At 41.9% G+C, this 69,316-nt stretch overlaps 5 protein-coding genes across 13 annotated transcripts in view; 2 read left to right on the plus strand and 3 right to left on the minus strand.

Annotated features, from left to right (window-relative positions):
• The first annotated feature begins 870 nt into the window (after positions 1–870).
• Positions 871–11,761, plus strand: phc3 (polyhomeotic homolog 3 (Drosophila)). 4 transcript variants are annotated; one of them, XM_031865012.1, is made up of 15 exons: positions 871–1,011; positions 2,277–2,488; positions 3,127–3,282; positions 3,375–3,455; positions 3,538–3,690; positions 3,853–3,942; positions 4,140–4,362; positions 4,574–5,202; positions 5,298–5,424; positions 5,855–6,150; positions 6,905–7,064; positions 7,174–7,291; positions 8,574–8,703; positions 9,018–9,285; positions 9,784–11,761. In XM_031865012.1, the coding sequence occupies exons 2-15, from the start codon at positions 2,312–2,314 to the stop codon at positions 9,936–9,938; spliced, it is 2,763 nt and encodes a 920-aa protein (XP_031720872.1). In that variant the 5' UTR covers positions 871–1,011; positions 2,277–2,311; the 3' UTR covers positions 9,939–11,761. The 4 variants fall into 4 exon arrangements, with proteins under 4 accessions (XP_031720872.1, XP_031720871.1, XP_031720869.1 ...); XM_031865011.1 differs by having other exon boundaries at positions 871–998; XM_031865009.1 differs by lacking the exon at positions 871–1,011 and having other exon boundaries at positions 1,624–2,488; positions 5,858–6,150.
• On the minus strand, positions 11,532–22,792 carry dapk3 (death-associated protein kinase 3). Of its 2 annotated transcripts, XM_031865035.1 has the most exons (10): positions 21,769–22,792; positions 20,099–20,244; positions 16,532–16,629; positions 15,050–15,410; positions 14,383–14,512; positions 14,157–14,205; positions 14,040–14,066; positions 13,778–13,930; positions 13,622–13,667; positions 11,532–13,434 (listed from the first exon to the last, which is right to left on the minus strand). In XM_031865035.1, exons 3-10 carry the CDS (start codon positions 16,591–16,593, stop codon positions 12,904–12,906), a joined length of 1,359 nt encoding a protein of 452 aa, XP_031720895.1. In that variant the 5' UTR covers positions 16,594–16,629; positions 20,099–20,244; positions 21,769–22,792; the 3' UTR covers positions 11,532–12,903. The 2 variants fall into 2 exon arrangements, with proteins under 2 accessions (XP_031720895.1, XP_031720894.1); XM_031865034.1 differs by lacking the exons at positions 20,099–20,244; positions 21,769–22,792 and adding an exon at positions 17,281–17,391.
• sppl2 (signal peptide peptidase-like 2) lies at positions 20,877–31,221 on the plus strand. Of its 3 annotated transcripts, XM_031865022.1 has the most exons (16): positions 20,878–20,989; positions 22,551–22,667; positions 23,033–23,215; positions 23,324–23,413; positions 23,610–23,749; positions 24,666–24,808; positions 25,933–26,029; positions 26,119–26,235; positions 26,653–26,734; positions 26,856–26,930; positions 27,030–27,092; positions 27,212–27,311; positions 27,593–27,670; positions 28,089–28,249; positions 28,560–28,600; positions 29,102–29,184. In XM_031865022.1, the coding sequence occupies exons 1-16, from the start codon at positions 20,942–20,944 to the stop codon at positions 29,109–29,111; spliced, it is 1,545 nt and encodes a 514-aa protein (XP_031720882.1). In that variant the 5' UTR covers positions 20,878–20,941; the 3' UTR covers positions 29,112–29,184. The 3 variants fall into 3 exon arrangements, with proteins under 3 accessions (XP_031720881.1, XP_031720882.1, XP_031720880.1); XM_031865021.1 differs by having other exon boundaries at positions 20,877–20,989; positions 28,560–29,191; XM_031865020.1 differs by lacking the exon at positions 28,560–28,600 and having other exon boundaries at positions 20,879–20,989; positions 29,102–31,221.
• On the minus strand, positions 28,520–47,479 carry arhgef18a (rho/rac guanine nucleotide exchange factor (GEF) 18a). 3 transcript variants are annotated; one of them, XM_031865007.1, is made up of 20 exons: positions 47,259–47,479; positions 42,071–42,203; positions 41,640–41,746; positions 41,115–41,255; positions 40,435–40,685; positions 39,015–39,140; positions 38,663–38,780; positions 38,241–38,492; positions 37,577–37,653; positions 37,132–37,310; positions 36,854–36,909; positions 36,383–36,562; positions 36,005–36,136; positions 35,608–35,696; positions 35,476–35,523; positions 35,327–35,374; positions 34,634–35,107; positions 34,132–34,447; positions 33,671–33,775; positions 28,520–32,960 (listed from the first exon to the last, which is right to left on the minus strand). In XM_031865007.1, exons 2-20 carry the CDS (start codon positions 42,133–42,135, stop codon positions 32,812–32,814), a joined length of 2,913 nt encoding a protein of 970 aa, XP_031720867.1. In that variant the 5' UTR covers positions 42,136–42,203; positions 47,259–47,479; the 3' UTR covers positions 28,520–32,811. The 3 variants fall into 3 exon arrangements, with proteins under 3 accessions (XP_031720867.1, XP_031720866.1, XP_031720868.1); XM_031865006.1 differs by having other exon boundaries at positions 35,975–36,136; XM_031865008.1 differs by lacking the exon at positions 33,671–33,775 and having other exon boundaries at positions 35,975–36,136.
• Positions 47,480–49,870: 2,391 nt separating this feature from the next.
• insra (insulin receptor a) overlaps positions 49,871–69,316 on the minus strand; it is a 44,887-nt gene continuing 25,441 nt past the window's right edge. Inside the window, exons 4-21 of the mRNA XM_031865002.1 lie at positions 67,376–67,515; positions 66,749–66,893; positions 66,183–66,397; positions 65,127–65,253; positions 64,566–64,819; positions 61,477–61,644; positions 60,173–60,371; positions 58,378–58,658; positions 58,094–58,233; positions 57,399–57,558; positions 55,947–56,046; positions 55,778–55,845; positions 55,393–55,622; positions 55,029–55,139; positions 53,744–53,903; positions 53,387–53,516; positions 52,697–52,831; positions 49,871–51,843 (exon numbers count right to left, since the gene is read on the minus strand). Coding sequence (XP_031720862.1) covers positions 51,486–51,843; positions 52,697–52,831; positions 53,387–53,516; positions 53,744–53,903; positions 55,029–55,139; positions 55,393–55,622; positions 55,778–55,845; positions 55,947–56,046; positions 57,399–57,558; positions 58,094–58,233; positions 58,378–58,658; positions 60,173–60,371; positions 61,477–61,644; positions 64,566–64,819; positions 65,127–65,253; positions 66,183–66,397; positions 66,749–66,893; positions 67,376–67,515 — 3,121 coding nt within the window. The 3' untranslated portion in view covers positions 49,871–51,485. The remainder of the gene's footprint in view (positions 51,844–52,696; positions 52,832–53,386; positions 53,517–53,743; positions 53,904–55,028; positions 55,140–55,392; positions 55,623–55,777; positions 55,846–55,946; positions 56,047–57,398; positions 57,559–58,093; positions 58,234–58,377; positions 58,659–60,172; positions 60,372–61,476; positions 61,645–64,565; positions 64,820–65,126; positions 65,254–66,182; positions 66,398–66,748; positions 66,894–67,375; positions 67,516–69,316) is intronic.

A 69,316-nucleotide genomic window follows, 5' to 3' on the forward strand; every position in this document is an offset into this window, starting at 1 on the left:
TGCTGACTGAGAGACAGAAAAAGACAGTCTGGAATGTGAAATATGACCAACTTTTTTTCTTTCACCACCCAATTAGCTGACTCCCTTAGCATATATGCATAATTAGCTTGCATTAATATTGCATCCATTTTTTGCAAACATATTCTGAAAAATCCATCCGGACTAATTAATTTAACATTGATGCTTTTATTTCACAACAGTGCAGCCTCAGTTTTGATCATTTGATTCACTGTCTGATGTTTCACGATGTATTTCATCACAACATTTACAAAGTGAATACCATGCCCGTGTTAAGTCTTTATCTTTATTCGACAGATGTCTAGATACATGCAGATGCTCCAACTTCCCTTTGTGTGTTGTATACTGATTTTGACCTACTTAATATGTCTCTTTAATGATGCAAAAATGAATTTATGTTTGTAAACTGCAAACATAAATGCATTTTTTGTCTGCAGAGCAAAATCTTATTTGCTGTAGAGTCTTTTTTTTCAACAGACAAAGGCATAATATATTTATCTGTTGATAAAGTGAACTGAAGTGAAAAACAAATCCACGGGGAAGGAGTATTATAGGGTTACTTTATGATATCAGCGCAATAATCACAGCCTCGGGGACCAAATCCATCATTCCAATCTTCCTATTTTTTCTGAGTCAATATCTTAAACTTTTCATCAGCCATCATCATGACAACAAGTTTATTTAATAAAAGCCATTTGGATAAAATCACATTTTAACCCGTTAACCACCTCCGCGAGTCTCCACGCTGTGCATGCAGCGGACTCCCCGGCTGGGACTTGGCTGTGGAAGGTCCTCCCGCACTGCGAGCGGTGCTGTATCAAGCCTTTTTTTTTTATTGCCTGCATCTGTGTACCGTCAGATTTTTTTTTAAATCTCCATTTTAGACAGTATACTGGCGCATCAGTGGGCTTCATGACTGGGACAATGTGCCGGGGTCTGGTCAGTTCCTGATGGCCTGATGGTCTATCAATACCAGGCAGGTAACGACAAGAGGTGAATGATTGTGCATGCATAAAGCGCCGTCTGAGCGATGAGAGGCAGTCCGACCGACAGACAGACAGACAGGGAATGACATCCTGATTTGTTGAATTTATTATGCTTAGGTTCCTACATTTTGTTCAATGTGCATTTAAGATCATATGTGGTCGTTCAGGGATTAATATGCTGCCGGGTGTTTAATTGGACAGAACCGGCTCTGCAGCAGAAAATCAATCAATATGCAAGCTGCCATACACACCATCTGTGCTTAGCTTTGTGAAATGTGGCAAACAATTTTATTATTTTAAGGATAGCTCATGAAGTGTATTATTTGTAATATCATATCTTATTATTATCACCATTTTATTTAGCTGCTGCTTTATCAGCAGTTAAAACCCTCCATTATAGCACCTTTGTCTGATGTGTGTCTCCTTACAGATGTGGTGATGGCACAAAATAACCTCAACACCCATTTTGAAAAACAAATCATTAATGTGAATGATTTATCTTTTTCATATATATATATATATATATATATATATATATATATATGCATCATAACAATGTTTTCCCAGGTTATGGGCAATGAATCCATCTTTGTTTTTCCTCATGTTATGATGTTTGTTAATGTGTGTACGTAGCTGTAGTTTAATGATTCAGTTGTACTTTTTATATTGAAATCATCAAAAGTAAAGCAAATATTTAAGATGCTTTAAAAAACACAAATTGTAGTCTGTTTAATCAGTTAAAAAAAATAACATGCACTTATATATAGGCTGGGTAACTTATATAATGTTATATAATACTTACACATAATTAGCACATATATGTATGTATTTTTAAATGAGAGAAGAAATGCTACACTTGATGGATGATTTTAATGTATTAGTGACTTTTTGTTAATTTGCTTTGCTTTATGGATGAATTACCAAGTGTAGTTAAAACCTAAAAACCGAAAAGCCTAAAGTATATTTTTCTCCACGTATTATGAAATACGAATAATTTGTATTAATGTAGCCTAGACAATCTGGAAATACAAAAAACACTTGCTTGATCCATAGTTTAACTTTTTGCAGCACTGGTTGTTTTGTTTTATATTAGACAAAAAAAGTCTTTCTTCAGCTTTTTTTTATAAACTTTTGCTGCAGAGTGACAGTTTGAGAAAAGTGCTAAACTACAAACGAGTTAATCAGCGCAGGTCCATCCCTGAATGTCTGTTATATTATATATATATATATATAAATTCTTGCGGTTAGTTAATGTCTATCTTACCTCCACAGTCTTCCCATTACTGAGTCAGTGTGTGACCCGGGAGATGGAGAGGCAGGGCCCGGGAGAGAAGCAGCCAGACGCTAATAGGACCGGAGCCACAACCCCCCCCATCACATCAGCTGCCGTCACCATGGCAACTGTCAGCTCCGGCAGCACCACGTGCACCGGGGCGCCCTCTACCTCCCTGAGCATCATCTCTCCCGACAGACAGGCAGTCCAGGTAGTAGACAGGACCCGGGACCTCTGCATGCATTGTTTGACTTGACTGACAGGCAGTCCAGGTAGTAGACAGGACCCGGGACCTCTACATATGATTGTTTCATTGTCGATGAGTCCAGTTAATAGACAGGGCCTGGGAGCTCTACATACAATTGTTTCATTTAAGAGGTGTCCAGGTAAAAGACAGTATCTGGAACCCCTGCATGATTTTTTATTTGACTTGGCAGGTCGGTAGGTGACCGATGACCAGGTCTAATGCTTAGAGCCAGTACAGAATAATTGATGATTTTGTAAAGTAAAAGATAGGTAGTTCAGAATATAGTCAGTCTTCTGTTGAACTGCGTAGCATATGCATTTTCTTAATAAAACCAGGAGTTATATGTTATCTTAAAAAAGTGACTTCCATATAAAAAAGCTGCTAGCACTAAGTATAAATCAAATTACAGAATTCAAATACCTCAAGCCTTTGGCCATGAAAAATAAAAGTACCTTTTACAAAGCAACTCGATATTATTCTAGGAATATTCCAATCCTAACATTTTATTTTTCAGAAGTAAATGTTCTAAATGTCTCAAAAAGACTAACTAACTGAAATTATTTTTGTAAAGTGCTTGATGTATCCGTCATGTGACCCAACAGGTGATCCAACACGCCATCCACAGACCTCAGAGCATGGCGGCCCAGTACCTGCACCAGATGTACGCGGCCCAGCAGCAGCACCTCATGCTGCAGACGGCCGCCCTGCAGCAGCACCAGCACAGCCCTCATCTGCAGAGTCTGGCCACCATACAGCAGGTCAGAGGGTGTCTGTTCTGTGTTAGTGCAAGCACGAGGAGTCATTTAGACATGAGCTGTAGGGTTTGTGATAACGCTCTAATGTCTTTCAGGCGTCAGTCTGTCAGCGGCAGACGCCTTCTTCATCCAGCGGCGGTTTGGTTCATCAGCCTGCTGGTGTTTCCCAAAACTCAGTCAGTATCTATGTTACAACTCTTTATCAATCTGACGTGCCCTGAGCACGGATATTAACCTCAGCGTCTTTCTCTCGTCCAGATTACCATACCAGCGTCTCCAGTGACAGCGCAGCTGATTGGCCGAACCCAGACATCCACTGGTGGTGCAACCACCATATCCCAGCAGGCCATGCTCCTGGGAAACAGACCGGCCAACTGTAACCAAGCTCAGATGTACCTTCGCACTCAGATGGTACAAAGGTTTTCAATTATGTCACGCTGTTGGTCAAGCTGTACTTACACTGGTACTTCAAAACTGCATGACCTGTTTACCCCCATTTATAAGCTCTCACAACATGAAGTTTGTTTATTTCTAGCCACCTATCTCTCCTGCTCTTTGCTTTTCTCCTGTTAGCTTATTCTAACCCCTGCCTCCACGGTGGCTACAGTTCAATCAGACCTCCCCGCTGTCACCTCCTGCTCCTCTTTACCTACCTCCTCTCAGGTACGAACTTTGAGTAACGCATGCACACCACAAGCCTGCAACATTATAGACTTCAGGTTGTTACGTATCTTGAGCTCGAGCCACATTGGATGTTGATGGATGTTAGAGGAACCATTGATAAAGTCGGGCTGTCAACCTCACCACTTCTTGCTTTTATAAACAGTGTCAAAGTGACTTCCTGTCTGTTTCTCGTTCAGGTGCAGAATCTCGCTCTGCGTGCCCACTTGCCTGGAGCTCTGGCCACAGCCCACGGTGTGATCTTAAAGCCGTCCGCCCAGTCACAAGCCCCGACTCCGACCACCTCTTTATCCAAGACGTCAATCTGCGGGTTGAAAACTAACCAGCTGACCGACACCTCAACAGAAACAGGACCGGCTGATGTCACCCGGTTGGCCTCAGGACCCCAGATTATGACGCCAGGTGAGATAACGGGTTCAAATACTGAGGCCTAAAGGAAGATTACCAGAAAGCGTGTTTCAGGTTTAAGTGATGAGTCACAGGAACAAAAATGAACGCCCACACCGTGACATTTGCCGTAACTTTTCAGGTCCACCTTGAGAAAGAGATCCTTGTTTTGTGTATTTGTTAGATTTTGTTCTTCACATCTGTCCGTGCTTCACTCTCCTTGCAGCCTACTCTACGGTGCAGACCAACACTCTGGTCAAGCAGCAGCTGGCCTGTCCGCCGGGCCAGCGGGTGGCGCACCACCAGTTCATCCTCCAGCAGGCTGCAGGAGGATGTCCACACCACAGGCATCTCCAGCCCATCGCGCTCAGAGTAGCACCTCAAGAAACCAACTCCAACCCTCTTCCTCTTTCAGTTAAAAGACTGACCACTCCCGGCACCCAATCAAAAACCAACAGCGACCCCCACGCCCCTTCTTCCTCGTCTGTCACCAGCGTGTTTGCATCCTTAGCTCAGACCTCGATCCCAGCCGCCACCGTTCAGCCTCAGCCTCCTCCTCTGGTGGCCGCTCCGCAGCGGCGGACGACATTCCCACAAGTTCAGAACCAGCCTCCGCCTCCTCCTCCACCTCTGGTTCTCCCCAGGCTGCCCCAGAACCCCCCGGCCTCTCTCCAGAGGCTGTCCCTGCACTCGGTCCAGGCTTTGGCCGTCCAGTCGGGACGGATGCTGCTGACAGAGCGGGAGCTACCTGTCGCGGAGGCTCTGGTCCAGATGCCCTACCAGAACCTCCCACCTCCTCAGACGGTGGCTGTCAATCTGAAAGTGCATCGAGTCAGACACAATGAAACTCCATTGGTGAGCCGCCAAGTGCTGGGGTTAAGCTCTGTAAGCTTTGTCTGTTCACAGTGTCTGTTGTTTTGATGAAGCGTTTGTTGTGGTTCGAATTTCAGTCGGGGCAGACGGGGTGCAAAGTGAATGGATTGAGCTCAGAGGAGAGGAAAGATGCACGTCCTCCCAGTCCACAGCAAGACAGGACCCTGACACCTCTCACCGGGCCTCCTAAGCAGAATGGTGCAGGTAAAGTAAGATGATAAATATAATGAAAAAAGAAAAGAATAAAAGTATTTATAACCCTAGAAACTCTCCTCACTAGCCAGAGGGGTGTTGGTTCAGAAAAGCAGAGCTTATTGTGAAAGCCTTGAATGAACATACAAATCTGAACCTGGATCTGTTTCCCGGAGATGCAACATTCTATCAAACACTTTAGACGTATCGAATGTTTCTTGAGACATAACAGCCACCATATGGTTAAAATGTCTGCCACTGAAAACTAACCTGTCTGAGACCAGCTGAGTCTTCAAAGTAACTGAGTTCAGACTGATATAAACCTCCTTTGCAAAACTGAATTTCCTGAATATAAACCAGAATTACTGGAACAAGCCTGGTTCAACCAGTTACCTTGCTGTAGAAAACAACCGTCAGATCTCTTGTCTTTCATGCCTTTAAGCAGTCTCGGGTTCATCCTCCATCACATCCAGTCGCTCAGTGATCCGGCCACCTGTGGTGGAAGAACCCTCCCAGCTCACCACCACCACCACCAGCAGCAACCCTCCTCCTCCTCCTCCTCCTCCTCCATCTCCTCCTCTACCTCCGCCCGTCCTGCCAGCAGCAGCAAGAGGCCCCAGCCAGCCCCGCTCCTCTCCAGCCAGCGTCCCAGGCAGCCCCGACAGGATACTAACAACCCACGTCCTCACACACCTCATAGAGGGCTTCGTCATCCGAGAGGGTCTGGAGCCGTTCCCGGTATGAACGCTGGAGGTGCAATATCACCAGCGAATGTCTGTTAGAGTTCGATGTTTTAGCTAACGGGAAAAGTTCATCCTGAAGCCCTTAAAACTGACATTGTGTCTTGTTGTTTTTCCACTGTTAGACGGTTTACATTTCTGATAATCCGTGGGTAGTTAACATTCAAATATTTCTGGTGCAAGTATAATGGAGAAAGTAGAATAATAGATTTCCAGCTAACAAAAACTAATTCTGGTGTCAGAATAAAAAAGTAAGGGCTTGTTAGTAAACTCACATTAAGTAGAAGTCCTGCACAGATGTTGTACCAGTTCTGCTGCCGTCGTTCACATCTTGTGTAGCGGGCGGTTTTTAGGTTTGCAGTTCATAACAATAATTATTAATTTAATTTGTACAGCACACTTTCAGATACTAACACCATCTCAAGGTGCTTCACATACAGGACAAAACAATTAAAGTACAACACTAAAATTAAACAGGTTACACCAAAGAACCATGCAGTTATAGGGTTGAAATAGGATAAATAAAATTATAAACAAAGTTTAAAAGTAGATAAAGTTAGAGACAGGATTTAGCAACCCAAAAACACATGCAGTATGAGCCAGGACTGTAGGGGAAAGCAGATCAGGTGAGTCCTAATTTTAGTCAAATATAGACGTGTAAAAATACACTCCATCTGTTTCTACGCAGAACTTGTGTCCTTCCACGTCAGTATGGGAGATTTACCTTTTTCTAAATGCAACTCTTAATGCAGGTGGTCTCCGCCTCGGTGCTAGCGGACCAGCAGGCTTCACTTCCCGAATCCCAGGAGATGCAAACCAACGGGGACGCAGCAGCAGAGGACAGTCCGCTGGACGCTGACCAGTCGGATTCAACAGACTCAGAGATGGAAGACGACGGCCCTGCAGCAGATGGTGAGGTGATGTGTGTGTGTGTGTGTGTGTGTGTGTGTGTGTGTGTGTGTGTATAAGACATGTGTTGTTTGGGTGTGTGTACGTGTGACTAACAGCTGGCCCTGTGAAGATGCAGAGCTGGGGGAGAGTTTGGCCGCTGTGCTGCAGTGCGAGTTCTGTGGGAGTCGAGGTTACGCTCACACGTTCCTGCGCTCCAAACGCTTCTGCTCCATGACGTGTGTCAGAAGGTAAATCAATCACTCACACACATCCAGATGCACCAACAACACTTCGCCTAATGAGCATGAGTCAGTGTTGTAGTAATCCAGATCAGTCTTAGTCTCAAGACCGACCCCAAGACCACTTTTTAGAGGTCTTGTCTTGTAAACAAACCCGATCTCAGACAAAGAGAACTCTGGATTTTATTTCAAGATTGTTCAAAACCACAACTGCAGGAAACACTAAATTGCGCATCAGTTTTGTGATTGCTCATAGAAAACAAAGGCAAACTCTGTTTCTCGTGCTGCACGTATGGACATACACACACACATATACATATATAAAAGAGGTGAATTGAGAGGATTTTTTTCTCTGTAGGTGTTTTCATGGGAATGTGGATTTCAGATTAATTTCAGGAGAGCATGTTCCACATTTTATTGTGAGGGAGTCATGCAGTGTGGGACAGGTCTTGGTCTTGACTCGGTCTCTGTTAAGTGGTCTTGATCCCACATACACCGTCCTGCTGCTAGTAATACTCACTACTAGAGAACTGAATATGTATTAATCCACAGCTGAAAATAGTCCCCAATGAGCCTTTAAAGAAATACAATTATATACTTGTCATTCATTTAAAAAAAAAAGTTCAAACACATGATCACAGCTAAAGTAGGGAAGCTGGAATGTATTGAGAGATGGACGAAGATATGTCTTTTCATGTAAGAACAATACAGAAGTACACCACCGTTGCTATTCAAAATAATGACGGATATTTAATAATTGATAATCTTGTATGTACATTAGTTTAAAGAGGGACTGATGCTGCATTGAGTATTTCAGCCTTGTTTTAATGTAAGTTGTTGCTTAGTTTAAAGTTTAAACCCACTGTATGTGGAAAGAATGAATAAAAACAAAACTTTACTGCAGCAGATCTTCTCAGACGTCAACAAGACATTCGTTTCTACTGCAAATGAGCATCCATCCTTGTATAAATAAAGATTTTAAAAGAAGCAGCCTCTACCACACAAGACAAGTAAACTGAAATGTCGTCAGTGGTGGTGAGACACATCATCTGACATCTGGAACCCATTGAGTTACATTTGGGCTCTCAAGTGTATAATCACTCCCAGGTTTCCTTTTGAGTCTCCATTCAGGCACCAAAGAGTCCAGATGCAGCTCAGAGCACAATGACAAAAGCCCGTCTAACTGTCTGCAATCAGTAACCACAGGCTCGTACAGTCCCAAAGGGCTTTTGGACTTTGAGGATCGTCATCATGGTGAACTGCATGAATCTAATTTGGTATTTTGGTTCAGGTTCAGTGTGAGCTGCAGCAAGCGTATCACTGTGCTGAGAGCAGGTCGCTGCGGTCACAGGCCGATGGGCCGGAGAGGACGACCCCCCAGCAGAGTCAACGGAGCCTCCAGAGAACATTTTCTGAGACAGGTCAGTGGTATCAGCTGACCTGCTGCATGTAGCCAAACGCACAAGTGCTGCTATTTGATGCTAAAACTTGTGAAATTGTTTTAGCGTCAGAAGCTGCTTAAGGCTCAATGATCTATCATGCAACATTAGAAAAACCCTGTAATGCCCTTTAATTTAAACCTTTATTTTGAAAGGACTATTCCATTAAATGTTTAAAAAACAGCAGGAGCCTAAATCCTCTCTGAGGACTAAAGCCAATACCTGGTTGAGCTTTACTGCACGTAGTCTCGACCAAAACACGGGATATTTGTCTCACTTGTCTTCGGCCCCAACAGGCTCGTGGGTCGTTTGGCTCTGAGGAGACCCGCCAAAGCTCACCGAGAGAGGACGACGAGCAGGACGAAGAGGAGGAAGACGAGCCTCCTGTTCCGATGACAACCAGGCTCCGGAGACATGCCGAGAGAGAGAGGGAGAGAGAGCAGGAGAGAGAGCGGGAGCCGAGGATGACGGAAACAATCAGTGTTTCTGAAGGAGAAGACGACGCCGGCTGTCCGGCTCAGTGGAACGTTCAACAAGTGTTTTCTTTTATCAACTCCCTGCCAGGTACAAATATAGCTGCATGCTGTTCATCAGTGGTGGAAAAGAGCTAAGTGCATGTACTCAAATACTGTACTCAAGTACAAATCTGAGGTACTTCTACTTTACTAGTCTTTTCTTTTCACGCTACTTTATACTTTAATTAATACGTCAATTCAGAGGAAACTATTGTACTTTTTACTTCAATACAATTATTTGACAGATTAAAATTCTTACATCCAAAACATATTTTATGTTTTGGACGTAAATCAAACTGGTATATAAACAGTATATAAAAGTGCTGCTGAAACAATTAGTCAATCAGCTGATTGACAGAAAATGAAATGGCAACAATTTTGACAATAGTTTCAAATATTTTTAAATCATTTTGAGGTTTGGACTATTATGTCTGTAGCAGGAATACAGCTTGTTTCTTCCAGCCGTGTCAGAGTTTGTCATATTAAAGTGTTAATGAACAGGGGGCCCACACTCTACTCAGTCCATCCGTCCATCTCTCTTCTCCAGGTGGTCAGGATGTAGCCGAGGAGTTTCGCTCCCAGGAAATCGACGGACAGGCTCTGCTGCTTCTAACCGAAGACCACCTGGTCAGCACCATGAACCTTAAACTGGGACCTGCACTCAAACTGTGTGCCCACATTAATTCTCTGAAAGATGCATAAACACGTCAACGTCCCTTCTCTCCAAGAATGGATGTGTGTTGATGAAGAAAAACAGGACGACGTTTTGAAGCACTACCCATTTCTCCAGTTGTCCGACTTGTCCTCGGACACAAAGACAGTTAAAACACACCGAGTGGATCGTGTTGAGCTGGAATCATGAAAACAGACTGCAGTTTTTCTTGAGACCACTGCCAAACGTTTCCCTCCTGAGTGAAGTCCTCACACTGTAACAGACGATTTTAAACACACAAGAGGAGCATTTCTTTCCATCTCCTCTTGTCTTTTGATTCCAGTGATTGTAGCCGTTTGGCTCCGGTTATCCATTTGTTTCAAAATGGTCAATTTAAAGTTCTTTTGTATCATTTGTAAACAAAGAAAACATCTATACATTATGACACAGAAAGTTAAAAGGATGCTGTACAAGCTCAAAGTTTACAAAAACAGATTTACTATCTTACACATGATTCCACTTATCATCAGCAAACTAATAACTTATGGAACCAAACTGATGACAAAGTTATTTATGATTTATTTATTACCGTCATAATTAATGTACAAATAAAACCATTAAAGTATTGTACACTGTTTTGTGGTTTTGTAACACGTTTTACAAAAAGGTACCAAAACTCCCAAGAGTCAAATATAAGGATTTACTTCTTTATATTGGACAATAATAAATGTGACTTTGTAATAAACTATATACAACATGGAGTTCAAGGTCAAATGGCTGTTTCCTATTGGTCTGGACTTGTAACTGATTCAGTAAGCCCAGCTTAATGTTTTGCAAGGTAGAATAATATATATGATCTGCTGAACAAAGTATGAGTGAATTAACTGCAGCAGATAAACATGTTTCAGATCTAAAAGTAAAACAAGTTCATGTATTCATCGCTAACTTGTTTAGTACAAAAGAAACGAGATGTTTGGGCTTTTTGTCCGGTTAATGTGAGAAAAAAATAAAACCACCTAAAAATTCTCCTGTATTTTTGGTGAACCACCACCAGAGGGCATCCTTTAAACAGTTTATCGTTTCTAACTATTTATTTCTCTGCTGCTGTAAAGAAAAGTCTGGTAGAGAACTCATCCAGCTCCAAATGCATCATGTTGTCTTTCCTGTACACAACATTAAGTAGTTTGGTAGATAATACTGACCGTGGTCAAGCCTTTTACATATTAAACATCACATCAGCTGGTCTCTTTAAAATAAATGAATACATCTTTAAATTAAAAAGATAATTTAATAAGTGGTGGAGGGACTGAGATCATTTACTACAGTGAAAGTAGCAAAGACACGATAGAAAAAAACTTCAGGCCTGCATTTAAAATATTAAAGTAAAAGTAAATGATAAATAGAATGTACTTGTACAGCGCTAATATACTAATACTACTACAAAATAACCTTCATATAATGCAAAGAAAATAGCCCATTTGAGTATTTTCACACACACACACACACACACACACACTAAAGTACCAGTAAGTCAAAATTCTACTTGCGTACAGTATTTGAGTGAATGTACTACGTCTCTGTGGCCTGAAGGACAAACAGAAGCAGAGTTCGTTTCCACTCACACAACAACACACGAACACGACTCGGGTTACAGCGATAACTGTTTATTTAAAACAAGCCCGGGCATTTCACTTTAAAGACGGATTAAAATGGATTGTGGAACAATTCTACAATCCTCTCAGTGTAATGTCTGTCCTGAAGAATACTACGGACTACATCGTACACTTCTACTCTACACATGCGGAATGTGGTGCACGGATGTGGGACGCATCGGTGGAATGTTTGGAGTCCGCAAGAGACGGTCAGAATGAAAACAGAGACGAGAGTAGCGGGATGTAGAGGAACGGTTCCATGCACACCATTTGGTTTACGAGGCTACTGTGCAAAAGTTGTTTGCGTTTAAGACATAAGAGCAATATCAATGTGATAGAAATGTCATTGACTCGATGACGGATGAGTGCTCGCGGAGGCAATACGGTCGATCAGTTAACAGGCACTGCAAAAGAGGAGTTCATACATTCCAAATGTGGTGGCGCTTTGTTTTTATAGGTCTGTAAATTAATTGAATTTCCAAATAATTCCCGAGGATGTTTCCAGGAAAGAATCAGGACATTTGGTGCCGATTATAGAGAGCTGATCAGTTGGACAATTAAGATGTGAAATGTGTTCATTAAGCGCATGTGATGAATACATATTTACTTGGGTATAAATAGAGAAACGTCATTCATGGAGAGTCCTCTGGAAGACATTAATAAACTAATTAAACTAATATAACAGTATCAGCTCAGTCAGTTCTTTCAGTCTCTATTTTCTGGGATTTAGAGACAAACTATGTGGTTCTTTCCAGGAAACTTTCACAAGGAATAATTAAGAACTCATTAGGCAATGACAGATCTGTAAAATAACGCATGAACCTAAATCTCTTTGTTTTCTATGCTGAGTGTTTACGTTTATTGCATCCTTTGGCGTTTGTCCCAATTAAATATGAGCTGCAATCGAATCGGAAACGTAAACGGATAAATAAACAAACCTGAAACTACAAGCTGAATATAAGAGCAAACATCTCCGGCTTCTACAGCACCGGGACATTCAGTCGCAATTACATTTCTAAAATAAAAGATAACCAGGCTGAGAAAATTGGCAAAACAAAAAAGCCAATATAGTTGCAAACTTTGAATTATTTGTCACGTAACCGTACATAAAATCTAAAAAAAATGATAAATTAACTTATAAAACAGAGGAATGAAACTTTTCACGGGGGAATGGGTTCAACATATTGCCTCTCGGCTTCTTGCTGGTTCTCTGAAGCGTGACATTAAAAAAAAAAAAAAAAAAAAAAGAGTTGGAACATTTCTCCCGACAGGCAGCAGAGTTTATGACGACAACTGACCCACTCACACCGCACTGACGCGTGCAGACGACACGGAGGATACTCGAGAATCAAAGCATCATTGTTCAGGACATGCTGCCGAGGCCGTCCTTCTCCACCAATATGGACTTGACCAGCTCCTCCACCCAGCGGACTTCAGAGGCCACCTGCTCCGCCAGGACCTCGTAGCGGTTCTCCAGGCGCCCGTACTTGCGCTTGAGGATGTTGGCGGCCTGCATGGTGAGCCGGGCCTCCTCCTGGCTCTTCTTGCGCTGGGCCTGAGTGCGCTGCAGCTCTTGGCGGATGTGGCTCAGGTCGCTGGAGATGCTCTGGTTCTCCTCCTTGTACCAGCCCTCCTTCTCCTCGTAGATGGACAACAGTGCCGCCACATCATCCCGGCACGAGCGCTGGTTACGCTCCAGGTCCCTCAGGCCTTCCTCTGCTGCCGCGATCTCCTCCAGCACCTGGGAGAAGCGCTCGAAGTTGACGTAAGTGTTGTTCGGAGGCATGCTGGAGTGGGACTTGATGGTGTACTCCTTCAGACGAGTGGTTTTCAGGCGTCGGCGCTCCGTCTTGTGGTCTCTCTCCTCCTGGCGGACATTTCGCCTCTTAATAACCTGCAGAGGGAAAAATGTTTTTTTTATCTCCAATACCAGTATTTGTATCGACTACAAAAAATCCAATATGATGCTATATATAAATTTGTTTTATTTAAGAATTGTGACCAAGGTACAGTATGTACTGACCAGAACATTTTGAATTTTAAACTCAGCAAACAGATATAAACGCTGAATAAAAACCCACCTTAATCCAGGGGTGCTCAAGACTGTCATCAATCGTCATTCTCTTCCTGCGAATGAAAATAATCCACCAGTGAGAAAATGACAAACTTCCATTTGTCTACGAAACAGAGATTTCTCTTCTTTGCTTTTGGTGTAAAATATGGTAAAAAGTTCCTACTTAGGATCCTTGACCAGCAGACGTCGTATGAAGTCCTTTGCCAGCTCACTGGTGTTACTGAAATACTCTTCATCAAAGTCGTAGTTGACGCCCGAGATGTTCGTCAGGGTCTCCTGCTTGGTCTCGCCCAGAAATGGTGAAGCACCACTCAGTCTACGGGATCAGAGAGAGAAAAAAAAAAAAAAAGGGATTTGCTTTACAGAAACAACATGGACGAGGAGTGAAGTGACTTATGTTTCAAGACATTGTTGTCATTACTCACAGGATGTACGTGATTACTCCGATGCTCCTGCAGAGAAGAGAAGAACCAAACATGAATGAAAACTGTCACGCGGGTCGGTAAACAGCGTCAGAGGAGGAAGTGATGCTCACATCTTACCACATGTCCGCCTCCAGTCCGAGGGGCTCATAGTTAACTATTTCTGGAGCTGTAAAGCACAGAGGAAGGAACTTTTTAATACAAACCAGATGTGGAGATCTGAAACACACCTACAATGTTTAATTTACTTGCCAGAGTGGGCACACACGAGCATACAAACTGGTTCTTAAAGTGGAACACATTTACTTTATTAACATTCGGATATTCAGGGAAAACATGAGCTCACCGACAAACTCCGGAGTTCCAAAAATGTTCTTGAACTCGTTTCCTGCTTTAATCTGATGCGCGATCCCAAAATCAATCAGCTTGATCCTGGGGTTCGGGACGTTCTTGTCCAGCAGCATGATATTCTCAGGCTGAAAGATAAAACAAAGATAAACATTAGTGAGAGAACGAGCTGAGCTACAAGTGTACATTCACATTAAAAACAACTTTTTAAGATCCTCTTCAGCTACCTCATCATACATGCAGCGCAGAATTCAGAGAGGTTTTACTGTTTTTATACGCAGCAGCGCCACACCATAATAAACAGTGATAGTAAGAACAGTAAGACCTGGTCTATGCTGATGGGCAGTCGTATCTGCCACAGTGCTGCATATAAAGTTTGATTTTAAATGTTTTTCTTGGTTTTAAAACTTTAATCGGCACATTTTTCTGAAATTATTTGACTAATTATTACACATTTTGTGTATCTTAAAGCCCCAAAAAAATCTTCATATTGATGATACGAAGATAACTTATCATTATCACAATGCAGATTGACAACTTTGTGTGTCTGCAGTCAAATCCCTCCGCACACACAAGAGCAAGATATTTAAGGTGAACAGAATCCTCACTAACGTGTCAACTACGACCGCCGACCACCTTCCCCCCCCCCCCCGCAGACCACTGACCTTAAGGTCAAAGTGAGCGATGCGTTTGGAGTGCAGATACTGAACGCCATCCAGGATCTGCTTTAGGAACTGGGTGGCCTCCTCCTCCGTCAGAGATTCCTTCTCAGCCAGGAAGTCGAACAGCTCCCCTCCAGACACCAGCTCCAGGATCAGGATCACGTCGGCCTTGTTTTCAAAGATGTCGTGCAGGGTGATGATGTTGCTGTGCTGGATCTCCCGAAGGATGTTGACTTCGCGCTCGATCTCCTCGCGGCTCACCCCCCGACGGCTGGACGACAGTCGGCGCTTCTTGATGAACTTGGCCGCGTACTCGATACTCGTGGTCTTCTCTTTACACTTACGAACGATGGCAAATTGTCCGCTGCAGGAAAGAGGGGGGGACGGGGATGTTAAAAATATATAGATTTAGGTTAATATAGACCTGCTTGCCTTTTGTTTTTGTTGTTCCAGCTTCATGTTGTTATAAGGATCGAGTTCTTGGCGGCTGGTTAGAGTACAGAAGATATATCAAGACCTCACTTTGGGCTACGAGTACTTCTGATGGTCCGAGTCGGTGCTTCCCAACTTTTTTGGCTTATGCCCCTTAAATTGAAGCAGGGTTAGGGTTATCTGTGACCCCTCGTCACAGGTTAAGGCCTCAATGTGGACATGTGGTTCAACCGAAACGCATTATTGTTTTTGTTCAGACGGTTTCATTTGAGGCCTTTTATGAACCCAGAAGAGGTGAATGGATCCAGTATTTCAGTGGAAAACAAGCAAAGATTTTAAAAAGGAGGAGAAAGCATTTTATAAAGCATAACAAGGCAGAATTTAATGTCTGCATATGTCAGCACACACACATACACACCCTCCTATAGAGACTGTACACCTCAGTGGAGGTGGAAAGGCACATTGAGAGGCAGTGACGTCATAGTTTTGCTGCATCACTGCAGAAAAGAGTTGAGTCCAAACTATTAAAATGCGATGACTCATTACACAAACTATCAAGCATAGTGTGGAAATGATATTATAGGGTATTTAATATGTTGCTGATGATATGTTGGCCTTCATCAGATCAAATGTTTTGCAGCTCATACCTGGCATCAAAATGCATCTAGAACACATCTGAAGTAACTGTGTAGTTTGATTACACTTCACATGCTATGCATGTACTACCAACTAATACTTAAAGTTGTTTTTTTTACCTCCACCAGGTAGGCATTTGTATTCACGCAACACTACATGAATCTCTGATGTCCTCCAAAACACAGCACACATACTAAAGAATACAAACGGTATTTTGGATGCATTCACACTTGCATGTGGAACTGTCCTCCAGTGACTGGGACACCACAGACACACACGTTAGAGTCAAAGTGTGAACAGTGTCTTTTGTAACATTGACTACAGCAGTGGTACCAGGCGGATGTTTTCAGGCACAATATGTTTAACGAGAGAAGGAAAAAAAAAAAAAAAAAAAGACAATAAATGTGCAGAACATACCTGCCCAGCTCCTCTTCCATTTCATAATACAACTCCACATCCTCCTGTCTGAAGCCAGCCATGGTGTGCTGACTGGAATGATGAAGCCTTGGGATTCACTGCAGTGGAAAATTTAAAAAAAAAAGTATAAACTCAATGAACACTGGCAGTGGTTGGTGTGGCCCTGACAGCACAGTGACCAAAACAACCTTCTCTACTCCTTATTTGGCCCGAGTCAGCTCAGCTTTAGTTTTCAGAGACTTTCTGGATCATGTCAGACTTCTGCATACCAGACCTACTGACGTCATCTCCTGGACCAGCCATCTCTGACTCAATTAAAGGGACCGGGATAGAGAAACACTATCGAGGTTTTAGCTTTCCCCCCCTAATTTGAATCTTGTTTAATGAGGCTGATCTAAAAACTAAAAACTATTTCTGATTGTAGCTTTTAAGGATTCAAATCTGCCGTTTTAAAGTAGCCAACGTTACAAACAGACAGCAGAGTACATGTTCCCGTGGCTTATAGACAAACACAAAAGGAAACTCGTGCCACTGATAAACATCTATTAAACAAAAGGAATACAAACAATTTGAGAAAGAAATAAAGAGAATCCCAGCGACGGAAGACAGCTAGCTTAGCTGGTTCTAACTAGCTAGCTAGCGTACTGTATAAAACACCGGCTGTCAGAAAAAAGATTCAATCAACAACACTTAAAATACTGGCAGCAAATTAAAACGTAACCAAAAACAATACTATAAAGTATACGTACAGTGTGGTTGGCTACGAGTCGCTACGATCGCTGCATTCCTCTTCAAAAGTAGTTAGTTTGTGCGACTTCCCAGACTGAACCGTGTGAAGCTAGCCACAGTGAAACACGGAACTTCCGGTCTCGCTTCAAAATAAAACAGGCACGCACAGCACGATACAATAGCATTTAGTTGGGAGAGTGTTAGGTACACTACTGTATTTCTACATATATATTTTAACTAGTGGTTTATTTGCCATTTAAACTGTAAAAAAAATATATATATATATATATCAACCAGTCTCTGATTACTTATTATAGTGAGCCCATTATTCTGGCCACGTACAGGCAGTGACGTCAGTGTTTCAACCAGAATGCAGGAAAAAAAAAGTAAAGTTGTCTTCTGGTTAAAAAACAAACAATCATACAACTGCATTAGAGAGAATTGGAGGACAACTGCAAAGTGGAGCAACAAAAAAAATGTATTATTTTATTCTGAAGGCAGGAATCGCTTATTTCCGGTGTCGATGCTTGACTTGAAGCAGGTCAATACATGGCAGACGGAAGGACATATGAGCTGTGTCTCAATTCAGGGGCTGCATCCTTCGAGGCTGCATTCGTAGACCGGTTGCGTCACAGCGCTGCGACTAGTGCTGTCCCATTATGCATTTTTGTTAAAGAGTCCTTCAATGCAGCCGACGAATGCAGCCTTCTCGTCGGAGATTTGGAGGACACATTTGATGTATACTTCGCGGCCCAGCATATCCCAAGATGCATTGCGTGCCGGTGCGCTATTACCGGCAGCTCGGCTGCCTGCATCCGACCGTAGTAAAGTTACTTTTAATAACTTCACTTTCAAATCTCAGAGGTTGAATAATATCTTACCGAGTTTGTGATGATTTATACTTTATATCATGTACATAAACGGACCAGCGTGAGCTCAGGTAGACAGGTTGTGAACCTGAAATATCACTTTAAGTCCGGTAACGTTTCAAACGTCGAGATTAACTACACGAATACACTGAATTTGAGTATTTTGCTGATTCTGTTCATGTTTTGTTACAGAGAGCCAGGAGCTGAGGAGAGAATGATGGACAAACATTCAGCAGCCGTAGCTTTGAATTAAGACATTAGTCCATTTGACCATCCTGTGCTTAAGGTTACAGTTACATGAGCTCTCATCCTGTACAAAGCCTTCACTAATAACACAACCAGTAGATCATTCTCATGCGTTCATGTTGCTGTCACAGAGATGACAGTTGTGACTGTCACCTTTTTATTTTATTTATTTAAATTTACATAAGACATCCATGTAAATGATTTCTATGTGAATATGTATATATTCTGCTGTGTAAAATGTGTCAATCTTCGAAGTTTGCATTTCTATGTGAACATTATTGATAAATGTTTCTCTTTTCATCAACTTATTTAAAAATATAAAGTATATGCACGTGTTACTGAGAGTTAATAAACACGTTCGCTGACATTTGTTTTGCTGCTGTTAATATTAACTGTCTTGATTGATTTCCTCTGCCTTAGGATTGATATATATCTATATCTATAGATATAGATATAGATAGATAGATATACATATATATATGTATGTGTGAATGAAATGAAATAAAGTTATTGATAAATTAATTTAATTACCAGAACTATAACTGATTGAAAATTTGTTATTAGTAACTGATTTAATTAACTGATTATTAATATAGAAAAACAATATTATGAAAAAGATCTATGAATGAATTATTGAATATATGATAAAAAAAACCTGATTAAAACACTAAACTAAAACCTTTCCAGTATATATACTTAATAGGTTTTAGTTTAATGTATTTATATGTATATATATATATATATATATATTTATAATCCTGCTGAGCAGGGATTTTAGGGATGGGAGCAGCAAGAGGGGGGCGGGGCGGGAACAGCTGTTGACGCAAACAGGAAGTCCTCTGTGGCGTAGGCCGTCTCATTTCGTAGACCGCACGGTTCTGGCCTATACGGTCCTCAAAGGACGTGGCCCACGTAGACCGCGAAGGCTGGGTCCTCCGAAGGATGCAGACCCTGAATTGAGACACAGCCATGGAATGACATCATGCTCAGTGAATCAAGCCGCTGCAGCACGTCAACGAATAACAAGATTGAGCATGCAACAGCAAAGATTAAAGAGGAGCTGAATCAGCGCACAAGAAAGAAGAGAACACTGGTTACCATAATTAGAAATGTGGTTATGGTTAGTATGACCTATAGGCCAAGTAGGACAAACTGAAAGAGCCCAGTGATATTTAAAACACATTTTACAGAAATAACAAGAACTACAACAGTATCCAACCTAAACTTGGATGAATAACTAGGTAACCCTAGAGGAAAACTAAAACAAAAATGTATTACCATTCAACAGTATCCTTGTCAGTTCAATTCTCAAATAAGTCAAGTGTATTGTCAAAAAGTACTCAGATATTTTACTTTTTATAAAAGTCGCTGTATCACAGTGTATAAAATAATAATAATTCCTGTATTCTAAATTTTACTTTAAAGTACAAAAGCATTAGCAACAAACTATACTATAGAAAGATAAACAAGTAAAATGTTAAAGCTTGTAAAGGTGGAGTTTATAGTTGTACTATAATGATGTGTATTGAGAATTTCACGAAGGGATCGATAGAGTATATCTTTATAATAATACATCGATATATTTGGTATTCCAGACGTCCCTCTCTCCAGCAAGTGCTCTATCCACTGCTCGACAATGTCCCCAGTAGAGGTCAGCAGTTCTCTTCACCCTGACTACGCATTTGGGTTTACCGGGCTCCCCCCGCCATCTGATCCAACTCACCACCAGCGGGTGATCCGTTGACAGCTCTGCTCCTCTCTTCACCGGAGTGTCAAACGCATACGGCCGTAGATTTGATGATACGACCACCGATCGTTCCACTACCAAGTCCACTCATGAACCGCCCCAAACTCGAACATTGTCTGAATCTGCAAAGTAACTAAGTGTCAAATAAATGTAGTGGAGTTAAAAAGTATAGAACATGAACCATACAAGAACAATTCATAGACTGCCTACAAAAACTGCCGTCTGAAAAAGCAGCAGATTAAGATGAAGAGTACAGGTTTTTAATTTAATGAGGACTTTTCCGTCTGTAATGTGCAACATAATTCTCGAGCTGCAATGTATCATGCGCCCAACTTTGAGTCTTTTCTGCTTTAAAAACAGAACATAATCCTCAGTGAATAACAAAAAATAGAATAAAGAAACATAGCATATATAAAAATACAAAAAGATTACTCATTGATAAACCTACATCACCTAATAGTCCCCTTTTACACCATCCTCCATCTTTAAACCCTAAACACGTCTGTATTACTTTTATCTAAAACTGTCAAGCCGGTTTGAATCAGTGGAAAGACAAATGTATTTAAATCTACATTTAAACACGTTAGTTTAACTAGTTTAACCCGGGCTTGAAATTAATATCAGGTTACGTTCTTTTTGAGTGACTTTAACTTTAACCAATCAGGGACGTGTCACTCGCTCTTCACGGTAACAGCCAATTAAAACGTCCGCACAGTAAAGTGGGCGTGACTAGTTAGAACAGCTGGTGGGGGCTCGTGTGAGTGGCTCGAGCCCAGCGGTAGGTTGGTCGTTGGGGGAAACAACAACAAGCTAGACATCATGAGGGTCCCAGGAATACTGATTTGGGCCGCTCTTCTCATCCAGAAGGTGAGAGGCACCGACTGTATTTATTCAACAAACGTTTCTCTGTGCGTTTACTCCGCATTGCACCACGTGGGGGACAATAACAGATTGTTTCCCAGCCGTGTCTCGGGATTAGCTCGGATGCTATGACCGTTAGCTTGCAGAGATCACCGTGGGCCCTGGACACTCACTCACATTTGATGGAACGTTAACGAAGCAGGATTATTGCATTGAAACCACCACGAGGTTTATGACAGAGTGGGTTTCAGTAGCGATTCATAGGATCGTGAAATCCTTCTCCCTCACATCACGTCTAGTTATCGTAACAATGCGTCTGAGATGTATGACTGGAGGGAGAACACTTCTCGGCTGATTGTAATGTCACGTCCAAAAATGTTTTGTTTTAAATCAATTGACCCACCGAGTTAAATAATATCTAAAGACAGTGGTGGTATTCTTCTCTGGTGTGTAAAACTAAACACAATAGATTTAATACAAATAGAAGTGAAGTAGTTTAAGTCTTTAGGATCCCAACTGTTCATGGTTTACTAGAAACACAGCAACAATCCCCTCATTAAAATGTTTGTACAAAAGTGTTGATTAAACCGTATGATACATCTGGAGACCTCCCTCACACTACAGTACATATACTACTATACAGGTCGGTATAGATGGTAAAGACCACGTGTCTCTGCACTGATGCAAACCCAGAAAATTACTATTTTTTACAACTTGCATCGCTGTTTGACACAATGCTTTATTTCACATTTCCCACACAGGTGATAACCTGACGGTGCACGTACCTGTTCTCCTCAAGGGGCTCAATTCCCCGTTAGAATGCGCAGTCAGCTCGGGTAGCTTCGTTTGTCCAGTTTAATCTCATTGTTCTGCTGTTTTCATGTGTTGTTATCCTCTCAGAAAGATGTGCGAGACCCTGAAAGTCTCTTCTTGACCTGGTGCCATCCCCTCCGAACAAAAATCCGTCTGCTCCGACACGATAGCGCCATTTTTTCCTCTGGAGAACCACTCCACGATAAATCTGATTATTTTTAGCAATGGTTAAATTTTTAACAATATCCCGCAGCTGGTGGACACCGGAGTGTCCACCAGCACACCTGAAGCTGTAGTTCACAGGCTATGGGAGGTAATCCACATCCTTCATGGTTACTACAAACAGCCAATCAAATTGCAGCAACAAACAATCAGCCTCGTGGCATCAAATGTGCGCCAGCTGCTTTCACTGTTATATCAATTATAGTTATGTTATATAATAATATAACATCCCCTCTTCTCTTAAATAAACGGTGGTATTATGGCTAATATTCACAATTAAAAGAAATGCAGACAAAAACACCCTGTTAATTGAAAAGTGTCATTAGGTGGAGCATAAGCTTTAACTTGCTGCGTTGTTTACTAAAGGTTCCTCTATTGCACATGTGTTTGCAGAGTGTTTGTAAACTTTGACCCTGTTGCAGGACACCAACAACAGTTCATGTTCAGGTGTATGATAAAAAAAAAATAAAAAAATCAAAGTTGCAAACATTTCTCGAACATGTGAAGTGATACATTGTCGTGGTGTTGACAGGTCGTGGGAGAGTACGGCATGGCCCACATCAGTGACGAGGGCAAGAGCAAAGGGAAGGACTACTGCATATTCTTCAACTCACAGTGGGCCCGTCTACCTCAGGACCTCAATAAGGCAGTAAGTCACCAGTGAGCAATGATAGTACTGACAACGTGCTTCACGGACACACAGAACAGTGGGATCAACCACAGTATGCTGATCAATAATATCTCAGGATGCTGAAATCTGATCTCTACTCTTTGTGCCTGTGAACCAACTGCAAATCTTGATCTGTATGACTGATATCACGAATTACAGTAATGCACTCTGGAGTAGATGCATGCATGAAGGAAAACATTATTTGGAAAGAGAAATGATATCCAGGCTATTAATAAATAAACATCAATTAAATGCTGTCATTGTTTCTAATGAACATTAAGTGTTGACCCACAACATGTTGTCCTCCAGCTCTGGTTAACATTGCAAACCTTTTTGTCTTGAAGTCACGTCTTCAGATCTACGACCTGACGACATCGGTCCTGTGCTCGCCCTCCGACGTCCCGGAGGGGGGCTTCCCGAATCGCATCCCCATGGTGATGAGAGGCAACTGCACCTTCTATGAGAAGGTCAGACTCGCCCAGATCAACGGCGCAAAGGGCCTGCTCATCGTCAGCAAGGACCGACTGGTAACCCTACTTATAACCACGTCTTCATCAAGATCAAGATTCAATTGATTTTGGCAATTCAGAAAAGAGAAATGTGTGTTTTTTGTTGTCGTTTTGGTTAAATCATAGACGCCACCAGCAGGAAACAAGACTCAGTATGAGGAGATTGATATTCCTGTAGCACTGCTCAGCTACTCTGATTTGCTGGACATAAGCAAGGTGAGAGGCCATCCACTGACCATTCAAACAGCTGATTAACAACAAACCTCTGGCTACCTGTGGGGTTCTACTGTATCAGCAAAGTTAATCCACACTAAACCGTCTGTACATTCAGCGAAGGCAGATTAGGGTTATGGTGTGCTGGATAAAGCAAAAACACAAAATGGATCTTCATTGTTGTTTCTAACTCCTGCAGACGTTTGGTAAAGGAAGACTGGTCGCCATGTACGCACCCAATGAGCCGGTGTTGGACTACAACATGGTGATCATCTTTTTGATGGCAGTAGGAACAGTCGCCATTGGAGGTTACTGGGCCGGCAGCAGAGACAGCAAGAAGTAAGTGGAACCTGACATTCAATGTGGCCAATCACCTCGTGATTGTGAACGCTTAGTTTGGTTTAAGGGGAACAATATACACAGAAATAACTCTACATAATGTGCAGGTCATTACAGGCACTGATGCACTGGATGATAAACTAATTTAAGCTTTTATTTTTTTCAGAATAGAGGATAAAATCAGTATCTGGGTTTAAATAGATGTTTTGTATCCAAACTGGAGATTAGTCCAAAAGTAGTGCAAGTCTTTTTAGGGACATAAATGGAAGTTGATGCTGGTTCTAATGTAATGTACCCGATTTATTTTCCACTACATAACATCATTACAGGACACAGTTTCCTTCTGCCTCTGCTTACAGGGCTTTTAGTCCTGACGACTAAATTTAAATCAAAGTTAATTTATCTGGGGAGTCATCTCCAGGGAAGATTAGTCACTGTTTTCTTGGGAAAGAACTACGAGCGTACGATTTCTCCGTCTTTTGTCTGTGAGGAGCGTGTTGTCTGCGTTGTACCGCTGCAAGGGCCGTGTTGTTGATTTGAGGCTGTTTCGAGTGACTCATCGTTTTGAGCCAATCTGAGTCAGTCCTTCCTGACAGAGTTGCCAAGGTGACTGAGGGCACAGAAAGATGGGGTTTCTGACGCACAGGACCAGGGGCAAAAAAAACCAACCCATTTTGGAAACAGTGTTGGGAAGGAAGTGAGTCCCGGGCCAGGCAGCTAAATATTGACTGTGGATGTTAGGAAGATCATCCTGGCTGCTCTGGCAAATCCCCAACCTTCAGTGAATACTTTTTAATAAAACAAGTGAAAGTTAAACCCCAAGAGGCTGGCTAACTGCATTGATCTCTCCAGTTATGAGCGTCCCAAACAAGCCTCCTCAGGTCAGCCCGTCTGAATGTGGTTCCTCCTCCTGCAGACGCTACATGAAGCACAAGCGGGACGACGGTGCGGAGAAGCAGGACGAGGAGACCGTTGACGTCACCCCCATCATGATCTGTGTGTTCGTGGTCATGTGCTGCAGCATGCTGGTGCTACTCTACTTCTTCTACGACAGCCTGGGTATGATGGCCGACAAATACTCAACCACCGACGATCTAAACGCACGACATATAAATCTCAATATGCTGATTAAAGATACTCGTTCACACTGTGAAGCTCTTTCATCGGATCCTAAACATCGATAGTGGTTTCAGTCCCGTCGGCCCAGTTTTTATTGATGTGCTCAAAGACAGTCTGTGTCTTTCTCCTCACTGATTGTGGTGTGGCCTGATTCAATAATCCATTTGCATGGGATACAGGCTGTGAAGAAATATGGTCGACCATGTTTTCCTTGTGTGACAAATAAATTCACATGTCAGCTTGCTAGGTTTTATTGAACTGCATCTCTCAGGCTTCCTCGTTAACCTCGACTCAGATGTCACTGCAGCTTCTGGCACCTGATTAAAGAAGCAAACCACTTGCTGGGCTGCTATTTGTCTTTTAATAGAAGACATTTGTATTTCTTTTAATTTTGTAACTTAATGAAGTGGTTGTTTGGAAACACTGTTCTGGGAACGCCTCGGGGCTCCCAAGGAAGAGCTGGAAAATGTTATTGGAGGGAGGGGCGCCTATATATATTTAAAGTAAGGTAGTTGCAGAGTTCTATTTGTAACTGCAATGCCTCGTTTAAATGGAGTTTTTTGTTTTTGAGAAATAGCATGTTATCACTGCCCATATATTTATATCAATGTTTTTCAGCAGCCGAGAAGCAGGATGTAGAATAAGAAGATTTCTGTAGTTAAAAGGCCATCTGAGCAAATGTTGGATCACAGAGTAAGAGTACTTCATTCAGCTTAAACTCAAGCTACAGCAGATACTTCCTCTAGCAGAGCTGCTCAGTGTCCAGCTCTTATCAGGCTGTAGATGCACTTTACAGATCTGAAGACCGAACGTGCTGTAAAGGAACTTAATGGCCCAGCTAACGCTTCACTGATTAATAGATTTAAAACACGGGCAGCTGCTGATGGACCGCTCAGTATCTTTGATCACCACAACACGTTAAATACTGGACACACAGAGTGGTGAAACTGGGAGCAGCTAATTCGATATTTAAGGACTAAACACACTAAAATATTTCCTCAGTAGAATATAAGTGGATGTCGTGATAATAATCTGCCTGCCTCCACTGTTTCCTCTCTGTGTAGCCATTTGGGTCATAGCCATCTTCTGTGTGGCCTCCTCTGTCGGCCTCCACAGCTGCCTGTGGCCTTTCGTCAGGAGACTCCCGTTCTGCAAGTGCAGGTGAGACTGTTCACATCAATATGGTATATAAACTGTTGATAGATGTCTTGGTTATATGTATTGATTCGTGGACCCTCTTATGACCACAGGGTTCCAGAGAACAACTTGCCATACTTACACAAACGGCCACAGATCCGCATGTTGTTGCTGTCGGCCTTCTGCATCGCTGTCAGCGTAACCTGGATGGTGTTTCGCAATGAAGACCAGTATGTGCAAAAAGGACAAAGTGTCAAATTCAGTCACACAAAATATATCTATGTATTTTTTTTAGGACAAGTTGTTTACATTTTAGTGTGTTGCCTGTGTAGCTTTTGAGGATTTGTCTGAGCAATAAACTGTGTAAGTCCTTCATCATTTACAAAATGATTTACCATCCTGGCAGAAATCATTGGGGCTGCATATGCAGTCAAAATAATTTGATTTATTCTTTAAAAGGATTGTATTTTCAACCGCAGCACCAAGACTTTTGGTGTGAGAGCACATGGACTCCATTGTGGGTGTTGCTTGCTTGTTGTGTGTTAGGTGACATAATGGCAGCACTGTTCTGTGCACGTGTGTGATAATATGTTGGCGGTACATCAGATGATGTTGGCTGACTCACCGTCTTCTTCTGTACCCTCCAGGTGGGCGTGGGTGTTACAGGACGCCCTGGGGATCGCCTTCTGTCTCTACATGCTCAAAACAGTCAGACTCCCCACATTTAAGGTGAGTCAGCACTCTCAGAAATATGAACTGTAACAACGTGGAAGGTGTTCTGAATATTACATGTTTGGCTTATGTTCGCTGTGACCTCACCTGATGGAACTTTCTGTCTCTGTCTCTGCAGGCCTGCACCTTGTTACTGTCCGTCCTGTTTGTCTACGATGTTTTCTTCGTATTTATTACACCCTTCTTGACAAAGGTATGTCTATGCTGTTTTCAGTGTATTCAGATGTCTATGGTCTCCGTTACTGTGTGCCATACTTACGTTCCTCATGGCTCCCCCCCCCACCCCCCACAGAGCGGTGAAAGTATAATGGTGGAGGTAGCGGCTGGTCCCTCCGACTCCTCCACGCATGAAAAGGTGGGCTTGTTTTCAAATTCCACAACTCCCTACGGGTGAGTGGGGTTGGCTATTCCCAGCTCAGAGCGAGTAAAAATAAAAAAGTAGTTGATAGTAACACTAATGCTCGTTTCCTCCAGCTTCCCATGGTGCTCAAAGTACCTCGGTTAAACTTCTCTCCCCTGGCTCTTTGTGACCGGCCCTTCTCCCTCCTGGGCTTTGGCGATATCTTAGTACCAGGTAATAAACGGTGTATAAACAATAATAATAAACTGTAATGTGAGATTTCTTTTTATGGTCACAACCAGAAAATCATTCAACCAACAATGACCACAATAATGCCTTTGTGAAAGATTTTATTTTTGCTTATCTGGTGTATTCGGACATATCCAGATATTGTAAAGTGTAGGGAAACACTGAGTACACCTGAGTGCTTAAGCTCAGTATGCTGAAACTTTGCTGACTACAGTAGTTTCTCCTGTTGATTTATCTGAACGCCTCTTTCTTGTTGTTTTTGTCAGGTCTGCTGGTGGCGTACTGTCACAGGTTTGACATCTTAACACAATCCTCCAGGATCTACTTTGTGGCCTGTACAATTGGTATGTACACGGACGGGTCTTGTGAGGGTAGAAATTGCCGAAATGTTGGCGTTGTGTTACGATAAGCCCCATTTGTACGGGATCAACGTTACATGTGGGGAACCAAGTATTCACTGTGCTCGTCTGTAATAAGCTCATTTAAAAAAAGAAAAAAGAAGAAGAATCGTAAAAGTAAGACAAGCGTCTCTTCCTACTGAAAAGAACCTCAGAGATCCACTTTAAGATAGAAAAATGTGGCTCCGGGCAAGATTTAAAGTACAAGAGGAAACAGTCGGTAATGCGGCTGTAATTATCAATTAATTTACATTTAAAATCACTGAGCAGGAGAAGGTAATGTTAATCCCCCCCACCACCCCTAGAGACTGAACTTTAAAAATGTTGACCGTGTGTGTGTGTGTGTGTGTGTCTCTCCTGTCAGCTTACGGCATCGGCCTGCTGATCACCTTCGTGGCCCTGGCCCTGATGCAGATGGGTCAGCCGGCCCTGCTCTACCTGGTGCCTTGCACTCTGCTCACCAGCCTCACTGTAGCGCTGTGGCGCAGGGAGTTGCCCCAGTTCTGGACTGGAAGTGGATTTGTGGTGAATACCAGTTTGATATGACCGCCTACTGCCGAAGACCAAAACCAAAACAAATCAACAAAAAGAAAAACGCACAAAAAAAAAAAAAAAAAAAAAAAAAAAAAAATTCTAGTGTTAACATAACATGCAGAGTAAAGTAGAATCTTAAGTTGAGTAAACCCTTCAAATAATTCCATCCGTTCCAACTGCCTCTTTCTGTTTTACTGTCCACCCCCCCTTCCTCCCTCCCTCCCCCCCCCTTCCTCCCTCCCTCCCCCCCCCTTCCTCCCTCCCTCCCATTGCTGCTCCTTTATTTTACTGTGTGCTCTAGTCTGCTGCTGAGGGCTCAGCTGTCTGTGAATGGCACTGCAGGTACTCTATTTGGGCTCCTTTACACTCTACCATTAAACATCTTGGTGTGACTGAAGGTCCCTTTTTTGTGTTTTTTTTTCCCTTATGAGTAGATGTTTGTTTTTGTTTTTTTTGCACACCCCTGTTATAGACTTGTGGTTAGCATCTACTGAAGCTAATGTTGGTGGTGCTCATAGTGATTGAGATTAGCTCACATTATTTCCTACAGAGTTAGCATGTGTTTTCTGTGCGGTGTGTAGTGGAACTCATCCCTGTGGGTTTTTCTTTGCTATGCTTCTCCTTTCTTTATGCATATCTGGGACTTTTTATCTTTGCGTACAGGAATACCTCTGACAACATGTAACAGGGGTCCATACAGCCCGTAGACAGAGGAATAACTGTATATTCTTTGGTTTTGTTTGTCCTATCTAAGGCTTTTCTATCTTCTGCTATCATTACATTTAATTTTCTACTCCACACAATTCAGCCATCTTATATAGACCCTGTTTTTGTCCCCTGCAGCCTGCCATAGTGCTCGCACCGATCAACTGTACACAAAGTGCAGCGCCGCAGACAGACGATCACTTGACTAAACCGGAGACAGAAAGCACAGAAGAGGACTCGCCCCGTTACCCGCCTCAGGACACGCTCCCAGCCAAGAAAGATGAAGTGGGAAACAAATCTAACTGAAAAGACGTCCAGTACAGCATTTTACATTTCACGTCATGCATTATTTGTTGTTGAGTTTTTTGTTTTTTTTCTGCATCGTGTCTCAGTCAACGGGCATTTTTTAAGTACCGATGTTTATTTGCACTTGGTGTGAAGGGAAGAGATGAGACCTGTGCTCTCTGAATGGCTGACTCAGCAGAGCGCCAGGATTGGACACACGAGGTCGGGGCATCGAAACTGACGAACACATCGAGTATAAAACACCTTCTATTACCAGTCTGCACTCTCAAAGCCAAATCTGGAAGCTACACAAGCTTTCAAACACTAAATGCTCCCACGACACTAAGCTGAGGCTCTCAACGGCTTTAAAGGCCCAGTCACAAGAAGCGACATGTAGGAAAAACAATGAATCAATGCAGTAAGTGGATTTGTTCACAGGGGCGAGGTAACGCCACACTAGTTTTTCAACTTCGGTGACGCATTATAATAATAGGCAACATCTTACTTAACCTCCTCTGAGAGAGCAAGCTGCAGCTATTAGTCGATCAACAGAAAATTAACCAGCATTTATTTTAATAATCAAATCGGTGTTTCAGTCTCTTTTTTTTTGGAGCAAAACGAGAAAATAATTAATCCAAACTTGGATAATCGACATACTAATCGATAATGGAGGTAATAGTTAGATGTAACCCTACAGTCATGAGATGGGAGTCAATGGCACAAAACGACATTTTAAATCAAATGCGTATTTCCCTCTTCAATAAGTCTTCATCAAATGAAATGGTGTACTATCTTAACAAGTTAATGGTCCAATAAAGATAAAACAAATGAGCTTTGAGATCATTTGTGACAATAGCGGCAGCATGTTTTGGGCAGGCTAATGTGTTAGCCGTTAGCTCACCAGCTACAGTGGTTCACCTACTAGTAGTCACCAGGCCTCTCAAATACTTCACTGTGCCATTTTCTGGTGTGACAGGGCCTTAAAAGTCTCAGTATGCTTGAAAAACCTGTTCTCAAACACAAACACACACTACATAAGCCATTATACCTGTTTTTACCTCCATTACACCATAAACTACAGTGTCACAGTATAAAGTACAGCGGGGATAGCAGAGGAGTTTCTTTAAAATGACTGAGCCAAAGCTATTCGATTTTCTTTTTTTAAACATTTGTTGAATTTTTCTCATCTTACTTTTGGTATATTTTCATTTGCATGCTATGATTTTGTCCTTTTTATATAAAACCGGTGTATAATCTGGTGTGACAGTTAAAATGTTGGGATTGCTGTTTTTGTTCTCCCCGGTATTAATCATGTTGTCTTAAGAGTTGGTTTCAGCCTTACTGTGTCCGTGTCGGGAGGTAAAGTAGAAGAAGTCAAGTGTAACAGCTGCTTTAAAAGTACTGAACTCTAAATGATGCGGTGTTGTAGTTTAATGTACGCGCTGAGGAGCGAGTGACGGGTCGTGTTACCGATGTCCCTAGATTAGTTTGTACGAAGCATTTGCACAATATTTTTTAATTCACGTATACAAAAGTTGTTGGTTCATGTCTGTATATGTTTATGTACACACAACGGGTTTAACTTTAAAGAAATGGAAACCACGGTATCCTTAGATCATATATTCACTCTGCTTTTCTTATGAAAGTCCACTTCTGACCCGAGGGTTTCATCTTCGTCACCAGAGGCCAGCAAGCACTTTGCTCTGTGAGCCAGATGTAGTTCTGATTCTCACTCATTTATGATGCCTATTAATCAAGTTCAACATCCCCGTGTGGAAGTCGAGGTCAAATGTTGAAATAAATAAAGAATTTGTTCCGAGGTGACATGAGAGCAGCTTAGTTGTCTGGACTGATTCAACAGCAGTGTTTTCCAGGACATGAGATTATTCATTCACCGGTATAGTTTGTTGTCACCAAGTGGTTTTTGAAGCCTCTGTTGAGGAATACATATAATAAAGGAACATTGTATTTGATATTTAGTGTGCTGGGTTTTTGTCACACAACATTACATCAGATTAAGTCTCTAGTTTACAGGTTTTGATTGGTTCCCAACAGCTTCGGTCAGGATGGCGTCCGTGTTAGTTTTCAGATATCTTGACGCCAAACACAAATCATTGCAGTGGTTTCTGAGTCTGAATGTGTCTTTTCATCGAGACCATCCAGCTGTGAAAAAGGTCCACTGCTGTTAGGACTGCAGGAATGAACAGCAGTCTGACAAAGAGCGTCCTTGTTGCCTCAGCTCAGTCCCTCAGAGTGGAAGAGTTCTTCATATACTGGATCACTATCTGACCCACTACCATGCTTCTTTTTAAATATAGGCCTCCATGTAGTCCTGGTTTAAAATCACACACTATTACTATTTCCTGCTTTCATTTTACATCCTCAGGTTTCACCTGAGCGGTATACGAGACAAATCACACATGCTAAGAACATTTCCAAGGGATTAACACATTCATTCAACAAGAGAAATTAAGTGAATTTATCCTTTAAAAGTTCTGGATCTGATCAGCCAAAGTGATGAACGTGAGGGTGCGTTAAATTGAGATACTTTGCTGGATAAAGGAAACGACCGGAGCAAGTAAAAGGTACCTGAATGCACCTCGACGTCACTCAAAGTTTTGAGTCACCTGCAGGTCAGTATCTTTAAAACAGTTTTAGGTTTTCTTGGAGTCAATCCACAAAAAAACTCAAAGCTGTCAAGTCAACCATCTTTTTATTCCTGACCCATTAGTTGGGACTGGGATTAAACTTTAAACGGAACCAAAAAGAGACAGCGGTCAATCATCAACATAATGTTGAATCATGCCAGAACATTTTTTTTTAAACAGGTAATGTCACTCACAAATAGTTCTCTTTCGTGCTCATAAATGCTTCTGGCGGTTATCTGGTTGTAAACTGAAACAAACCTTCTGTCACCGTCTCTAGTGAGGAAGCGCACACAACAGCTGACTACCAGTATTAACAAACAATAACGCGTAGTTTCCTCCACACACCCCATCGATCCATGATTTGAATACAAGTTGTACCGCGGAGCAGGACCACTGCACACATTCCATGATCACCCGATTCATTCTGAAATAAAACGTTGGTGCTTGGCACCTTCTATTTAAACAGACTTCGTCTTTATCGTTCATTCAATTAAAATGAATGCATTTGAGTTAAGACGCAAGTGCTAATGCTGAACCTACTTCCATTTAAAATAAAAATGATTTAAAAAAAAAAAAAAAAACTTTGGCAACAAAAGGTCTTGTACCATCTTCTCTTAAAATATTATCTTCTCTAAAGTATTTCGGTCAAGCTTTTTACATATTTTTGAACCTCCAAGACAATTTTACATATGTTTATAAATTATGTCCATTAGTATTTCTTCACTTTTTTTCCCCTGTCCAGCTAATCTGAACACAAACAGCTGGTTTATAGTAATAAAATATCATGATACTAACTGTCCTCTTCACACTGGACACACATGGACGTCATGAAGTCATGTCCAATGTCTTTCAACAGCCCCATCTGTCTCTCCAAGAGTAAAAGTCCTCATCCGAACTCCAGTCTGTAGTTTATGATTAAAGGAATGTTACCCTCTGTTTGTCCGCATCGAGAATATCATCAGGAAAAGGAGGCGGCGGTGGTGGAGCGTCATCGCTCCTCTTGTTGGTGCTGAAGGACTGAGATGTTTTCACACTGTGGATGAATCCTGGTGGGGTGAAGGCACCTGAAAGGGACAATACATTTAAAAACAAATCTCCCCGACCAACCCTGTACCGCATAGATGATCTTCTCATCCAAGTGGGAATTATGGAACTCAAGCATATATATACCAAAATGCCAGAGGATTACTTTAAAGTGTTTAAGTGCAAGAGTGTATTCGTAGATACCCATATATCTTAGATAACAACAGATGTGTTTCGCTCAACACTCTGTTCACTCTACAATCAGATAGATATTTACAAAGACACTGAACTTCTTTCTATTTTGCCAATATTGACTACAAGTGGAAATCAAGTCAAAGAGTACAGATGCACTTGCACCATCTTCCCGCTGTGGAAAACAAAACGAACCTGAACTCACTATCTCTTTCTCCCTCATGTTTGGCAGGTTGCTGACTCTCCACAAGAGGGAGCTGCTCAGTCACTAACCGGTTCTACACATGCCGCTCTACACCACATGCAGGAGTAGTAGCTGCTGCAATTTTAATCTTTGTGCAGCTGCCGTTTTTTTTTTAGGTTTTACATTTCACACCTGTTTTTACCTCTCAGCTACAATACCATAATTATTCAATAATTAGTCGCCTCTTCCGAGTCAACACCACAGGGGTCAGTGAGTGTTCGATTCTTTTGAATAGACCATCAATTCAAATCAATGGTGGGTATCACATGGGTGATGTCTTTATGTGTGAGGGAGAAGACATTCGAGTGTCTGCACCTGATTGGTAGATTCTCAGAGGCCTGCTGTTACTTTTGGCTCTCAGACTGCCTCCTTCTTTCCCGGTCACTCGGATGGGCAGCATCTGGTTTACGTCTATAGAGGCTGGATGTAGAGAGGCAGGGCTGGGGTCAGGGTTGCAGGTCGTCACATTAACTAAACCTTTAAAGGCATTTCATTCTGAAGGCTGATTGAGCTTCTCATTTGCTTGCTGTGGCGCTAACAACTGGCCCTAAAACTTCAGCTGCAGATAAATGTTTCAAACCAATAAATATCTAAATTAAGCAGTTTTGGTCACTGTCCAGCCTTCTCTGTCTGTCCACAATAAACATCACCTGATTTCTTTCTGAAGTCTCTTGCATGCTCTAAAACACCAGTTTTATATACACAACAATTTAAAACTCAAATGAAGCCTTGTACTGAAACACAAGGAGATAAAGTTAGCGGGCCCGTGTCCTGACCTGCACTGTGCGTTCTCTGGTGGGACCCCTTCTTCTTCTTCAAGACTTTCTCCTTTCCCTTGGACAGAGCAGCCAGCTTGGTGGGGATCTGCTGCTGCACGGACACAGGTTTGTGCACCTGTTTGGTGGTGCTGATCAGGTGGACTGGCAGCTCGGGCTTGGCGTGCATGATGCTCTCCCTGCGCGGTGGAACCTTTGGAGGAATTTCCAAGGAAGTGGAGTTTGTGGGAAACAACAAGTGGGTCTTTGGAGTTAAGGTCCCATCTCCGTTCACTATGCTTCCTCTGAACGACTGCTGACTGGAGAGACTCCAGAACTAGAGAGAGAGGAGATGTTAAGGATATATTTATTTCTGATTATGTTATTTCATAAGATTTAAACCATCAGTGTTATATAAACTTTGCTGACTTAATGTTTCTTGGCTAGATTATACTTTGTAATGGACAAATGAATACACCAATGTGTTGATAAATGTCAATCAGATGCTGATCCTGTTCCTCACGTGTGCAGGATCATCATAGTTCCCTGGGTAGAACTTCTTCACTTTCTCCTGCAGCTGCTCCAGACGCTCCCTCTCCTGATTTAGTCGCTCCTTGTCCCGGTCTACTGATCTCGTGGACTCCCTCAGCCTCTCCAGGTCCTGCTGATAGCTTTCCTTCAGCCCCTCCAGCTCAGCCCTCTCTCCGTTGAGCTTCTCCTCCCACCCTCGGCAGTCCTCCTCCCTCTTTTGCAGCTGAGCCTCAAGGGTCTCAATCTGCACCCTCTGCTGCTCCTTCTCCTTCTCCCAGCGCTGCTGCTCCTCCCGATGCTGGACCTGCAGCTTGCGCAAGTTGGAGAGCTCCTCCTTCTGCTTCTCCGAGTTGCGCCGCTTCTCCTGCTCCAGCAGCACGCTATTGTAGTGACGAGCGGGCTGCTTGCTCTTTGTCTGAAAAGCGTGCTGCAGCTCGATCTGGCTGTCCTGCTGGGCGATTATTGCCTGCGCGTTGAAGAATGTGATATAAACATGAATGTGAAACATATTTTGTGTTCTCCTACATTAGATTTCATATATTATTGAGGTAGAAACCATGAGGCATTCTTTTCATAAAGCACAATTAGTATGAAATCAACACTATTTGTCCAAAAACAACAACTAGAAACCTGATGCCTGCTGAATATAATATATACTGTATGAAGAGCATTCACAGTGTCTTACTTCTAAGCTGTACAGCCTCTGTGCGAGCAGTATCACCCGGTCACACACCTACAGAGAAAAACAACAATGCACACCAAAAGACTTGCAGTGACATGTAAACATTTCTGTATTAATGAAAAGAGATTTAAAAACAGTAGTGGAAGGGTTACCTCTGCCTCAGGAAAATGACAGTTTGGCATCTGTGTGTCGTCATCAGCCTTGAAGCAAAATAGCACAAGCAATGTAAATACCTGGTGTTTTTATCACCGGGTGGAAGTAATGTTTACGTCCGTCTCACTCACACACTGTTGCAGGCTCTCAGAGCTGTAACTCTCCTGGAGCAGATGGTCACTAGTGGCATGACTGCCCTCGCTGCCAGCTGCATCTCCATCTGACAAAATTAAAATCGTAAACATTTAAAGTCAATAACTTTCACATCTACAATATGAGCAGAGTGAGCCAGATTCTGCCGTAAAATTGGGCTTGTTGTGAGTTCCAAAGAAGTACTCATGTCAGAATGTCTTGTTATAGATCACATAAGTTAAATAAAACACACACATCGTTAAATATATGAGCCGGGTTTTACTAAAACTCACAAAGCTGTCTTCTTTTTTAACACGCCAACTAGAAATGTAATGTCATGACTGTGTTAGTTTTATGTCAGCTTACTTTCAGCAGGGTTACTTTCAGCAGGGTTACTTTCAGCAGGGTTACCATCAGCCGCTCCAGAGGTCTCGGCCTTCCAGAGCAGCTCCTCCTGCGTCTCACTCTCCTCCAATAGAAGGTTTGGGTCTTTTATCCTTGTGAAGAGCAGGTTCTGCAGGTTTTCCACTGCAGACAAAGGAGAAAAACAAAAACAACTCCTTTAAGGTCTCCTCCTCCAAAGACATCAGTGCTGAGTCACGACTTGGCGGTATAGGAAAACATAACAAGAGTATATTTCACCTTTGCACCTCTGTTATGGCGTTTTCATAGCTAGCCGAGCCCAGAATAAATACTGAACACTCATTATTACAACCATGATGAACAAGGCTTCACAAAACTGAGGGCAACTTAAGTTAAAAACGGAGCTCTGACCCTCATTGATGGCTCCTCTGAGCAGTGTCGTCCCCTGCTGGAGGTCAGTGGCGTCTCCTCGGAGCAGCAGTCCTTTGTGGGGGGTTTCCTGCTCCGTTATCGTCTCGTAGAGAGCAGCAAAGATCTGCTGCTTCTCTGTCAGACACTGGATTATCAGCTCATCCCTCGTTTTAAGATTATCTAAAAAAAAATAAATAAATAAAAAATAAAGAGTAGCAGCATTAAATAAGCAACATGTTTGTCCAATCAATGCAGTAGAAATGAGTAAAATAAATTGATCGGTTAGTGCTTTCCCTCGGTTTTTGGTAAAACTCAGGCACACTAGTGAGCCGTTTGCTAAAGCGTGTGAGGATAGAAGCGTTGTGCACCACCGGGACTTTTCTTTGGTGGGAAAGATAATTGACTGAATGCGTGTCATAGCCGAGAAATCTCTTCCCATAATCGTATTTTAAATTGTGTAAGAAAGAGTACCTTGAAATCGTTGCAGTGTAGCAGTCAGTTCAAGGTACAGCTCCTCTTCTGGAAAGCTGAATCACACAGACATTTCACCAGTTATATGTTTTTGTTTTTTTTTAAATATCATTTCTCCATATAAGAATGTTCTCTTTATTGTGCTTTTGATTTTTTTTTTTTTTTTTATCTCATATTGTGGTATATGTAAGGATGGAATTATTTCAGTCACATACGGTCTTTGAGCCATCATCAGATGGCGAATGCAACTAAAATGCAATTAAAAAAATAAAACTCACCTGTTCACAGCTTGTCGTATCAGCGCCGTCCACGTGATGCATTCCTCTCGGGAGCGCGCGTGGATCTCGTACATCTCCGGCGTGCTGGTGCATTCAGAGATCAGGTACATGGCTTTGTCCTCGTGAGCCACCTCTCTGACGATTAGCCTCTGAAGGGAGATCACCGGTGGTTTGCTATCCTGCGTGAGCCACCGTAGTACAGCAGGTGTTATTATTCGTGTTCAAATAATTATCACAAATCGGTCATAGATTATGACATCATATCGTGTATCTTGATGAAGTGATTTAAAGAAGAGAAGTCTGTGTCTTAGACTTAATATTGCTCATAATATGTAGAAAAAGAGAATGTATACATGATACAGTAGGTAGTGATTCAGCAAAAGACCTTCAGTTGAGTTTTCTATCATTTGCTCCATCTGTCTCAACAAGAATGACTCGAACTCACCACAGCAGCAAACACCAGCTTCTGATCTTTCTCTTGTAAGAGGAGCAGCATGTCTGACAGCAGCACAGCATGGATCTCTGCAGAGACACAAAACGTGGCTCAGCATCAAAACAACACGAGTGCTCGAGGTTATGACTCAAGCTGCCACGTGAAAGGACTGACTCAAGACATGAAGACATGTCTACTTTGCATGTTGTGTGACTTTTAATCTTTTGAGACCACGTAACGACATACAAATATGCTGCTATACTGGTTCTTTAATCGTTCTGGCTTTCACAAAAGGCAATTTGCTGCAAAGTGAAACCTCGTATTAAAACACACATCCCTATAATACTGCAGTAATCCACTGAGGCGTCAATCCCTTGATGCATCATCCCTCAAAATTTCATCAAAATCAGACCAGTGAGCACACGTACTGTTGTTGACCTCAATAAGGCAACGTGAAAGAGGAGCTTTTGTGTCATGAACAAAAAAGGGTGAGACTTTTAAGGAGGAACCTGAATGAGTAGAGAACGAGAAAGACTGCAGACGGTTCTATACAGGTGTATTTGTATGATGCGCTTGTGTTCCTTGTCGAGGTTAATATGAAGAGTTCTTAACTCTGTCTTGTTCTGCCACGTTAGCGTATGAAAAGAAGCCACGGACAAACGACGGTGTCACAAACCTTTTTGTCTCCCGGAGGACTTCCAGGTGAAGGGGCCTTCGTGTATCAGTGCCCTGTTCCCCTGGATCACATCCTCCCTGCGGAGCAGCCGGCCGTCCTTCAGCCGGCCCTGAGATTTGGGCTCCAGACGAAGGGCGATCTCTCTCTGACGAGCGGCTTTCTCGTATTCACTGACCTGAGCGTTCACCTGCGAGATGGTGTATTTGATCAGCGCCAAACCCTGCACCAGAGACCTGTACTCGTCTGTGTCAGCTGGAAGGAGCGTGAAACAGATCAATCGACCAGTCTTTTTATATATATATATATATATATATATATATATATAGTTGATATTATATACATGGGACCAGTCCAGCTAGCAAAACATTGACTATAACAACTATAGGGACTTGTTGAGATCTAGGCAAGGGATTAGATGATACCTTCAGTGTTCTGTATGAGTCGCTCCACCAGGACGGGATATTTTGTGATGCGTTGAGTCACCAACAGAAAACACTCGGGGATTCCCAACCGTCGCACGAGGGGAAGCAGACGTATTTTCTGTTAGAAAAAAAGAAAGGCTTTGTTTAGGTTAGGTTTTGTTAGTTGCATCATTCTTTGCAGAACGCCATCACTGTTGCTCGTGAAAAGTCTCGTAGATGCTTCTAATGCTCCAGGCATGCAACTAATTCACTTCAATGTATTCTTTTGCCAATTCCAGTGCATTTATACTGGAACAACACAAGAAAATCACATCCCTATACATACATTGAGCAACGTGTGAAGATTGCTCACCCCAATAAGGATCTGCATTTTCTTGTTATTCTGCAGCTGCTCTTTGTAGAGGCTGATGGCTTCACTGTGATGACCGCAGAATTCACTGTAACACCCCATCATTCTTTCTCCCAGTACACCTGAAAACTAACACAAAAGGGAGAAAAGAAAACATTGAATATATATATTTCTAGACAGGATTGAGTAGTAACAAATGTTTCATTGAGGTTACTGCCAATTTATGACTGAAAATGTCAAAATATCAAGATTCACTCTATTTTGGGAGAGGGAATAATGGAGGAAAGAGAGAAGCTGAGCACAAAGACTCCAGACCTGATGTGAACCAAAGACATCGTGGCTATGTGACGAACACTAAATGCAACATAGAATGCCATGATAATGTAAAAAGGAACCCAAAATATGAAAATATTGCCAATGCAGTGTATTTGGGAATATCACAATTGTTTGTCTTAAGAACATCTGGATAATGTTGAGCAATCTGTGTAGTCAATTTATGATCTTTTTGATCCTTTCTGGAGCTCCGAAGGATTGTTTCCAACTGTCTTCAGTTGTTTTAGAGAAGATTTAAATGGAGAAGCACCTAAAACCGCTGTCTTATGTTGAGATACAAACCTACAGACATCTTGACCTGAAGGCGAGTAAATTATGACAATTTTAAGAAGGTTTGCATCTCTCACACACACACACACACACACACACACACACACACACACACACACACACACACACACACACACACACACACACACACACACAAATGTTCCCTCTAAAACCAGCTAACCCGTTTTAATTAGAGAGACTCTCTTTGATGCAACACATCCATTTAAGACGGTGATTCTCAAAGTGGGGTCCATGATACTCGGTCAAATAATTATAAAATTGTACTACATCATAAAAAAAGTGCATACCTACAGATGGGGACCATTTGAGCCGATAAAATGAGCGTTTTGTGTCAGCTTTGATTTGATTGTGACACACAGCAATACGTTTATTATTTTTAAGTTGAAGTCAGCATTAGACTGCTATGTTTAAATATCTGATGCCAGTCACTTTCCAAAAGATCAATGAATTGAAACACAAAATCTCTGTTTAAAGATGTATAAGAGGTATTAACAATGCTTTGGGACTAATTTAACTGAACATGATTAAAATGTGTTTTTATCATTATGAAAGAGGTCTGAAGTGTTTCGGTCAGAAAGTTTTAGAGCATAAATAGCTCCAATGGCATCTAAAAGTACAAATGGTAGCAAGCATCTGCTTAATCAGCGTAGTCACGATTAGGAGGGGGTCCTAGGAGACTTCCTCCCCTGTAAAGAGTTTGAGAACGCCTGATTTAAGGAGATCAATTTGAGAGATTGACTGCGATGACTTACACAAAAGCCTGCTGTGGTTTAAAAAAAAAAAAAAGACTCTATCCTACCTGAGCGATGAGAATATCTCCCAGCTGTGTGATCTGGTAGTTGTGTGGGCTTCCTTCCTCCTGACTTTGGTGTTTGCGCACTTTGAGGCAGTCAAGGAAGTGCTGGTGGAGGACGAGCAGGTCTTCCACCCCAGGGAAGAGCCTCTCCAGCATGGCCTCCTCTATCAGCAGAGACTGCCTCAACTCGTGCACGTAGACATGGAGAAGGAATTTTAAGGTGCGCACGTGGTGCTTCTCCGTCTGGATCAACTCTAGGAAATTGATGAAGAGGGATGTCTTGATTAATACGTCTCAGGGTCGAGTGCCTGAAACGTACAGTAAAATGTGTGTGGGCTGCAATGACAACGATTGTATGCGCCTTGCTCAACAACGAAAGCGAACAAAGTCCTGGACGTAAGTCACCAGGTTCAAGCTAGCATAATGCATTCTTAGGTGTCATTATGCTTATTATCATAGTTGAAGTGTTCAACTTCAAAAGGCATCCATCAACATAATTATTGGCACGGTCACCTCAGATTATTAAATGGTGCAATTACTTTGTAGCAATCAGTGATCAAAGATTCCTCTTCCTCAACTGGAGATTGACATGAGAAAGTTCTGACACTTTGTGAGATCGTATATTTGATTTCTGAAAATATTTTTGGGTTTCTCTATTCACAGACTTCACTGGTTGAGCCTACCATGGATGACTTCCTGTCTCTTAACAGCCTCTTTGCTCAGGGCCCTTAGGTAGTTCTGGTCCACAGACACGCCCCACGACTCCGCCTCCAGGTTCTGGTGGTCGGACTCCAGCTCCCCTCGCAGCACAGCATAATGGGAATCTGGATGACACATAGAAATTCACACCGGGACTTGGATCACCCTAACGAGGCTTGTGCTTTGTGCTCATGTGGTTATGTATCTCAGTGATTCATTACTGGTCATGTACAAAAAGGTCTTATTGTTGTGGCAGAAAAGAGGAAGGTTCAATTCAACGAAAAAAAAGCAGTTGTAGCCGCTTGTAACTGTGGATTTTATGGCCATGTTTTATGAAAAATGCCACTGTCATTACACACTGATCTTTCTTTCTGTCCATTGTTGACAAACATGTGATGAAATAATCAGCGCTGAATGAATAGGTATTTTTGTGTAACGTCCAAGTCTGTGCCAAAAAGGTACAGGGAGCTTTCAGCAGCTTCTCATCCTGCTGACAGAGACGCACTGACCTTCTAGGTTGATGGGCTCAGCCAACGAGGAAGCCAGCAACACGGAGTCCTCGGGGACGAGCTTCGACCGGAGGCCTTCCACCTCATCCATCTGCACGCGACTGGATCTAGTTAGTAAGTGACGAGATAAAGCTCCACAGGTAAAAATGATGTCAGCGCACAAAGCTGCGCACGCACACAGTTCATTCTATTACAATTCAGACTTGGAATGTTGGCCCATCACCTGACTCAGAATCAGGTTTCGTAGCGCTTATCTCGATCAAGTTGATAAGGAACCCGGAAAAACATGCGACTGTTTGTTTTGTAGCCGAGAGTCAGCAGCCGGAATACAATCTGCATCATGTAGGAGCTAAATTAAGGACACCGTCTGTTGTATTGTGAATGTGGCCCGAAGACACAAAAAGGCACATGATGGAAATGAGTTCACCAACCTGGGACTTGTGTTGTTGAAAGAGGAACCAGGCTGAACTCTGTGTTTTTTAGGGGTGATGGTCATGCCTGGACTGAGGATGCAGGCAGGGAGGCCATGGGAGGCTGGGGGAGGGGGAAACGCTCTCCCCAGAGCTGTGAGTGAGTGAGAGAGAAACAAAAAGAGAATCAGAAAGAGAGAAAAGTAGACTGTGAGAATACTGTGTGAGAGACTAAAAGTAGGAAGTTTGGAAAAGAAGAGAAGACAAGGAATTACATTTACAAGGACTTAACTGACACAGGTACACACCTACTTGTAACAGTTAATTCAAACTCCCTTTAGTTTGTCTTTTCACTCTTGACATTTTTAGACCAATACCTGTGTAGACACCTTGACGGGAAATGTGCAGCAAAGTTGCCAGTTGTCTAAATACATACAGTAACATTTACACTCGTAAAAGAGAGCTCTTGTTCCTCAATGTCTTTTTCCAAATGTGTCCAGTTCACATCATAAAAACGAAATAATAAAAACACACAACAATAACCATACTTTTATTATTGGTTTTCTGAAAGCACGTGATTGACTCATAAGCCCTCACACAGACCGCTTACATTAAAAATAGAAAAAAGGGACTGTAAATAGAGAGAGCATATCGTGGCAAACAAAGACTAATCTAGCAGCGTGGAGAGGGAACTGGTTTGGCAAACTGTAACAACTCAAGTCAGACCAGCTGTCAGGCAGAGACACAACAAAAAGAAATAGTGCTACAAACCACAGGATTTATTACAGTGACGCAGGTACAGTTTCCGTTTGCACATACATGGATCAACACTTCCTATTCTACTTCAAACAGACATCACATGACACGAATGGCAAACGAGCTCTTATCTACTCCGCATTTTCCTCGACCCTGTGATACACGTCTCTGCAGAACGCCGGGGTGTGAAACCTCTAACAGGTGCCATAATAATAGTGACTGTTACATCCTTTCAAATCCAGCTTTGAAATTAAAGTGTGTCTCTTTTCTGTTCTTGAATGACAATCATCTCTATGTCTGTGACCAGGAATGACTCACTTTGTTCATATCTATACACTTCTGTTTATTATTTTCAGTGCTCCACAGTTTCCTTGCGACACTGGAAAACAATAAAGGAGGAAGAAACTCCTGCGGGTAAAAATGAGAGAGGGAAATGCAGAAGAAATAAAGAAATGTCTGATCGAATTTGGCTCCGACTATGACAGAAAGCAGAGTGTTTCCTGGTTTTAGTGCGGTGGCCTCCAGCTGATTGAGAGGAAGCAGTAGCAAAGCTTGTGGCCAACCAGACAGAAGGAAGAAGATTCTGTAACGTGAGCGGTAATTTGGGTGGTTCGTTGCTAAAAGACGTCCAAAAAAACCTGCGCTCTAACTGTATCGAAGCAGCAGTTGTTCAGAGTCAGACACACCTCAAACACACACACACATGACTGCTTGACTAAAAGGAGTTGTGACACAGGAGCTCTCCTGTCAAACACATCCTGCAGATCAATATCAGAGTTTGGAGCACATTGCTCAGAGAGGCTCACAGCAGCTCATATTCACGAGGGCTTTATATGCTGCATCATTTCAAAAAACTAAAACATCCCATTTTATTATTTTATTTGTTTGATATGGGCTATAATATAATGTAGATGACACTGTCACACCAGTGGACACATTTTTTATTTTAGTAGATTAATTGCCAAAGATCTCTTTTTTTTTGTTGAACCCAAAAGATAAAATTATGGAGAAGGATGAGTCGAGATGTGCAAATTTATATTAAAATATTCAACCGAAATTCCACGATGCGTCTACAGGCATCAACTAGTAAATTACAATTGTGATATTTGATTAACTGCTTAAGTCATTTATCAAGCAACACGACAGTCATGAGTCATGCTAGCAGTTTAGGCCCAGTAGTACTTTGAGCTAAAGCTAATGTCAGCATGCTACAATTAGCACGAAACACACAAAGTACAGCTGATGCTAACGGGGAGTAGCACTAGTTTTGAAGGTATTTGGACATAAAACATCTGACCAGATGGTGAAAAGTCAAGGGATCCCCACGGATGACAGAACAACCGTTGCATCTAATAAGTTGAAATATATCTGTTTGCCAGAGACGAGGCCATGAAGTTTAGCATATGCCAGAGTCACAAGTGTGAGGATGTGTTAATGTCACAGATTAAATGAATATATAATATATTTAATTGTTGTTTGCCGCCCTAGTCTCGCCTCAAAACTCTACCTGCTGATCAACCGTTTCTCGTTGTGTCCTGAAAACAAAGTCATGGAGGAGAACCACGATGTCCCAGTTTCTATTACAATACCAAAGAATCACACGATATTCACCATTACTGGTCTTTTCTGTTTCCATCTTCTGGGATAGAAACAGCAACAACTGTGCTTTGGACCTAACCGATCATATTAAAAGTATTTCCTATACACAAAATTGTTTACCATATGCTACATTTAAGATCTACGAAACGAAACACTTCACAGCGCCACTTGCTGAAGCACTTTTTCCCCCGATACTTATATTACATTACTTCCTTTGAAAGACTTGTTTAAAAAAAGACCCATGGTGTGTTATTAGCCATATTGTGGTTGGTATAAATATTCAGCCCCTTGTTTGTGAGTGACAACCACACCTAAAGTGATTCACCCACACTGGGCGGAAAGGGAACAGAGCAGCATGAAATACAGGTCATTCCGTGCTAGAGACAAAACAAGACCAGCAAGTCTGCCCAGTATCCTGCGGAGGAAACAAAAAAAAAAAAAATATATATATATATACACACTGCGTTTGTGGAAAGTAGTTTCACTTAGAAAGACATGGGCCCGAATCCCTTCAACGCCACAACAACAAGACGAGGAAAACTGAAGCTGGTGTTTTGCCTTGACAAGTAAAGTGAAACCAGGCAATCGACGATTAACAGCCGTGAAACTAAAGCCATTAGCCCGAGGAGGTCATAAAAGCTGACTGATACACAGAAACCAGTGATCCGTGTTGCTCTTGTTGAAGGCTGAATTTGCAAAAAAACAAAAACAGAGACATAGTGAAATCTTCCCTCAAAGCAAAAGGGTCTTGCTTTTACTCCATGTTGCCTTCACATCAACAAGTCCCGACACACAGTTGAATGATTAACTTCTGGATACTGTCGGTGTGTTTTTATCTTTAGTGTCGGGTGCTGTAAACGCATGCCGATGTGTTCCTGTCAGTACGAACAGGTGAATCCGTCCCTATGCGTGTAGTACAGCACTTCTTTACTCTAAACATATCAATCTGACAAGAAAATGCAGTCTCTTTAATGACTGGTCAGCATCAATGTCTTTAACCTCATGTAAGACTCTGGTCTTCATCAAATTTGAGCTCTTTGACTATGATTGCTGTCAATTTGTGATGAGCATTTTCAAACGCACGCGATATAATGTTTGTTGGATTTTTCTTCCTGTTTCGGGCAGCCATTGGTTAAGTTAATTTCCGAACAGTATGAACATCATTGTAAACTTTTTAAACTTGACTCACACTGAATATCTAGTCCAGCCTGCACTGCACTGGAAAGCCTCCTAACAATAGTGTAATTGTGCCAGAAGGATTTGATGTTCACTGTGATGAATTACAGGACAATACCATGTTTGCTGTCATATTGTACAGAAAATAATGGAAACCAACGGCTGCAAGGAACAGTTTAAATACTCAAGTTTCTAAAATGCAGCATGGTTTGCAGAATAGTTCCCAAACTATAGTTCATTCCTTTAATTTTGGGGAATTTTCCGAGCTGTTAATTCAAATAAAAATAAAGTAGGTTTGACGACATTGCCACAAAGGTTTTTGTGTTATCCAATAGAAGGGGATTGTAGGGAATGCCAAGGTGCTAACGTTAGGTGAGAGTCACAGACCTGGAGTCATAACATTAATGTTAGGTGAGAGTCACAGACCTGGAGTCATAACATTAATGTTAGGTGAGAGTCACAGACCTGGAGTCATAACATTAACGTGAGGCGAGAGTCACAGACCTGGAGTCATAACATTAACGTGAGGTGAGAGTCACAGACCTGGAGTCATAACATTAACGTGAGGCGAGAGTCACAGACCTGGAGTCCTAACATTAACGTGAGGCGAGAGTCACAGACCTGGAGTCCTAACATTAACGTGAGGTGAGAGTCACAGACCTGGAGTCCTAACATTAACGTGAGGTGAGAGTCACAGACCTGGAGTCATAACATTAACGTGAGGTGAGAGTCACAGACCTGGAGTCCTAACATTAACGTGAGGTGAGAGTCACAGACCTGGAGTCATAACATTAACGTGAGGTGAGAGTCACAGACCTGGAGTCCTAACATTAACGTGAGGTGAGAGTCACAGACCTGGAGTCATAACATTAACGTGAGGTGAGAGTCACAGACCTGGAGTCATAACATTAACGTGAGGTGAGAGTCACAGACATGGGGTCAGAACATTAACGTTAAGTGAGAGTCACTGACCTGGAGTCATAACATTAACGTGAGGTGAGAGTCACAGACATGGGGTCAGAACATTAACGTTAAGTGAGAGTCACTGACCTTCATCATAACATTAGTCACAGACCTGGGGTCATAACAGTAACATTAGGTGAGAGTCACTGACCTGGAGTCAGAACATTAACCACTGAAACTAAAGTGTAGAATGAGAGTAACACAGACAGGTGCTTTGTAATCGGAGCGGATAAAACAAACAGGCGTCAACGGCCGAGACATGATGGCTGCAGGTGACTAACGTTACCTACATGTATCCCAGCGTCTGTTATGGTTGGCTAATGGAGATGGAACGTAACGTTTTTGAGCTACTTACGCTCATACTGACAACGACAGCAACGTCAATTTACGGGACGTTGCTGTTATTTATTGCCTCAACCGTTCAAACTCAAAATTAACACGTAAAAGAAGAAATTCGTGTCAATTATCCAGATCAGACAGTTTGTTCTTTTAAGTAGGTAACCGCTTTAGAAACAACTCGTTTTCGCGATCATTAAGATAGTTGACGTTAGTTAACGTTAACAAACTAACGTCAACATTACGTACGCTAACATCACTATCTTCTAACGTGAGAGTTAGCTACCCAACGGCGGTTCATCAACTTGTTTTTCACGTCCGCCCTGTTGATTCAACAACCAACAAGAACCATTAAACAACCCAACAAGTTTCCTCTTACCCGGTGTGGAAATTAAGCAGCAGCAGTGCGCAAAGAGACGACTTCCAGTGTATTTCCAGGGCCAAGGCGAGATAGGAACCGAGGGACTAAATATCTTTCAACAAGTTCCACTAACAGGGAGAGGCGGCGAGGATGCCTCGGGAAGAGCAAGTGCAGTGATAGGCAATAATGGAGGGTGTTTAAAAAGTCCTCCCAGCCTCCTCTGGATGAACCCTCCTTCCTTCTCTAAGCATTGTGGGAAATCGTCCAGTTCACTGCAACACATTTTGCAGATTCATCCTACAGCAAGCCTCTCAGTCTGTCTTTAAACTAGTGCAGACAGGTGACATGTTTCTACTAATATGAACCTGCATGCTCTGCTGTAAGGCTGCAATTATTTGGCATTGATATAAATTAGATTTATTGTATCCCTGTAGGCAGAGATGGGCAGTATTTCTATTACTTGTATTTTAAATACGTATTTCAATTACTTTTGAGTATTTTGTAATTTGTATTTGATAGGGCCGATAAAAATGTCAGTGTGAACCTGTATGAGACACTTAACACTGTAATATAGAACTATGTGGCCTACCATGCCACTGGCCAATGTGAGAAATGAGTAGGCTACCATGCCACTGGCCAAGGTACAGTAAAAGAGAAGTAAGTACTCACTTGTTAAGTTACCTGTTCACTTTTGTATTGATTTACTATTTACCTTTTATTTGTATTCATTTTTCTGTGCAGAACTTGATGTAATTTATTTAGGCTCTTTACCTGTGTACAACTGGTTTTAATTATATATTTTGCTTTTATAGTATACATAGGCCTAACGTGTGATGCTATTCATACGTGATGAATATTTTCTTGTTGATACAAAGCCAAAGTTTATGGGCTGTTAAGTCTCATTAATAAAAATATATATATATATATATACATAATCAATCAAGTTGTCTTCTAATAGCTTTGCTTAGTTACACTGACATGTCTGAGACTGTTCTTCCTTTTTGTGGGCTTCACCAGAGCTTTGTGTACATTATATAGCCCAAACCTGAATGCTCTGCTATACCAAATTGTGAGAAAACGGAAAATCCAGAAAAAAGCATTTCCTATATTTTAAATACAAAATACATGTATTGTATTTTGTTACATTTTCTAGCACCAGTATTTTGTATTTTATTTTAATATATTTATTTGAGGGGTATTTTGTATCAAAATACATTTTGATGTATTTTTGCCCATCTCTGCCTGTAAACAGTGACACCGCATCCAGCAGGGTGGAAACCGGTTGGTGTGAAAACTGAGATGCTTTTTTATTTTTGCATAAATAGCTTTTCCTACATGGAATGCAGGTAGGAACCTAGATACTATTTAAAAACGACCTCTCTCACTTTGATTCAGCGTGCATGCTGTGATCCAGACATATTGAGATGGAGTATTAAGAGTGCAACCCTTCTCATATACAGTCTAGGAGTTCCACAGGTGATGGGAAACTGGTATCAGTATTGACAGCAGAGGCCGGGGAAGAGACAGTCATAATGATAAATGGACACTAGATTGAGAATATTCTGTCAACTACTATTTCCAGCATCAATAATGAAGTTTCAATCTTAACTTTTAAGTGCATGTCCATGATTCCTTAACAACTGGGTGACTCCACCTGCTGGGGAAGAGTGTGTGCTGCAATCTAAAGCTCCTGAGTGGACCATGTGCCGAGAAGGTTTAGTCAAGCAAAATCCCTAAACTATGAAACACTTGTACCTCTTCCACCTTGTTAATATGGAGTAGTTTGGTCCTTTAGTTGCATATCAGGTACATACTTTGATTTAAGTTGCATTTAGTGATCCCCAGACTGGCAGGTGGGAAATCAGGCCCTGACTTTAGTTGGACTGCACTGGGCCGGTGAATCCAGGGCCACAGCCAAGATCTTTAGAAACACAGAGGTTACAAATCCTCCTCGAACACAACTCTCTCACTTTGACCAGAAACCCAGAGGTCCCCAACATGTTTATTTAAATGCGTGGATTTTTCCATGTTCAGTTTCCAGCGTTTGTCAATGAAGAACGTTTTTTAAAAATATGTTTTAAACCATCCCCATATGCCCCCATGTACATTGAAATACTTCTTGGTCGCTAATGTAAGAGATTCTGGGACACAATCAAGCCCTCATTCGCAAAAATGCCTTTTTTTTAGTTTCAAAGATAACATGAAGCTTCAACAGTCCCGAGTTAATCAAATTAAAATACCGTGATTTTACTTCTATTTCCAAACTGCAGCTCAGCCAGAGAACCGGTCCAGCTGTTTTTTTATTCCCCCGATTGAATTGGGACGGCTGAAGTTAAGAACAAACAGAATGAGGACTTTTGGATTTTAATTTAAAAGTGCAAAGCTTGGCCTTGTATATACAATAATATAGTTACATGGAGGTTAGTTGTACAGCAGGCGGCATCATTGCACTAAACCTAATACATTAAAGCCGGCGGCATAGCAATTTAACATTATAACCAATTACAGATGATACCGTCGTTATTGCATATAACATTTAATATAATTTGATAAATTCTTTCGATTAATGTTCGACAGATATAAAAGTCACTGTTATCGGCATATATATTAGCAGACATACACATTGGAAATTGCTGTACATAAACATTTTATTGGTGGCACTTTGATTTATCCGAGATGTTGTATTTGAGTTCTTAATCATATGATTGCAATTCTGGAGAAAGTTATTCAGAATTAAATGTCATTCTCATAATCATCTGTGAAATATCAGTATGTAAAAGGTACATTTCCTTTCCTCTGTATATACCTTTATTAAAACTCTAAAATAATTGCCAAAAGTATTCATTTGTGTAGTGTTGAGTAGTTGTTTATAAAATTTCAATAAGTCAAAGGGTTTCTCTTTTATCCACAAATATCACAACTCACCCAGGCTCTACTTTGTATGTAAACTAGGTTTTAAATGTGTCACTGAGATAAAAGCACAACTTACCTTCACATATACACAGAACAATCTCAACATAAGCTGAAGAAGAAGACCGCCTTAATAAAACACGTTAAAATAACAGATTCACTACGGGAGCGTCTTCGTGAATGCACATCGCTGCATTATTTACAGCACTATTTTATTTGATCTTGATATGATGGGCAGACATCTTAAGCTGAAGACGCCAAACACTCCTTCTACCGGGCGCCGCGTAGCCAAAGAGACCAAGTGCTGTTGGTTGATCGTGAGTCCAAAAAAGCGAATTAGTATGATTCTCTGGATTAGAAAAAATAAACATAAGAGACTAACATGTAAAAACATTTTCTAGGACCGTAAATACCTCAAGAATGACAACATATCAGCTATGTACAAAAACATCAACAATATATTTATATATATATATTTATATATATATATTTTTTTATCTTCTATACCCACTAAAATATACCAAAGAAGCAGCTATTGGTCAATCTGAGGAACTCGTTCACCAACATGTTTTTGAAAACAGTTTAAATATCCTTCAGCTGAAAATGTGAACCCCCCCCCCCCCCCCCCCAAAAAAGGGAAAAGAAAAGAAAGAAAGAAAGACAAGAAAAATAAATTAAAAAAAATATAACCCAACAAAAGTTCTGTGTTTATCCTGTGTGCCATGTTTGGAATACTGCAGAGTGTGAGGAGGTAAGCCACTTCAACCAGCTTCTCCAGTGGATAAGAGCTTGTTCGAGGGTGGGCCGTCTTTGACCGTCCAACATTTTCCAAAGTCTACCGTCTTCGGGTTCGTCATCCGCTTGTGTACAAAGATTCAGACACAGGTCCATGACGATTAGAGTAGGCCACAGATATAGAATAGAAGGGCACTTTTTTTTTTTGCCCCCAAAACGTAGCAACCCGGGGGATGAAGCCTCTTGTTGAATCAGGGGAGAGGGACAAAGTCTGGGCACGGGGAGGGACAGTGGGGGGTTAGCAGCCTTCTTGTTTGTCAAGAGTTTGTTTCACAGTTGAATCCATGTATCCACCCAGTCTAGCACAAACTTGGCTATATATATATATATATATATAAAAGTGTCTTCTGGTATCCATGTGTGGACTTGCTGTAGTGTGAGTTTGTGGGATCTGATGAGAAAAATAAGTCCTGAGATATGCACTGAGGGGCTCCTGTAGAGAGAGTGCTACAAGTGTGATCTATATAAAATGACAACAAAACACAAAAATATATTCAAATCTATAGAAATGACATGTTTGCGCGGGATGTGCGCAGTGTGTTAGGAGGGGCTGGACCGCGGCAGGGCCAGTATTCGTCCGTTGGTCTTTCCCCCGTTCATTTGTGTGAACGGGATGTGGTGCTCCTCGTAACTGCCCCTCAGGCCCATCGGCGAGGCCTCGTCCCTGTCTGAACACTGTTCCCTCTGGGAGTAGGACGACGGGTCCAGCGGGATGCTCTCCATGTTTTCCATGTCCAGGTCAAAGTCTTCGGTCTCGGGCGGCTTGTTCTCCCCACTGTAGAAGAAGGAGACCTCCCGGAAGCAAGGATGCAAGTCCTCGCGCAGCATCTCGATGATCTCCTGGAATGCGGGACGCATCTTGGGGTTGTACTGCCAAGACATCTGCATCAGGTTATGTCTGGGTGAGGATACAGGGAGAGCGGGGTCACAGTTAGATGATGCTGATGTCTACATCTTACTTTGATCACCATAGTTATTCTTTCATAACGTACCTATTCTTGTTAACATAGTTGTCTTTCTGCTGTGGTTAAGAATACCAAATTGAATACAACTTAAAAGATACGGCTGTTGATAGTCAACATTGTTTTTAATGCCCTATAAATCCCATGAAAAGAGCAGAACCATCTTTGTTGGTATTGTCATCTTGTTTCTACGGCTACTTCTACGACAGCTTGTGTTTGTCAGTGCAGGCTGTTGCTTAAGGTTTCAGGTTACAGAATATGCAACTATTATTATTATTATTATTATTATTATTATTGTTCAATCTGCAGATTTTGTTCTCGATAAGTCAATAATTGTTTAGCCCCCCAAAAAAAGCCAAAAAACTGAGCAAACTGTCCTAAATATTTTCCACAATAAAAGATGGTGTTCAAATGTCTTGTTTTATCTCACCAACCATCCAAAACACAAAGATATTATATTTACAATTATGTAATAGTTAATGATACACTATGATAAGAACGAGAGAGAAGCAACACATCCTCACATTTGTTGAAGCTGGAACTACAGAATTTTTGCTTGAAAAAAATGAACTAGATAACCAACTGATAAATAAATTATCGAAATAGTTGGAGATCAGTTTTCTATTGACGAATGATATAACGAATACAGCGCTATTAAAGATTGTAAGACCCTCTGAGGGCAATTTGTGATTTTAAGCAATATAAACAAACTCACTGAAATCATTGAATTATTACAATACAACTCTTGTTTTCCTCCCTATCCCACCTCAGCCCTACTCTTGTACTCACAGTCTGTCGGCGCAGTTGTCTGGCCGGTCCAGGATGCCCCCGTCCATGACAAACTTGAGGACCTGCTCATTGGACAGGCCCTGGTACGGCTGCTCGGCCAGCGTGCTGATTTCCCACAGCACGACCCCGAACGACCTGGCAAACAAGTGGACGAGAGACAACAGCAGAGACACGGGGAGAATGAGGATGCGCCAATTAGACACCCGACTGAGTAAATGTGTCCGTGAACACTCGATGCAGTGAGCAGGTAGACTGAGGGCAGAGGCCGTGGCTGCAATGCTGGTAAACAACGGGTAAGCCACACACTCATGTTCTGATGTCATATTTTAACATTGTAATGTGTTTACTGTTTGTTATTCTGGTCTGCGGAATAATAATCTAATAATGACCTCGACAGGAAATGAATCGTCTCGGAAAATAGGTTTGTTGTTTGTTGACCAAAACGAAAAAGCTTAACACAATTATGTGAAATAATGTTTTAGTTAGGAAGTAGGAAAAATAGTATTTTACAAAGAGCAAAGTGCTACTGATGAGCTTGTAGAATCTTTTGTGAAGGTCCTCCACAAACCCAGATTTCTTAACTGTATAAGATACAGCTCGACACCAGCTGTCACTCCACAACATGTTATGCCGTATAGAGCATCTACGCCAACGCAAAAAACAACCCCCTAAATCCGAGGTGTCACTGACCAGCAGTCTGAATGTGCAGTGAAGACTCCGTCCTTCAGGGACTCGGGTGCCATCCACCTGACGGGCAGCAGGCCCTTCCCTCCCTTCCTGTAGTAGTCGGTCTCGTAGATGTCCCTGGTCATACCGAAGTCTGGGAGGAAAAGATTTTCATCAGTTGCGGTCAAACTTACACGGATGTTATTTGTTACAAAGCTTCACGTGTTTAAGATGCTAAATACATTTGAATACGTCATTTATTTTTAAGATGTTGAATAAATACATCTAATGACTTGAATTTAGCACCTTTATTTAAAGATACAGCATAAATGCATTGTTGTCTGCCATTGTTGCCAAAAACTCTCTGGTGCTGAGACTTACCTCCTATCTTGACGGTAAGATCGTGAGCTACCATGCAGTTTCTGGCTGCCAGGTCTCTGTGGACAAACTTCTTGGCGTTAAGGTAAGCCATGCCGTCTGCGATCTCACCGGCCATTTGGATCATCTCCTTCAGAGTGGGCGGTGGACGCCCGGGGTTGTTCTGGGGGACACAAGACAGATTTTTAATTTGTGATCTGATAACATTTAGCTTTTTTTGTTTGTTTTTTATGTCAACAGCACATGATTTTGCTGTTGAATTTGATACAGAGTTTGATACTTAAAAAAAAATATGACTTCTTAGACGGCATAAACTATAATAATCAGGCATATTATTGTCAAAGTTTCTGTGTCACGCTTGACTTTGTCTGGAGCCTGCTGTTCATCTCCACACAAGCCTGTTTGAGGTTTTCAGCCGACCTAAGTGGCGACTGCTAAACTCCTCTCTCAATATCCAAGAGCTCCCTCCTCCTCCTCCTCCTCCTCCTCCTCCTCCTCCTCCTGCAATCTGCATATGTACACACTTCAGGAGATGACACTGAGATGGAACATTAACCTACATACAAGGCATCTGTACACAAAAGTAAACTCAATGTGGAATTTTATATTGTCCAGTGGTAATTTAAAAAGGTACAACAGTTTCAGTTATTGTGAGAACGCCACACAAGTAGATCCATATTAGGCCACACAGTTCCTCATCTAATTAAATTACATCTGGTAGATTTAACCCTGAATGTCTGGGAGGAAAACAACGGATGGAGTGAAATGTGTCATCAGAAATTGTTTTAACTTAATTACAATCAAGCGGTTGATTCATTTAGCGGTGAATCTTTTTGCTTAGATAGAAGTTTGGGAACCACTGCGATTTTTCACATAGAGTAACTTAAGTCAAGTGTATTTTTAAAGCACCTTTCAAGATCAGACGTCACAAAATATCCAAGTAGATCCTAGTATTTCTCAGGGTGAGTAAAAATCAGTATAGTATAACACTACATGTGGTAAAGTCGTCCTGTTTTTTTTATGCCCTTTATGGTAAAGATAATCTCCCATGCAGAATTAAAAGAAATTTGCATACTGATAAGAATAATAACTAAGGACTGCTGCTCCTTTTATCGACACAAAAAGCAGAAGTGAAAAGAAGACCAGTGACAGAAGATAAGAGACTTCTGCATGTTTACTGTTGCAAGTTCACCTAAACCTAACCTAAAGCCTAAACAAATATTAGCGGTTCTTCTAACTCTTCAGATTGTGTTTGTGATCCAGAGGTGAGCGTTGTCATCTCGTTTACCTCAGCGTCAGGTCGCAGGGAGCGCAGGAAGGTCTTCAGGTCTCCGTGGGTCATCAGCTCCATCACAACCAGGGTGGGCTGGCCTTTAGACACAACACCCAGCAGACGCACCTGGGAGACGAGGGTTCATTTCAATATGGTCTGGTTGGATTACGGTATGTATTATCTGACGGACAGCAAGACGATGCTGCTGCTCTTCACACAGCTAATGTAGGACAGGTAAGGTATGTGCACATGATGGGACATTTAGTCTTTATTCTAGACCAGTACTGTGGGTATTACTGACCCAACACTTTTACATATGGTCAGTAAACAAATGCCTTGTGTTTATGTACAAGGAGTTTCAGAAGATGTCTCTTCTTACCACATGGTGGCAGTTGAAGGCCTTCATGACCGAGGCCTCGTTCAGGAACTCGATTCTCTCTCTCAGGCTGGCCGACTCGTTCACAGTCTTCACCGCGACGTGCGTGTCCCCCTCGCCCTTGATGATGTCCTTGGCGATGCCCTCGTAGACCATGCCGAAAGAGCCCTGACCCAGTTCCCTCAAAATGTTGATCTTGTCTCTGCCCACCTCCCACTCGTCCTCCTCATACACTGCAGGCACATTTTACAGGAAGGTTACATGTGCGGCTTATAAGGAGTAAGGACTGAGCTCACCGTCAAAGACGCTCCAACTCCTTTTCACTGGAACTTTAAGTTAAAAGAATAAGTGAATAATTGAATAAATGGCTTAAACTGTTTAAGCTTACCATCCATAGCACTGAGATACTCTGGATTTGAAGAGGCGTAGATGGGACCACTAGGCCCTTGAGTTTGACTGGAAGGAAACAGAGAAATGTATTTAGTTGTAACACTGACAAAGTATAACTATATAACAACACGAGTTACAGTATTGAACCAGATGTGATGATTGCGTACTTCTTCTTGAACATGAGGAATCCTGTCACAGACACAATCAGCAGCAGCACAAAGCAGATGATGGGTCCGATGACGATCTTCAGGACGTAGAGAGGATCACCTGTTCAACACAACCGGACAGACAGTGAGTCACATTTCACACATTAAACTGGAGCGACATGCGGCTCCGTGAAGCTCATCTGCTACAAGTACAAGTACAATTATTCGGTAGCATCTTTCGATCTTGTGATAATGTGGTTGGATTTTAAACATTTTGACAGGAGCTAATCCCTATTTAGATAAGAAGACATCAGCAATTATGAGGATAAATAAGAGCATATTTACAACTACAATAAGTGTGTAGTCATCTAGTACTCAAATTCAATATTCCTGCCACTGTTCAAGGCTGAAGTACAAAAATACATTCGTTCCATCCTCAATCAAAATATTAAATGGCAACAAGTAGTAGTAGCATACGATATGATTTCATTGGGAAATATAATATATTGCAACTTGATTATATATTATCTAATATTTATAGATGATATAGATACATTTATTATTTATTGGTAGTTCTTCGTTGGAGTCTACTGTGTCACACTCAGCATGTGAAGTTAAGCATATTTATGCAATAGTGTCTGTATGTATGATGTATGTTCTATGTGTGTGTATGTGCATTGTGACATTGTTGATAGGTGTTTTGTGATGCAGCTGCTTGGAGACAAAAAGACAAATTTCCCTGCAGGATAATAAAGTATATCTAATCTATCCTAACGAGAACATTTTGCATCTTACAGACGTGTGAAAAGAACAAATTAATTTCCTTCTAGACTGAAGCCGTGTCCAGATTCTAATCAGGTTTTAAGCACTCAGACTAAATACGGTCAATTTCTGTGTGAGGTGAAACTAATCAAGCTAATTTGCATTGCACAAAGGAAATGGAGGAGCTGCTAAGAACTGGATTTATTTTAATAAATTGTGTGTGGTTGTAAAACAGCTTAAAAGTCCAAAACCATAGGACTACATGGTAAGTTCTGAAAATATGTATTTGTTACTTGATTCCAGCTATCGGTTGTATTTCACTACCAAGTTAGCGCCATGGATGTCCATGGTTGGCACTAACGTTCCCCTCTTACTTTCCAGAAGAAGTACTGCCATTGGCTGATAAGCATGAATATTCGTGAATTGTGAAATACTCCAAGAAACACTCCAGCGGCTGTATTTATGAGAGTAAAGCGACGTGAAAATCTGCTTTGCGTTTGGTCTGAACAGACCTTGAGGAAAAACACTTTGATGGCTCTTTGTGCAGTTTAATTAGCAGTGGCTTTCCAAAGTTGCAGTTTGATTGACAACACGTACCGTTTCATTTTGTTTGTATAAAATGGCATGTTGGTATTTATGTGTACGACCTACTAAACTAATATTAGTATGTAGGACAGCTCAAGTTTGCCTTCATGGCAGAAGGAGACTTACTTGCGTCCTGGACGTAGAAGTACGTGGGCTCGGTCCAGGATCCGTTCCCGGCCAGGGAGGTGGCCCGGATCCTCACTGTGTAGTTCCCAGGATGCATCACTTTCAGCTTGCAGCCACGGGCCACTTTGTACGTGTTCCTTGACACGCAGTAGTGAAGCTCCTGCAGAAGAACAATACTGAGATTCAGGCAGTGGACAACAAATGGCTGCATTAGAATTTCCAAGTTTAAAATAACGTTTTAAATCTGTGTATTGGATGATGTTTCATGCTTTTATTCAATGTTTACACTGATGTCTTTTAGTTTCCACAGTAAATAACAGGCTGCAGCACGAGTTTTGTAGACTCTATAGCAACTAAAACATGGTGCGACGCTAAAATTACTTCTCCATCGAGTTTATCAATCATACGACATTAGTGAGACCACAAGACTAAATCTCAAAATACACGTCAACTAATAAGTATTGCCTCTCTCATTTGTTTGTGTTGCATGGGTAATTTCGAGATGGATGCATTTAATCTGATTCTCAGTTAAATTGTTTTTCATCCGTAGCTCGAGCTATTGTGTTTAATGAGAAATATAGGAAGTGCTTTCTGAGTAAGAATGTGTTTATGTGTTGTACTCAAATCCCTACAAAGACTAAAGAAGGCATGACAGATGTGGCTGCAGATGTGTGTGTGTGTGTGCGTTTCTTCACCTCCGTGTCTCCCAGTCTCTTGTAGTTGACCTCATACAGGATGATCATACCATTCGCGGACACCGGTTCTTGCCACGTGATGTGCACTAAATTTTCCGTCACCTCGTAACTGATGGGACCGCGGACGTCATCAGCTTTGTCTGTGGAGAACAAAATGGTATACAGGAATACTCCTCCACGCTGAGGCAGCTGGGACCCTCTTGATGGAGGTGTGATTTTATTACATAGACCTACGTCGTCCGCTTCCTTAGAAACAGTGAAAACCGAGAGCTGTGCCTTCTTACCTTCGGGCATTGTGCGGGCGCTGACATATGCTGCCATGCTGCAGCGGGCCGGGTCGGTCGGGTGGTTGCAGGCGTGCACCTCAATCTGGTAGCTGGTGAAGTGGCGCAGGTTGGAGATGACGGTGGACTCCTTGGTGTGGACATAGACCACGGTCTTTGTGCTTTCAAAGGCTTCCTCGTCCTCTGGGATGCCCGTGCCCTGGGGCGGGCTGGGGGCGGTGGTGAGGAAGGGTAGTGTCCAGTTGGCGATGCCCATCACTGAACGCCGCTGTCTCGAGCGTCTAACCAAAGCAAGGTAGGTTTTAAGTGACTTAAAAAAATGCACGAAAACACATCAAATATGAAAAAAAGGCTTTTGACATTTAGATGAAAATGTAACAGAAATTGAAAGTAATTAATTAGGAGGGATTGCAGGGAGCAGTAGTTGGAGCGACAATAATATAAAAGGATTGAACTGCCAGTATTCTGCTTGATGGTCAAACAGCTTTATGAAACCCAACACCTTTCCAACATCCGTTTTACGGAGAACTGCAATTCTGTAACTTTACAAATCTGACATTTACATCCGCCTAGTCTGCTGTGAGAAAGCAGCCAGGGTTTGAACTTCTCACTCTAGTTTTCTTTTTGTCATTTGCTAAACAACTATTTCTGTCACTTTACGTGTCTATAACTGAGTGCACTACGAGTGTCTTCCAGGAGAAGCTGTCTGAACATGTGCGCCGTTATCTCCATTTCAATGATGTTGCGCGCCCCCCCCCCCCTCCCCCTCCCCCTCCCCCTCTATGACGATGACCAGCACGCTCGGATCGGCAATGAACACTTTCGATTTCCGAAGTGAACAAGACGTCGTACAAACTACTTCTTTTCTAGTACAACCCTGCCCTTATGCAGTGTCCTGTTCTGAGGTTTGTTTACTGCAAAACAGGATAATGTTTTAGCTGAATCCTGGTACTCCAGTGACACTTATAAAACATAAAAGGGAAGAATTAAGAAATATGATTTGCTTTAGTCCAAAGACTCATACAGTTCTTTTATAAGAGTGCTCAGCATGATCAAACACACAACGCACGATGGTGCGTGAGAACTTTAATTTGTGTTATGGGGAGCTAAACTGAAGGCAAAGTTGAACTTGATTGAGTTTGACAACAAAAAAATAAATAAATGCTGAACTGGTTTAATCCATCTTGACTTAAACCTTAAAAGCCAATTCTCTTGAGGACATTTATAAATAATAAAGTTGATGAAGTTACATAATATTCAATAAACACTTCAGTTTACTTACATTTAAACGCATTATATGTAAATTTTCTGCCACTCTCTCAATCAAAACAAAAACAAAAGACGGAGTTCGGTGACGTTGCGAAGTAGCGTGGGATCGTGGTAGTTACTGTCTTCACTACCACTGCGGTCATTGTAGTCATCTTCTCCCGCTTAGGATATCTTGTTAATCGTTCAGGTGGTTTTAACTGGGAGCCCAGCTATCTGCAGAGGTCTCCCCCTCTCCAAAACAAACCGGTAAAAACACAGAATAAAATCTGTTTTATGTTCAAAATCGGTGTTTCTAAGACGCAGTTCGGCGGACAATCGATGCCTCTTCCAACCAGTCATGTTGCAGTTTACATCCATGTCTGTCCAAAGTCCCTCCATCATTATATCCAATCATTTCTCCAAGTTTGAAAATAGAAACAAAATACATAACATGGGTCTAGTTGTTTTTTTTGACATTTTCATGGGGAAAAGCTACATATTATACCTTTAATTCTCAAAAAGACAACTCTGTTGTCAGTTGTCTTACTTGATCTCAAAGACTTCATTGTGGAGGTAATTCTCGAAGGTTTTCCGGTACTCTGAGTCCTCTTTCTCCTTCTTGAGCTCCTTGTCGGTTTTGGGGCAGCCGCAGCATCGGGTCCCCTGGCCCTGCTCCTCCGTCTGGTTCCACTTCTGCTCCTCGTCACTGTCCACCTGAGTGGGCACCCGCGACGGCAACTTCATTCCTGGTGAAAGTCAGGGAAGAAATAAAAATAAGTCAGACAGAATGGAAAGATTGGCGCAATAAACACAGACGCATAACTCAAGTTTTATGCACAAATATCCACGTACACACACTCCTCCCACATAGTTACACGCCTGAAGGGCATGTCTGTCATCGTCACCTCCAGGTCCTCACCCTCTCTGGTGGAGATAAATTACCAGTGACACAACTTTCCCGCAGATGTGTGGGAGTTATGAGAGTTCAAAAGAGGAACTTGGGCTCGGTTGTGCGCTGGAAGAGCACTGATGGCATTCACGTAGGTGAGGCTGTGCCAGGAATAACTCAACCAATATACTGTATAAGACTGAAGTCGGCCTGATTCCCTCTCAATCCTGATTGTCCCGATGCCAGGGTTCATGTAGTTTAAGCTACATAACACCCAAACAAACACTCACCTTAACCACACTTGATTTTCTTGCTCAGTGGGTACAGACTAGTACTTGGTTCAACTCACAAAGGGTTCACTTCACTATGCTTAAAATGTGCTCATAGGTCTACAAAGGCTTTTCTGTTGCACTTTTCTGTCCATCCTGCTGAGAAACCATGCATAATGCAACTTAGATATACTGCTGTTGTCATTTGGACATTCTTTATCTCCACTTCTGGTGATTTTAATATTTTCATTTAATAAAAGAAATACATGTCACTCTACAGCTGATTAAATTTTGGAATGTGTGAAACGTGTGTTGATTTTTAAGAGTTATGTCGGACCCAATAACATTTTATGTACATGAAGCAACCTCAAAATCTATCACGATAATGATGTTGAACTCGTTGGTTTTGGGTTATTACGCTTATATTGGTGTTGTTTTGTAGGATTGTTAAGATCGTCTGCTTTTGTACATAATGTGGGTCGATATATATTTATGGAAAATTCATGATAAAATCGAATTACCCATCGAGGAGAATCAGAAGAAGTAAAGAGCGCTTCTTGAGAAGAGAGGAGCTCTTCTACCAACGTAAAGATCGCAAGAGGCATTCTTTCTCTCCCTCGCTCTCAGACAGTCAGACGCATAAAGCCACAATAAAGACACAACAACAGGACAAACACAAACAATATAGCTCACCCTTCTGACAGTAGTCAAACTTGTAGAGCTCGCTGGCTTCAGGCTGGCGCTGGCAGAAGACCAGGTAGTGAGTGATGTTTCCGTTGGGGTCATTGGGAGATTTCCACTTGAGGATGATCTGGGAGGACGAGTTGGACGAGGAGATGGGGTCCAGCGGGACAGACGGTTCTGTGGAGACATCACGGAAATACAGAGATTTTGATAAGTAAACAATCCCTTCATTTGCCGCTGAACAGCAGCTAGTTGCTTAAGAGCGACAACAAAAACACAAAACACATTTTATAAATACAAAAAGAAATTTGTTTGTAAATTTTGTTGACAAGCTGAAGTTTTTGTAATAAAATGTCTCGACCATTTTGTTAAAAATACGGCCAGCCTATCAAATCATGAGCTGATTTTAGAGCGAAGCATTTTGAGAATATTAATTATTATATTATATATACGTAATTTGACTGATCATGATAATGCACTTTAGTGACTCTCTGTCCTCTCATCCCTAAAAAGGATTCTCGTTATTATTTCTCTCAGTCTTGAAGTCATACAGTAAAAAGAAGAAGAGCTCGAGAAGTCACGGTACATTGTTGTCACAGTCAACTCATTTCTTCAAATGACTCATTAGGATTTATCAAATATAGCAGAGGGGAAGTTCTGTTTCAATCTAATTTGCATTTCATGTATAACTACTGAAACACTTACTGGCTGTGAACAGCTGACGCCTGCTCTGGGTATATGCAGTTTTGTTTTTTGTTTATGACACTAGTGTATTTTGCTCTTGTACATCTGAGTGGTTACAATGTTGGATGTCCATACTTTACAAGTTCATGAGGACAAATGTGCATTTGTTTTGTAGTACTTTCTGCTCTCTAGGGAGCACAGGAGAGAACCGTGTTTTGTTTGTTATTATTTGTACAGTTTGAAGATATCTTAAAGTTTTTGTCTCTTCATTGGTGTATTTCTACTTCATTGTGGTTTCCAGTGTGTAGTTTTACTTAAGTCATTGTTAAGCTGTGGTTTGCATGTTCAGTTTCAGTTCTAGTTCTCAGTATTTTGACAGGTGTGGCATTTAAGATATTTAAATTGTTTCTTATTTCTGTTCCTTTTTTTAAAAATAGATTCATGTTTTACATAGAACATTGTAACTATAAAGTAAAGCTGCATTCATATTCATGCCTTAAAAATAAATATAGATTTCTTAAATCAGTTGTAACTTGTCGACATGTAGTTTTTGTTTTGTTTGTGTTCTTGTTTACCGTCATAACCCTGGTTATCACATACACATGATATGCATCCTTCATGGTATGTGGAGCATCAGTGAAATTTCAGTATTTCATGTAAGACACAACAGTACTGTGGAGTACCATATATCTTCAAATTGCAAAACAAACTGCAATGTGACATATATTTTTCTATTCGTAATTCGATCCTACTTAGTGAACACAGATTAGCGGCACTAACACAGGAGGCGTAACAACACGATTTGGTGTGTGTGATTCTCAGGGAATCTGGCACCAAGCACTTGTTGTTGGTGAGAATGAAATGCAGAAGTTACATAATGATTGTTTTGAGACAGATTGTCCCGTTCTATCCTATTATACATCGAAATGTGTTTTCTAATCTTTTCAATCTTTGCATCAAACATGGGCAGCTGACAAAATGTGTTGTTCCACGCTGCGAGTACAGAAAGAGGTCATCGGCTACATGTAGCGAAAACAACGACTGGCATCACCGTTTATCCGATTGTCTGGTGAGACATATGAACCAGATTTTCGAGAGGAAGGAAACCCAAGAGACACTTTGCATCTTAAAAGTATCACGGCCTGAAGTGGACTGGGAAAGTATTGAAATTTGCACATTTGTAAGAAAAGCTCAGGATGTCAGACTGAACCCTAAGGAGACACAGCTACTGTGTGGGCCCTGTTTCATGACGGTGCAACACACTGGTCTGACTGCATTATCAGACTAAGTTTCACCAGCAACAGCTTATTTGTAATGACAGCTTTGCCCTTCTGATGAGGTATGCCGGTTAGAGGTGACACAGCAACCCCCCCCCCCCCCAGGAAACCTGAAGAGGTTGCCAGACGGATAGAACAACCGGCCGTCTGTTACTTGTGAGCGAGAGAGATGTCATGTTTGATGCGGTTTATCAGGACGGAAGAGCGCATTGTGTAAAAAGGAAGCCGGTTAGACGGGCCATCGTCACTGCGACAAAATCAAACTGGACACGACGCACATCGTGGGAGGCAGAGTACAATTAACTACTGGGGGGAAAGATTTATAATCTTGATGCAGACACCTTGCACGAGGCAGCGCCCCGTCAGTCGATGGCACCCCAGGCGGACCCTGCCATCTGTCTTCCTCTTCCCTGTTCTTGTGCCAAGGACATTTTGGCAGCTGCCAGTCTGACGCTCACAACACTGAGTCCACTAGTCAATGATAGTAACACCACAAGAAACTTGGATTCAAAACGACCCTAAAAATAGTTCTAGCACAGTACAAGAAATAGCCCTTTCCCTCGAAAGGAATGTAAGAACCCGTAACCTGGAGCTTCCCATAACCTAACTTTTAACCTGGAATAACCTGGAAGTCTTTGCTTAGAGGTTTCTTCTTTGAAATTGTCATTCGGTAGGAGACTGCAGTTGTGGGACAGACAGTGATGGAATAAGTGTAGCTAATAGTGATTGTCTTTTGTGTTTACATGTAATGTCCTTTAAACGTCTACAGCGATAACTTAATGGAAGGGCTGCTGCCTGATTCTCTCCTGAATCAGAAGATAGACGGCGGTTTCTTTCACACTTCCATAAAGGGCTGCCCACTGAAAGTCCATGAGTCAAATCATCCGTTGATGACCCCCGACTTGACGTTCGAGCAGTCTTCTTTTTAAGAGGCTAGATCGATAAAGAACTTTGTGCTCTTGTAAACAATGTAATCATAAACACCGTGGTTGTATAATATGAATGGTGATGACCATTCATTATCACAGAAAGATGTGCCAATGGACTACCGGATTGCCAGATGTACAGACTGATTCCAAGTTCAACTGCATTTTAACTAAATAACCAGTAAACAACACAGATCTCAATCAGTCTTACTGGTGGCGTTGGTGCGAACATAGATGATCTCGCTCTTGGCTCCGTGGACCTGGTGCTCGTCAGAGGCCGACAGCTGGGTTTTCACCATGATGGCGTACTGCGTCCAGGGCTTCAGTGGCAGGATGAGATGACCCGGTTCAGACTGCTCTTTGTCCCCCTCTGTGGCTCGTCGCGGAGGGTCCACGTCAGCAATCGCCCAGCTGTTGGAGCCGCAGGCGTCCTGCCCGTCAAACTCGGTTACGTTCTGAAAAGGTCTATTGTGCGGAAGAACAATAACAGTATACGGGGGAAAAAATGGTTAAACGTAGGCCTAAATTGTTTTCTAGTTGAGGGCGAATATTGAGTTTCAGTTTGATGTTTTACAGCAATTTATCATTGTTTTTATCTGACCAGTTAGAGTTTGCAAAACATCACTGAGGCCGGAGAGACCCTCAAAGTGATGCTGGTTCAAAGGGAGGATATCTTCCTGATTTTAGTACTTTGCAAAGTCGGGTTCAAACAAATCATTTTTCTGGCAGAGATCCAAGTCTGATTGTGACTGATGGCTGAAGATGTACTTACGCTTCTTTGTAGAGCACCATGAAGCCCAGCAGGTCTCTGAAGTCTGGAGGCCAAAAGGGTTCCCACTTGACCATTATTTTATCGCTCATGGTTCGAATCTGGGTAAACTTCAACAGATGGTTTTCACCTGAGAAAAGACAGTAATCACTTAAAGGCGCAATGTGTAAGGTATGGGCAGAACTTTTGAACTAACTTCATCCACAGAATGTGAAGAAGTTACAGTGTTGACGTTACGTCAAAGACGCATATATGTGTATTGTGTTGCAGAGATATCTACTAAAATGAGCATGGCATGCTAACCGACTAGCCCCGGCTCGTCCTGTCTGGTATTACAACTTGTTCCCGAAAGGGGCGATAGTGAGTCTCTACAGCGTCCAGTCTACCCTCAGTCCAGAAAACGAAGAAGTGCTGCACCTTGCACTTGTCAATAATATAGCCACGGTCCGTGTACGTTTTGATCGTTTGTTTATTAAATTAAATCAAAAGTGTTATAAACCAGAAAATGACTCGCACCCTCGCATCAGTCTCCCCGCCGCCACTCTTGCCATGCCGTTCACTTTTTAACTGTTGATTGTAAATTTAGATTGTACAAATCTAAGATAACGGTGCCAGATCTCGGTCCTCTGATCCCGATTTTGGTTACGAGAAACTGAAGAATCTCAAATTTTGAAGCATCCAATCCCCTCCATCTTCCTCTCTTTGCTGTCTTGCTGTTATGTCAAATAAATCAAAGAAATGTGTCAAAGACATATGAAAGGGAGATTATCGTGTTGTCCCCTGCAACCCGTCTCTTAACTTGAATTGAACATGTAGTTTAAGATGGAAAGGACAGAAATAGCACAACACCTACATGTTGCCATGTTAATATTTATCGTTGCTGTGCTCTGTTGGTTGGTCCTAGTTAATCTGCGTCAGTAAACGGTGGGCCAGAAGACAGGAAATGACCATCATAACAATAGCTATGACTATGTCTGTACCAGGGCAGACTCTTCGTGTTTTCCGCTGCCATAGTAGCTCGTGCAGCCACCGACATGACGTCAGAGCAGAGGTTCTTACATGATGCCTGGTCTCCGTTGGTCTTGGAGGCGATGTCGTTCTTGACTTGCCGCTCCTTGGTCCCCGTCACCTCCTCCATCTTGCGGATCTCAGACATGCAGAGTTTGGGGTTGTAGTGGAAAAACATGCGTCCCTGCAGGATGGTCAGCTTGTGTTTGGACCAATCCCAGAGCTGCCGCAGGTTCTGGTTGTCCAGGGCATAGAACGAGTGATTCCTGGAAAAGAACACACAAGATTGCATGAGACATATTTTTCATTCTACACGTGACATTTAGCTCAGGACATTATTGGAGAGTAACATTAATAGAAAAGTATTTCAGCATGGTTAGCCTACAATTTGCATCATATGCCTGACCTCTGCCATTCCTACTGTAAGTGTAGGCCATTGTGCTACAAGCGTCTTCCACCTCGTCTGAATGAAGCCTCACATATGATTTGTCTAACCAAAAACAGTTACCACAGACAGACATTCTGAAAAGGTCAGTCCTTCCGCTTTTAACTCATAATTACAGGAGGCGGCTCCGACATGGCGAGTTTAAGATGAGACTCAAAAGACGGCATCTCACCCGATGTCCAATTCCTCTCCATGAATAACACGGAGTTTGCGGAAAAAAGAGAGGGATACGAGGGCGTAGGAACGTCGCACTGACAGGTAGCCAGTGATCTCCTCCAGCTGGCCCAGGCTGGCCTCCAGTTCAGCTGCTATGTTGTCTGCAGAAAAACAAAGCACACAAGCCCTGAAGTGACTTCAGGTTCTATAGAATTCTTAGTCTTTTCATTTTGGTTTCATCTTTTACACATTTTCCTATTTAAGCTGTTCAGACACAAAACAATAATAGTATACAGTCCATTATTCAAATGATTTGGAAATCATGCAGAGCGGTTTGCTTTTCCTTTAGGCAGGATGATTGGGAATGCGTGTGTTAAAAACTCAATAAAAATCAAATCAACTCATGGAAACCTTTATTAATTTGTTTGCATTGCATTCATTTTATTCACTGATGTTTCGTTGTTAGATTGTTTAAAGTTATTGTAAAATCCCACAGTTTTAGCATTTTAAACTCTGATTTCATTTTAAATTCATGTGTTTTCTTCAACCGTACACCTTTTTGTGTAATGCCAGCTTCTTAGCTGTTCTGTTGACCTGTTGCATACTGTAATTTCATTCCACCAAACAAACCACATATACTCACTTCCTCTACGCATGTTGATGACCAGGCTCCCATTAAGAACAGTGCAGCCTCTCAAAGCCTGGGCAGTCGTGACAGAGTCCACAAGGCTGTAACCCATACATACCTTGGGACAAAGCCCTGCACAGGGAGTGCAGTTGATCCTAGAGAACAAAAGGAAAATGAAATATTTCAAGAAAATGTGTGCATGATAACAATGCGCGTGGGTGCTAGGAATGACAACTTGGAGTCATTTTTCACTTCTGGTTTTCTTCGAGCGACACCTTTAGCAAACAGGTCTACTCCCAAAATATCCATTGCTTCTTTAAATGTCTTGGCTTGACTGTATGTATAACAGAAACACTGGAAATGAAGTTTGAATGAACTGAAAAATGAACTGACACCGAGCCTTCACCTTAACAACAGAGTTGAACAACCCGGCTTACATAACGCTTTCATAACAGATATATGGCCGCGGCTGAGTGTGTCAACCGTACCAACCCATTTCCTGAAAAGTCGTCTGCACCTTCCCCACACTCGTAATGTGGCGAGTGAAAACTTTGATGAGGTCAAATCTAAAGTGCACAGCAACCTCTGCGGTCGAGGTCGACCGATTTTATAAGGCCAAGTAGTTTGTGAGCCAAGTAGGTAGTTGAGTGTAGCCCCGCCCCCACAATGTGAATGAACAATCTTTGACTCCATTACTGTACAAACGACTTAAATGTTCAGTTCAACAGTCATCCAAACGTAATAACACCTAAATAAATATATCCGGATCACTGAACATTAAACATAAAGCAATAAATAGGCGGACCTAAATAAATACACGTAGAAATCTCAAGCTGAACATCAAACAAACCGTGAAAAAGTGAAAAGTTCCTCGCTGTGACATCAGCTGGACTTTGTGATGTGTTTTACTTCTGTCGGTTACTTATGCAAACACTTAATAAACCTGTTTATTGACACTCTGAACTTGTATTAGTACGAGAAAATCCTGAAGTGTGACTTGATGGATTACATTGTTGTTTTTTTTATAATGGGCAATAAGGCGTTCTGTGGTTTATGACTGGCCAGTATTACTTCTGCTGGTCCTGTAACATTGCTAAAGGGTGTGATTTCTATTCATGAATGGATAGTTACACATCTGGATTATTCGGAAGAGAAAACAGCTAATTGAAGTAAATTAAAGTAACAGTTGAATGATTTCTTTTCCTTCCTGTCTGCCGGTCTTGTATCGTTGCCAAAGAGCTGATAGTCATTATATATTCGAGAGATAACTTTTGTGGGGAGAAATAAACTGAAAAGGTATCAGAAATTACATCAATACCACTTGTCTGCTTGCTGCAAAATGTTAGCCCACATGTTGTAACTTTCTTTTGTTTTTAAGGTTTGGAATTTAGGGGTAAAGGCGACGATTAGACGGTGATGGGCTGTTTGCTCTGTGACCATTGTCCTGATTGTGTTAAAGTATTCTTTGTGTTTTTATTTACATGTGTTTATGGCACAGTTCAGAATCAAAAGCATAACACAAGAGGCATAACAGCTGAGAAGTGTGTCTTCATTTTGCAAATAGAAGTAGGTTGTGGGCACCGTTTCTTTATCTGGCTCACAACGCTCCTGATCTATCTTGACCTTTTTCCTCGCTCTAGTGCCACATCTGCACTTTCAGCTGAGAGACTCATAACGGCTTTGAGTACACCGCTTATCCACAAAGCACTTTCATTTCCACAGCTTAGTTTAAAGCCAGTGACGTGGGGGGGGTGAGATATAAGGGCTGAGATGGGTGTGCAGCAGGGTTCAGTAGACTGAAGGTTTAAAGGAGATTGTTGATCACCTGACAAGACGTGATCAAATCTGCACATGGAGAGGGCTGATGAACTTTGTTCAAGCATTATTCCAAAGATGTGAGCTGCTTCTACTTAAGCTATACCTGTGCAACGTAGGCAGAAGATTAATATTTATATA

This window comes from Anarrhichthys ocellatus, unplaced genomic scaffold, assembly GCF_004355925.1.
Source record: "Anarrhichthys ocellatus isolate YVR2014 unplaced genomic scaffold, GSC_Weel_1.0 scaffold32, whole genome shotgun sequence".
Lineage (NCBI taxonomy): Eukaryota > Metazoa > Chordata > Actinopteri > Perciformes > Anarhichadidae > Anarrhichthys > Anarrhichthys ocellatus.

What these genes read in the sequence shown, in the direction of transcription:
- sppl2 (XM_031865020.1), top strand. Translation starts at nt 20,942, where the DNA reads ATGAGGGTCCCAGGAATACTGATTTGGGCCGCTCTTCTCATCCAGAAG. An exon ending in ATTTGCTGGACATAAGCAAG is followed by an intron (nt 23,414 to 23,609) that starts GTGAGAGGCCAT and finishes TAACTCCTGCAG; the next exon opens with ACGTTTGGTAAAGGAAGACT. An exon ending in GTGTTTCGCAATGAAGACCA is followed by an intron (nt 26,236 to 26,652) that starts GTATGTGCAAAA and finishes TGTACCCTCCAG; the next exon opens with GTGGGCGTGGGTGTTACAGG.
- arhgef18a (XM_031865006.1), bottom strand. Translation starts at nt 42,135, where the DNA reads ATGACCATCACCCCTAAAAAACACAGAGTTCAGCCTGGTTCCTCTTTC. An exon ending in TTCAACAACACAAGTCCCAG is followed by an intron (nt 41,747 to 42,070) that starts GTTGGTGAACTC and finishes CTTACTAACTAG; the next exon opens with ATCCAGTCGCGTGCAGATGG. An exon ending in ACTCATACAGAACACTGAAG is followed by an intron (nt 38,493 to 38,662) that starts GTATCATCTAAT and finishes CGCTCCTTCCAG; the next exon opens with CTGACACAGACGAGTACAGG.
- dapk3 (XM_031865035.1), bottom strand. Translation starts at nt 16,593, where the DNA reads ATGGCTGGCTTCAGACAGGAGGATGTGGAGTTGTATTATGAAATGGAA. An exon ending in ATGGAAGAGGAGCTGGGCAG is followed by an intron (nt 15,411 to 16,531) that starts GTATGTTCTGCA and finishes TCTTTCCTGCAG; the next exon opens with CGGACAATTTGCCATCGTTC. An exon ending in TTGAGCACCCCTGGATTAAG is followed by an intron (nt 13,435 to 13,621) that starts GTGGGTTTTTAT and finishes TTCCCTCTGCAG; the next exon opens with GTTATTAAGAGGCGAAATGT.
- phc3 (XM_031865009.1), top strand. Translation starts at nt 2,207, where the DNA reads ATGTCTGTTATATTATATATATATATATATAAATTCTTGCGGTTAGTT. An exon ending in CTGGTGTTTCCCAAAACTCA is followed by an intron (nt 3,456 to 3,537) that starts GTCAGTATCTAT and finishes TCTCTCGTCCAG; the next exon opens with ATTACCATACCAGCGTCTCC. An exon ending in TCCATGACGTGTGTCAGAAG is followed by an intron (nt 7,292 to 8,573) that starts GTAAATCAATCA and finishes ATTTTGGTTCAG; the next exon opens with GTTCAGTGTGAGCTGCAGCA.